Source organism: Haliotis rubra, unplaced genomic scaffold, assembly GCF_003918875.1.
Source record: "Haliotis rubra isolate DU_JTF1 unplaced genomic scaffold, ASM391887v1 Scf1333, whole genome shotgun sequence".
Taxonomy (NCBI): Eukaryota; Metazoa; Mollusca; class Gastropoda; order Lepetellida; family Haliotidae; genus Haliotis; species Haliotis rubra.
In genome coordinates, this window is record NW_025765263.1 from 10,978 (window position 1) to 83,066 (window position 72,089).

The following is a 72,089-nucleotide window of genomic DNA, read 5'->3' on the forward strand; positions in this document are numbered from 1 at the left end:
TTTTGAAAGGAAGTGTGTGTGTGTGTGTGTGTGTGTGTGTGTGTGTGTGTGTGTGTGTGCGTGCGCGCGCGTGTGTGCGTGTGCGTGTTCGATCCCCTGAATCCCCCTCTGGATCCGCCAATGTACTGAAATCAATATTAAGCTAAAACATACGTGGGGCGATCATTTAGAGTCTCAAAGGAATCGATACAAATGCATTTATTATTATGTTTTATTTTTCTACATATTATATCTTCTTTTTTAATCGAAGAGTTACAGACAAGGTTTAATTCACATAAAATTAAACGTGCGGGCGAAAGGAGTTTGAAAAGAGAAAGATAGCGGTATTGACACAGGGTGCAGAAGGGTTTTACTCATAGGCCACAGACAGAATTCCATTTCATACGAAATTTTTCATCATTTTCACCGAAAATATGTTTTTCTAGCTTGAAATGGTATTTTATGAAATATATAAGCTGGTTGATATTTAATTTCGTAAAGTCATATCTTGTTTTGTTAATATATTTCTTGATAATGATTAAAAGATGGTTAATCATGACAGGTTCCGTCTCCCAGCAGGAAATGTTCAATATCTATACTTAGATTACAGCTGGTTTTGTATCGATACCACTCAACAAATGTAGAGAGAAGGTGTTTTTGTTTTCACAGAAATAGAATAAATGTTCTAAAGTTTCTGTTTCTTTGTTGCAGAGATTACAGACATTATTATCAGGGGTACCTATCTTAAACAGACAGTATTACCACTGATACCTATCTTAAACAGACTTTATTACCACTGATACCTATCTTAAACAGACATTATTATCAGGGGTACAGTTTGGTTTCCCATTTCAGCTGAAGATTATAGAGAGAGCTTCCTTGACTTTCACATAGCTGAGTTTATATGAATTTCCAGTCAGCTGAGTTGAGTATTTGTGTGAGAGTATTACATTGAGTGTTTACTGAGTCTATCTCTTGATTTGTGTCTTTGATGGCTTTGATCCAATGTTTGGGTATATATTTCAAACATTTGAAATAAAGAGATATGTTTCGTTAAGATTAAATTTTTCTTTAAGCGTATCAAAGGACTTGAATTTACCGTTGTTCGAGACAATGTCTTTCATATATTTTCATGCCGTTTTTATCCATGAGACAAACAACCCAATATCGGTAACAGGTACCAAATTAAGAAGTGGCAAGCACATAAAATCTTCAACACTTTCACTAATTTCAGAATGGATACATGCATAGCATGAAACAGCATCTTTCAAAAAAATGTTTTCAATATTTTTGGAGTAGGATTGTATTTTTTCCACTCGAAAGCTGAATAGGTTAATGTCACCAAAAGGTGATAATGTCTAGAATGCTAGGTGCTGCCACAACCCTTTTGATGTCAGTAATCTCCTTATCCATTTGATTGTCATGTACTTACAGAATGATACAACATCGATCATTTTTAAGCACCCTTACAGTAGTCGTTTATCAACATTTTCCTTTGGATTTTATCGCGCTTCGCACCCAAAATAAACGTAAAAGGTATAGTATTCAAACGTTTGAGAAAGAGTTTAGATGGATTAGGGAGGGCGATATACAAGAGTGTAAAAAGGGGGGATAATTTGAGTTTTAATTATCGTTATTCTACCTATCAAAGTTAATGATCTATTTGACCACGAGAATAATATTTTTCTAATTTTTTAAAACTGCAGTTCGAAATTTAATGTAATCATTTCTTCTAAATTGGTTGAAAAAAATATTCCCAGGATATTAAATGGTTTTTGGGACCAGCGAAGAGGTATATGTGGACAAAGTTGTTCATTTGTGTCTCGTTTGGACCCTATCCAGACAGCTATAGTTTTATCACAGTTTAGATTTAGACCAGAGACTATTGCAAATGTTTTAATAATATGAATTAGCTGTGACAGTCCTCGTTCAGATCCATCTGAAGTGAAATTCATATCGCCTGCGTTTTGGAAGATGAGATTTTCCATATCTTTTATAGTAATACCATTGATATTCTTATTAGATTTGATTGCAATAGCCAATAATTCGACACATGTAACAAAACGATATGGCGCTACTGGGTTTCCTTGACGACATCCACGTCCTAAGGAAAAGAAGTTTGACAACAAACCCGATAAAATTGAAGCACTAGAGCTATTACGCTGAAAGAGTTTAATCCAATTTAAAATAATCCAAAATTAAATACCACAAGTACCTTGTCAATAAAGTCCCATTCGACTGTATCGAACGCCTTCTTAAAATTTATTGCAACTAAAAGACCGGGTAATTTATATTCTTCACAATAATTCATTAAGTCATATAATATTCGAGTATTTTCTCATAGAAATCTATTTTTTAAGAAGCCTGTTTGAGTTTCACTTATTATCTGAGGAAGGACTTCTTTAAGTCGTGAAGCTATGGCCCCAGATGCAATTTTGTAATCTACATTTAGAAGACGTATAGGTCGCCAATTTTTTAAGCATCGCCTATCACGAGAGTCTTTAGGAAAATACGTTATGATACCTTGTCGTTGAAAGTCTGACAACATTCCAGATTCGTATGCATATGTAATGGATCGCCAGAGAAATACACCTATGTCTTTCCAGAAACATTTATAAAACTCTGCTGTGAAACCATCCGATCCAGGACTCTTTCGATTCTTCATATTATTTAAGGCTCGTGTACATTCGTCTAGCGTAAGTGTATTTTCACAAAATTCGATTTATCCTTTGATAATTTCTGGTCAATATTATTCGTAAATACATCTAGGTAATCTTGCAATCTTTTGCGTGTTTACTTGTATATAAATTGCGATACTATTCTTCCTTTTCCGTCAGAATTTCATTTTTTGTTATTATTTAATTCATGTTCTTATTGATATAGTTTCTCTTTTCTAAATTCATAAAATATTCAGTAAAATATTCATTTCTCCCTCTTCATACCATTTGGCCTTGCTCTAAATATAAATATGATTCCTTTTACCTTTGCTGTCGTAATAGTTTTGAGTATTTCTTTTTAAACGCATTTTTTTATAATCATCACTACTTAATGTTTGAGATCTAGCCTCCATTTCATAGAGTTCACGTTCCAGCGTCTTTTCTTCTTTTTCGGTTTTTATTTTCCAGTTTAATTGAATATTCAATTGTCTTAGTTCTAATCTTCATTGTTAATATTTCGAAAAATACTTGATCATTTACTGATAATTTAATAGTTTCTAAATTGTCGCTGTTCCGGTGATACAATATTCGGCCACTGTATCCCGTGTGTTACATAATCATTGTCACACAATAAAGATGAGTTGAACGTCCAGTAACCCGGTCCACGTTCTACTAGACTAAGGGCAAGTTCTAAGGAAATAATAGAATGATCTGATCTGTAACTTACATCTATAGAAGTACGTTTAACTAGGGACATAAGCTCTTTAGAGACGAGGAAATAATCGTGCCTACTTTGTTTTACTCCATACCTTTGACGCCATGTGTACTGCTGTTTGTCAGGATTGAAAATCCTCCACGGGTCAACTAAGCCTAGTTTTCTTTTCATGTCGATAATTTTCATATATGCTTCAGGATTATTTCTATGTTTTAAATTATAAGTGTCCAAATTATAATCCTGAACTACATTCCAGTCACCGCCCCAAATAATCGCTCCAGGTAATTGTTCTAATTCATTGGCAAGGTCTTGAAAGAATTCAGGATTATCCTTATTTGGTCCATAGATATTTGTAATTGAGAACCGAATACTTTCTATCGTCATATCCGACTTGATAAAACGTCCATTTTCATCCAAAATTATTCTGTGCACTTCATATTCAAAGTTATTTTTAATCAGTATTAATGTCCCTGCACTGTTACTGGTTCCATGTGAGAAATAACATATGTAGCCCCATTCAGCTGCCCATGTCTGTCCATTTTCTAAAGTACTATGGGATTCTTGAATAAACAATATAGATGATTTCCTCTTCCTTACGAAATTGAAAATATCTCTACCTTTTATGCTGACCGACTGGAGGCCCCTGGCATTCATAGATAAAATACACAAATTATTCATGTCTTAATTTGAATGAGTGAGAAGAACTGATTGGGTGCCAGAGAGAGAGAGAGAGAGAGAGTGAGAGGAGAGGAGCTGATAGTAGGCAGAGAGGGAGTAAAAATAACATGAGAATGATTGGTAATCCCTTTGACATTTGCCCAATTAACACAATGTGTAACTTATTATGAAGTACCTTCATGTTAGTGATCAAATAAAGTCACAAATAACACAAGTGAAAGGTGTCTAACTCAGTCTTAGTCGTTGAAGTCTGTAGAGTCTTTCACCAGTTACTGATTCTCGTCCACAGGGAGGAATGAGTATCATAGAACACATTATCATAGAACACATTTGGCTATATGCCGCCTAATAATAAGCTGTCTCTTCCTACACTGTCCATGTGGGGAAGTTTAGGTATCTAATGTAAACAAAGATTCCCTAGAACTAAAAAACAAAAGGGAGTTTAGTTCAGGATATAATCGACAACAAAAGTGAAAAGATCCGTTAAATACGACCTCGCGCACAAAGTTCGGGGGGCGCTTTTAACCGTTACGTTATCCTTACGTAACACCGGTATTTTGTCCACTGTGTTACATGTAACACCGGTATATTGTCCACTGTGTTACACGTAACACCGGTATATTGTCCACTGTGTTACACGTAACACCGGTATATTGTCCACTGTGTTACACGTAACACCGGTATATTGTCCACTGTGTTACACGTAACACCGGTATATTGTCCACTGTGTTACACGTAACACCGGTATATTGTCCACTGTGTTACACGTAACACCGGTATATTGTCCACAGTGTTACACGAAACACCGGTATATTGTCCACTGTGTTACACGTAACACCGGTATATTGTCCACAGTGTTACACGAAACACCGGTATATTGTCCACAGTGTTACACGAAACACCGGTATATTGTCCACTGTGTTACACGTAACACCGGTATATTGTCCACAGTGTTACACGAAACACCGGTATATTGTCCACAGTGTTACACGAAACACCGGTATATTGTCCACAGTGTTACACGTAACACCGGTATATTGTCCACTGTGTTACGTAACACCGGTATATTGTCCACAGTGTTACACGAAACACCGGTATATTGTCCACAGTGTTACACGTAACACCGGTATATTGTCCACTGTGTTACACGTAACACCGGTATATTGTCCACAGTGTTACACGAAACACCGGTATATTGTCCACTGTGTTACACGTAACACCGGTATATTGTCCACTGTGTTACACGTAACACCGGTATATTGTCCACTGTGTTACACGTAACACCGGTATATTGTCCACTGTGTTACACGAATCAATCAGTCAATCACTGAAGGTTTATAACCTTATCAATGTCATCGTAGGGGTTAAACTGGGACCGTTTGCCCGTCGTGGTTGTGGTTGCGTAAACTCGCCCGTTGAAATACCAGGCACTTTCAATCCCAGCGTGACTCTTGAGTCTGTTTATGAGGACAACGTTAGTTTTAGTAACATCATCGGCTATCTTCGACTCCGACTTCTCCCGAATCTGTTTCCTCAAACGAAGAACTTGAGATTTTGCCCCTGAAGATGTGAATTTGATTAACACCGGTTTTGTAATTGACTTGTTGGCATGGTCAATTCTATGAATTAGCCAATATGTCATCCTGGTTTACATCAAAGTTTGATTTACTTGTCATCAATTCCGTGAATTTGTTTCTAACATCTTCACTTTCAGATTCGGGTAAATTGAACACTTTGATATTGATTCTTTCTGGAGAATTTCTCGTTTTGATTACTCTGTCTGAAAGCTTCGTTTGCACGAGAAGCTACTTCAGCAAATTTCGATTCCATTTCATCCATTTGCGCTTGTTTTTTTTCTAAGACTTTTCGGAGCTTTTCGTTTTCGTTCTTTCACCTCTGACCCGTCAGGTGTGATTTACACGTGGTTAAAGTTTTCTTTTCAAAAACACAGTTTTTGACCCAAAAAATTCACACAAGCTAACATCAATAGTGCCAGTAGCTTATGCACTTACTTCTCAGTCCATTTGGGTCTTAGGAAGGGCGCTCCAAATAATAACTTTGGGCTGTGAGAGCAACGATTACACGCGTCTGCACATAGCCAGCCAAGGGAGACCAAGTCCTCTTTACTTAGTTCCATGTTGGTAAGAGTAGGTGAGACCACAGACAAATGTATATCTTAAAAGCAACCCCGAAGCCGAAAAAAAGAAAGTGCAATGTGGCACCAGCGCTGTGGTAATGTTTGTGACTAAGTATATGTTTGACTATTGCAGCGTCAAACGCACGAGGATAAGAGTAGAGTTATACAGGAGGAACCAACAGCTGACAAGGAAATGAATGGCAGCAAAGCCGTCGTGATATCATACAATGTGAAGCAGCCGGTTCATCAGAGAACGGTGTCACAACCACATTTATACATAACATAACATGAATGAGAGATGAAAACCAACTAACCTCAGTTTGCAGTAATATTGACGACAACATTTATAAGTAAGACAATACTGAATTCACCCGTTATACCCTGGAGGGGCATCGGTATGTGCAATGTGTCGTGAGTGCAGGGAGATGGCAAGGTATTGAGTCAGTCAGAGTTTTGGGTATGACTAAAGCATAATGCTTAAGTTTCATGTGTAGACAACTTAGTGATTTAGCAAAGGTTTGAATTCGATTAAAGCCTCATAAAACACAAAGCACACAAGTTCCACACAGCACACCACTCACACACATCACAACGAAATACGTTAAATGATTGTTCGAGTTGATTTATTGCCTGGCGCTCGCATTAAACCGATATTAGTTCGGGCCAGTACAAGCAGCTACATCCGCTCTCATTGTCCATTAAACCGATATTAGTTCGGGCCAGTACAAGCAGCTACATCTACTCTCATTGTCCATTAAACCGATATTAGTTCGGGCCAGTACAAGCAGCTACATCTACTCTCATTGTCCATTAAACCGATATTAGTTCGGGCCAGTACAAGCAGCTACATCCACTCTCATTGTCCATTAAACCGATATTAGTTCGGGCCAGTACAAGCAGCTACATCCACTCTCATTGTCCATTAAACCGATATTAGTTCGGGCCAGTACAAACAGGTACATCCACTCTCATTGTCCATTAAACCATATATTGTTCGGGCCAGTACAAACAGCTACATCCACTCTCATTGTCCATTAAACCGATATTAGTTCGGGCCAGTACAAGCAGCTACATCCACACTCATTGTCCATTAAACCATATATTGTTCGGGCCAGTACAAGCAGCTACATCCACACTCATTGTCCATTAAACCATATATTGTTCGGGCCAGTACAAACAGGTACATCCACTCTCATTGTCCATTAAACCGATATTAGTTCGGGCCAGTACAAGCAGCTACATCTACTCTCATTGTCCATTAAACAGATATTAGTTCGGGCCAGTACAAGCAGGTACATCCACTCTCATTGTCCATTAAACAGATATTAGTTCGGGCCAGTACAAGCAGGTACATCCACTCTCATTGTCCATTAAACCGATATTAGTTCGGGCCAGTACAAGCAGCTACATCCACTCTCATTGTCCATTAAACCATATATTGTTCGGGACAGTACAAACAGCTACATCCACTCTCATTGTCCATTAAACCGATATTAGTTCGGGCCAGTACAAGCAGCTACATCCACACTCATTGTCCATTAAACCGATATTAGTTCGGGCCAGTACAAGCAGCTACATCCATTAGTTCGGGCCAGTACAAACAGCTACATCCACTCTCATTGTCCATTAAACCGATATTAGTTCGGGCCAGTACAAGCAGCTACATCCACACTCATTGTCCATTAAACCATATATTGTTCGGGCCAGTACAAACAGCTACATCCACTCTCATTGTCCATTAAACCGATATTAGTTCGGGCCAGTACAAGCAGCTACATCCACACTCATTGTCCATTAAACCATATATTGTTCGGGCCAGTACAAACAGGTACATCCACTCTCATTGTCCATTAAACCGATATTAGTTCGGGCCAGTACAAGCATTGTCCATTAAACCGATATTAGTTCGGGCCAGTACAAACAGCTACATCTACTCTCATTGTCCATTAAACCGATATTAGTTCGGGCCAGTACAAGCAGCTACATCCACTCTCATTGTCCATTAAACCATATATTGTTAGTACAAGCAGGTACATCCACTTCATTGGGCCAGTACAAGCAGCTACATCTACTCTCATTGTCCATTAAACCGATATTAGTTCGGGCCAGTACAAGCAGCTACATCCACACTCATTGTCCATTAAACCATATATTGTTCGGGCCAGTACAAACAGGTACATCCACTCTCATTGTCCATTAAACCGATATTAGTTCGGGCCAGTACAAGCAGCTACATCCACTCTCATTGTCCATTAAACCGATATTAGTTCGGGCCAGTACAAGCAGCTACATCCACTCTCATTGTCCATTAAACCGATATTAGTTCGGGCCAGTACAAGCAGCTACATCCACTCTCATTGTCCATTAAACCGATATTAGTTCGGGCCAGTACAAGCAGCTACATCTACTCTCATTGTCCATTAAACCGATATTAGTTCGGGCCAGTACAAGCAGCTACATCCACTCTCATTGTCCATTAAACCAATATTAGTTCGGGCCAGTACAAACAGCTACATCTACTCTCATTGTCCATTAAACAGATATTAGTTCGGGCCAATACAAGCAGCTACATCCACTCTCATTGTCCATTAAACAGATATTAGTTCGGGCCAGTACAAGCAGCTACATCCACTCTCAAATAATATATCAGTATAGTTTGGACTTCTGCTTCAGTTTTCAGTCAGAACACAACATCAAAATGGCAGTCAACATCCCTGGGCTCATCTCCGTCATCGTCTTCTACATCCTCATCCTCATTGTCGGCGTTGTGGCTGGGAGAAAGAAAAGATCCAAGACAGTAGTTGGCATCATATTGGCTGACAGAAACATGAGTCTTGTCGTATCCTTGTTCACTATAACAGGTAGTAACCATTATCAACATCGTTACACTGAACATGTGATGTGTACTCTTTGGAAATATGTGGGTGTTAGTATCAAAGAAAACAGCATTACCGGTTTCACTTGTCTCTCAGCAGATTGTGGCCATGAACTCACTTGAAGCTGGTCCTATACTGAAGTTAAGTCTTTCTATCTGTGTTGTCTAACAGTTATAATGGCATGTGTACTAACGGTTATAATAGCATGTGCTTTTGTTTCAATCAGGAAAATCCAGATTAAAACCCTCTTGCCAAGCGCCAAGTTGCATAAAAAGACAAGGGCGAGCAACTGACCACGACCTAAGATCACTGAAGGCGTGTGTGAGCCCGCAAGTGTGACAGCCGCAAGGAAAACTAAAGATTATTAAATTCAGCCTTTGAATCTTAAAGATTGATCTCAGTCTAACGCTCCGTGGTTTATTTATCTTTATTACCTGGTTGGCTACTGTCTGGTACCGGATGCTCCCACAAAACAGGGCCATGAGAATATATATCCAACAGAAAGTATATACATGTAACATATAAATGTGATCAGTGTGTGGATCCCTAAATCTAGTGTGTTTACAGTGTGAAACATTCGTCAAACGTCCAGTACTGACACATAGTGCTAGCAAGTTATATCCTTCAAACACAGATTTCCAAGTTATTGTTTACAACAGCATAGAAGATGCATGTCCAATTTACGTTCCGACTACGGTAAAAGTGTGCTGCAGAGTACTATCATACCTGTTAAAATCCCTTTCTAATGTAAAATGTCATTCTAGCTGGGTGGTCTGTGATCAGGTGGGAGACACAGACCAATGTGTGTCAGGCCACCATCTAGCTGGGTGGTCTGTGATCATGTTGGAGACAGAGACCAATGTGAGTCAGGCCAGGCATCTAGCCGGGTGGTCTGTGATCAGGTGGGAGACACAGACCAATGTGTGTCAGGCCAGGTATATAGCTGGGTGGTCTGTGATCAGGTGGGAGACACAGACCAATATGTGTCAGGCCAGGTATATAGCTGGGTGGTCTGTGATCAGGTGCGAGACACAGACCAATGTGTCTCAGGCCAGGCATCCAACTGCCTGGTCTGTGATCAGGTGGGAGACACAGACCAATGTGTGTCAGGCCAACCATCTAGCTGCCTGGTCTGTGATCAGGTGGGAGACACAGACCAATGTGTGTCAGGCCAACCATCTAGCTGCCTGGTCTGTGATCAGGTGGGAGACACAGACCAATGTGTGTCAGGCCAACTGTCTAGCTTGGTGGTCTGTGATCAGGTGGGAGACAGAGACCAATATGTGTCAGGCCAACCATCTAGCTGCCTGGTCTGTGATCAGGTGGGAGACACAGACCAATGTGTGTCAGGCCAACCATCTAGCTGCCTGGTCTGTGATCAGGTGGGAGACACAGACCAATGTGTGTCAGGCCAACCATCTAGCTGGGTGGTCTGTGATCAGGTGTGAGACACAGACCAATGTGTGTCAGGCCAACTGTCTAGCTTGGTGGTCTGTGATCAGGTGGGAGACACAGACCAATATGTGTCAGGCCACCATCTAGCTAGGTGGTCTGTGATTCAGGTGGGAGACACAGACCAATATGTGTCAGGCCAACCATCTAGCTGCCTGGTCTGTGATCAGGTGGGAGACACAGACCAATGTGTGTCAGGCCAACCATCTAGCTGCCTGGTCTGTGATCAGGTGGGAGACACAGACCAATGTGTGTCAGGCCAACCATCTAGCTGGGTGGTCTGTGATCAGGTGGGAGACACAGACCAATGTGTGTCAGGCCAACCATCTAGCTTGGTGGTCTGTGATCAGGTGGGAGACAGAGACCAATATGTGTCAGGCCAACCATCTAGCTGCCTGGTCTGTGATCAGGTGGGAGACACAGACCAATGTGTGTCAGGCCAACCATCTAGCTGCCTGGTCTGTGATCAGGTGGGAGACACAGACCAATGTGTGTCAGGCCAACCATCTAGCTGCCTGGTCTGTGATCAGGTGGGAGACACAGACCAATGTGTGTCAGGCCAACTGTCTAGCTTGGTGGTCTGTGATCAGGTGGGAGACACAGACCAATATGTGTCAGGCCACCATCTAGCTAGGTGGTCTGTGATCAGGTGGGAGACACAGACCAATATGTGTCAGGCCAGGTATATAGCTGGGTGGTCTGTGATCAGGTGGGAGACACAGACCAATGTGTGTCAGGCCAACCATCTAGCTGCCTGGTCTGTGATCAGGTGGGAGACACAGACCAATGTGTGTCAGGCCAACCATCTAGCTGGGTGGTCTGTGATCAGGTGGGAGACACAGACCAATGTGTGTCAGGCCAACTGTCTAGCTTGGTGGTCTGTGATCAGGTGGGAGACACAGACCAATATGTGTCAGGCCACCATCTAGCTAGGTGGTCTGTGATCAGGTGGGAGACACAGACCAATATGTGACAGGCCAGGTATATAGCTGGGTGGTCTGTGATCAGGTGGGAGACACAGACCAATGTGTGTCAGGCCAACCATCTAGCTGCCTGGTCTGTGATCAGGTGGGAGACACAGACCAATGTGTGTCAGGCCAACTGTCTAGCTTGGTGGTCTGTGATCAGGTGGGAGACACAGACCAATATGTGTCAGGCCACCATCTAGCTAGGTGGTCTGTGATTAGGTGGGAGACACAGACCAATATGTGTCAGGCCAACCATCTAGCTGCCTGGTCTGTGATCAGGTGGGAGACACAGACCAATGTGTGTCAGGCCAACCATCTAGCTGCCTGGTCTGTGATCAGGTGGGAGACACAGACCAATGTGTGTCAGGCCAACCATCTAGCTGCCTGGTCTGTGATCAGGTGGGAGACACAGACCAATGTGTGTCACCAGCCAACCGTCTAGCTTGGTGGTCTGTGATCAGGTGGGAGAGACAGACCAAATGTGTGTCAGGCCAACCATCTAGTTGCCTGGTCTGTGATCAGGTGGGAGACACAGACCAATGTGTGTCAGGGCCATCTAGCTGCCTAGTCTGATCAGGTGGGAGACACAGACCAATGTGTGTCAGGCCAACCATCTAGCTGGGTGGTCTGTGATCAGGTGGGAGACACAGACCAATGTGTGTCAGGCCAACCATATAGCTGGGTGGTCTGTGATCAGGTGGGAGACACAGACCAATATGTGTCAGGCCAGGTATATAGCTGGGTGGTCTGTGATCAGGTGCGAGACACAGACCAATGTGTGTCAGGCCAGGCATCTAGCTGGGTGGTATGTGATCAGGTGTGAGACACAGACCAATGTCTGTCAGGCCAGGTATATAGCTGGGTGGTCTGTGATCAGGTGTGAGACACAGACCAATGTGTGTCAGGCCACACCTCTAGCTGGGTGGTCTGTGATCAGGTGTGAGACACAGACCAATGTGTGTCAGGCCAACCATCTAGCTGGGTGGTCTGTGATCAGGTGGGAGACACAGACCAATGTGTGTCAGGCCAACCATCTAGCTGGGTGGTCTGTGATCAGGTGGGAGACACAGACCAATGTGTGTCAGGCCAACCATCTAGCTGGGTGGTCTGTGATCAGGTGGGAGACACAGACCAATGTGTGTCAGGCCAACCATCTAGCTGCCTGGTCTGTGATCAGGTGGGAGACACAGACCAATGTGTGTCAGGCCAACTGTCTAGCTTGGTGGTCTGTGATCAGGTGGGAGACACAGACCAATATGTGTCAGGCCAACCATCTAGCTGCCTGGTCTGTGATCAGGTGGGAGACACAGACCAATGTGTGTCAGGCCAACCATCTAGCTGGGTGGTCTGTGATCAGGTGGGAGACACAGACCAATGTGTGTCAGGCCAACTGTCTAGCTTGGTGGTCTGTGATCAGGTGGGAGACACAGACCAATATGTGTCAGGCCACACCTCTAGCTGGGTGGTATGTGATCAGGTGGGACACAGACCAATGTGAGTCAGGTCAACCATCTAGCTGGGTGGTCTGTGATCAGGTGGGAGACACAGACCAATGTGTGACCAGCCAACCGTCTAGCTTGGTGGTCTGTAGTCAGGTGGGAGACACAGACCAATATGTGTTAGGTCAACCATCTAGCTGCCTGGTCTGTGATCAGGTGGGAGACACAGACCAATGTGTGTCAGGCCAACCATCTAGCTGCCTGGTCTGTGATCAGGTGGGAGACAGACCAATGTGTGTCAGGCCAACTGTCTAGCTTGGTGGTCTGTGATCAGGTGGGAGACACAGACCAATATGTGTCAGGCCACCCTCTAGCTAGGTGGTCTGTGATTAGGTGGGACACAGACACAGACCAATGGTCTGTGATCAGGGCCAACCATCTAGCTGCCTGGTCTGTGATCAGGTGGGAGACCATGTGTGTCAGGCCAACCAATGGTCTGTGTCAGGCCAACTGTCTAGCTAGGTGGTCTGTGATCAGGTGGGAGACACAGACCAATATGTGTCAGGCCAACCATCTAGCTGCCTGGTCTGTGATCAGGTGGGAGACACGGACCAATATGTGTCAGGCCAACCATCTAGCTCCCTGGTCTGTGATCAGGTGGGAGACACTGACCAATATGTGTTAGGCCAACTGTCTAGCTTGGTGGTCTGTGATCAGGTGGGAGACACGGAGCAATGTGTGTCAGGCCAACCATCTAGCTGGGTGGTATGTGGTCAGGTGGGAGACACTGACCAATATGTGTCAGGCCAACCATGTAGCTGCCTGGTCTGTGATCAGGTGGGAGACACAGACCAATGTGTGTCAGGCCAACTGTCTAGCTTGGTGGTCTGTGATCAGGTGGGAGACACAGACCAATATGTGTCAGGCTAACCGTCTAGCTTGGTGGTCTGTGATCAGGTGGGAGACACAGATCAATATGTGTCAAGCCAACCATCTAGCTGGGTGGAACACTGCAACCAGCTACAAGTAGCTTACATATTACAAAAATCCATATACATGTACCTTATTGATGTGTGATCAGTGGATTGGATATATGTATACAAGTGAATATTAACATGTTCAAGTTAATAATAACCAAGTACATTCCTGGGTATTGGACAACTCTGTACTCCCAACAGGAAACTACACTGTGAAGTACATTGTTTGATTCTTGTTTTAGCAACATGGACTGGCGGAGGCTGGGGTTAGGGTTAGGATACTACACTGTGAAGTACATTGTTTGGTTCTTGTTTCAGTAACATGTTCGCGGAGGTTTGGGTTAGGGTTAGGATACTACACTGTGAAGTACATTGTTTGATCCTTGTTTCAGCAACATGTTGGCGGAGGTTTGGGTTAGGGTTAGGATACTACACTGTGAAGTACATTGTTTGATCCATGTTTCAGCAACATGTTGGCGGAGGTTTGGGTTAGGGTTAGGGTTAGGATACTACACTGTGAAGTACATTGTTTGATCCTTGTTTCAGCAACATGTTGGCGGAGGTTTGGGTTAGGGTTAGGATACTACACTGTGAAGTACATTGTTTGATCTTTGTTTCAGTAACATGGACTGGCGGAGGTGTGGGTTAGGATTAGGGTACTACACTGTGAAGTACATTGTTTGATCCTTGTTTCAGCAACATGGACTGGCGGAGGTTTGGATACTACACTGTGAAGTACATTGTTTGATCCTTGTTTCAGCAACACTGATTGGCGGAGGTGTGGGTTAGGGTTAGGATACTACACTGTGAAGTACATTGTTTGATCCTTGTTTCAGCAACATGGATTGGCGGAGGTTTGGGTTAGGGTTAGGATACTACACTGTGAAGTACATTGTTTGATACATGTTTCAGCAACATATTGGCGGAGGTTTGGGTTAGGATACTACACTGTGAAGTACATTGTTTGATCCTTGTTTCAGCAACATGGACTGGCGGAGGTTTGGATACTACACTGTGAAGTACATTGTTTGATCCTTGTTTCAGCAACACTGATTGGCGGAGGTGTGGGTTAGGGTCAGGATACTACACTGTAAAGTACAATGTTTGATCCATGTTTCAGCAACATGGATTGGCGGAGGTTTGGGTTAGGATTAGGGTACTACAATGTGAAGTACATTGTTTGATCCTTGTTTTAGCAACATGGACTGGCGGAGGTTTGGGTTAGGGTTAGGATACTACACTGTGAAGTACATTGTTTGATCCATGTTTCAGCAACATGGATTGGCGGAGGTTTGGGTTAGGATTAGGATACTACACTGTGAAGTACAATGTTTGATCCATGTTTCAGCAACATGGATTGGCGGGGGTTTGGGTTAGGGTTAGGATACTACACTGTGAAGTACATTGTTTGATCCTTGTTTCAGCAACATGGATAGGCGGAGGTGTGGGTTAGGGTTAGGATACTACACTGTGAAGTACATTGTTTGATCCATGTTTCAGCAACATGGATTGGCGGAGGTTTGGGTTAGGGTTAGGATACTACACTGTGAAGTACATTGCTTGATCCTTGTTTCAGCAACATGGATTGGCGGAGGTTTGGGTTAGGGTTAGGATACTACACTGTGAAGTACATTGTTTGATCTTTGTTTCAGCAACATGGATTGGCGGAGGTTTGGGTTAGGGTTAGGATACTACACTGTGAAGTACATTGTTTGATCCTTGTTTCAGCAACATGGACTGGCGGAGGTTTGGAAACTACACTGTGAAGTACATTGTTTGATCCTTGTTTCTGCAACACTGATTGGCGGAGGTGTGGGTTAGGGTTAGGATACTACACTGTGAAGTACATTGTTTGATCCTTGTTACAGCAACATGGATTGGCGGAGGTTTGGGTTAGGGTTAGGATACTACACTGTGAAGTACATTGTTTGATACATGTTTCAGCAACATATTGGCGGAGGTTTGGGTTAGGATACTACACTGTGAAGTACATTGTTTGATCCTTGTTTCAGCAACATGGACTGGCGGAGGTTTGGATACTACACTGTGAAGTACATTGTTTGATCCTTGTTTCAGCAACATGGATTGGCGGAGGGTGGGTTAGGGTTCAGGATACTACACTGTGAAGTACATTGTTTGATCCTTGTTTCAGCAACATGGATTGGCGGAGGTTTGGGTTAGGGTTAGGATACTACACTGTGAAGTACATTGTTTGATCCTTGTTTCAGCAACATGGATTGGCGGAGGTTTGGGTTAGGGTTAGGATACTACACTGTGAAGTACATTGTTTGATCCATGTTTCAGCAACATGGACTGGCGGAGGTTTGGGTTAGGGTTAGGATACTACACTGTGAAGTACATTGTTTGATCCATGTTTCAGCAACATGGATTGGCGGAGGTTTGGGTTAGGGTTAGGATACTACACTGTGAAGTACATTGTTTGATCCTTGTTTCAGCAACATGGATAGGCGGAGGTGTGGGTTAGGGTTAGGATACTACACTGTGAAGTACAATGTTTGATCCATGTTTCAGCAACATGGATTGGCGGAGGTTTGGGTTAGGGTTAGGATACTACACTGTGAAGTACATTGCTTGATCCTTGTTTCAGCAACATGGATTGGCGGGGGTTAGGGTTAGGGTTAGGATACTACACTGTGAAGTACATTGTTTGATCTTTGTTTCAGCAACATGGATTGGCGGAGGTTTGGGTTAGGGTTAGGATACTACACTGTGAAGTACATTGTTTGATCCATGTTTCAGCAACATGGATTGGCGGAGGTTTGGGTTAGGGTTAGGATACTACACTGTGAAGTACATTGTTTGATCTTTGTTTCAGCAACATGGACTGGCGGAGGTTTGGATACTACACTGTGAAGTACATTGTTTGATCCATGTTTCAGCAACATGGATTGGCGGAGGTGTGGGTTAGGGTTAGGGTACTACAATGTGAAGTACATTGTTTGATCTTTGTTTCAGCAACATGGATTGGCGGAGGTTTGGGTTAGGGTTAGGATACTACACTGTGAAGTACATTGCTTGATCCTTGTTTCAGCAACATGGATTGGCGGGGGTTTGGGTTAGGGTTAGGATACTACACTGTGAAGTACATTGTTTGATCTTTGTTTCAGCAACATGGATTGGCGGAGGTTTGGGTTAGGGTTAGGATACTACACTGTGAAGTACATTGCTTGATCCTTGTTTCAGCAACATGGACTGGCGGAGGTTTGGGTTAGGGTTAGGATACTACACTGTGAAGTACATTGTTTGATCCTTGTTTCAGCAACATGGACTGGCGGAGGTTTGGGTTAGGGTAAGGATACTACACTGTGAAGTACATTGTTTGATCCTTGTTTTAGCAACATGGATTGGCGGAGGTTTCATCAACGGGACTGCAGAAATCGTTGCCAAGAAGGGATTTGCCTGGATGCAAGCGCCAATTGGCTACTCCCTCTCCCTCATCATTGGTAAGCTTCGGTCACTTATCGGATCATCAATCTGTTCACAAAACTTGCCTGTTTCATTTCAAATACCGACAACACAAAACTTTTTATTTTATTTTATTTTTTTATTGTGATAGCAAGTGATACAATATTCATACAGTTGGATAATACACACAACACATATATTCAAGCTGCGGGATAAGTGAGAGACAGCATGATTTATTGGTGTATGAATAGAGTACAAAGAAAGAGGTACAGGGATGTAGCAAAGTAAGAAAATAGAGGAGAGAAATGCTGGTATTATCAAGCATTAGTTTGCGTCCATCTATATTAGTATAGGGGCCCATTTTTCTGCAAATTTGGTCTTGTCTCCAGAAATGAATTTCTATGTTGTGATTATATTTTATTAGCGGTAATAATTGGGTAAATATGGGAATAGTCTTATTGTAATGGCAATTTTGAATGTAACACATGGTTATTATAAAAAGGTGCAGTGGTTTTCAAAGATACTCAACTTTGAATCTCCAAGAAGGAAATTATTCATATTTAAGTCTAATTTTAAATTGGTTCTACTTTCATACCAAAATCTCAACTCATTTATCATAGTTTGAACTTTTGGACAGGAAAAAAATAAATGTTCTAGTGTTTCACTTTCTGATTGGCAAAATGTACAAAGGTTATCCTCTATCGGTCCTATTTTGTAAAGAAATGATTTTGATGGTATGATACGATGGATGAGTTTATATTGGAAGTTACGTGTCTTGCTGTCCTCAACACAATTTTGTATTGTATTAAAACATTGGGACAGGTAAGTTTCTGATATATGTGCATCCAACTTTAAGTTCCATTCAGAAGTAAGATCTTGAAGAGAACAAATACCATCATCATTACGAATCAGTTTATAGATAAATTTACAATCTAGTGATGAGATAATGTCCCTGAGAATCTTACATTTACATTGTTCTATTAACCGGGTTATCTTGTGATAATTTAATCCAAGTGTTGGGTATGAAACTTATCAGTCTGAAATAAGAACTGAAATTATCATTTAGTCTGAAGTCGTGTTTCAAAACATTGAATTCTTTTAAGTGTCCTGAATCACTCATTAGGCCCCGAATATATCTAATTCCACACTGATACCATTTGATGTATAGTTTATAATCTTTATAAGGAACAAAACTCATGAAGGGAAGATTTCTGAATTCGTCAATATTCCTCTGAAGTTTGCAACTTGTTATAAATAGTTAAAATATCTTTCCAAAAATCGTTCTTAATGTCTTTAATTAGCTTTTTTATTGATGCTTTGGGAAAGTTCACCATCGAACATCGTGCCAAGTGTTGCCATAAGCGATCGTTTTGTGTCAGGCGTTTCATCCACTTCAATTTCAAGTATTTACAAAAAGCTTCAACATCAACCATGCAAAGACCTTCTGAATGATCATTCATCAACATTCTCCTTTAAATTTATCTCGTTTTCCGTTCCAAATAAACTTAAACAAGATTGAATTTAGCGATTTAAAGAAGGTTTAATCCGGCAAAAGAAGGGCTGAAAATAAATTGTAAATAAAGGGATAAATTTGTGATTTAATAATCGCTATTTTGCCATTTAATGTTAGTAATCATTTTGACCAGGAAAAGCAGATCTGTCTTGCTTTATTTATGTTAATCAAAATTCAAGGAAACCATTTGTTTCAAGTCTGTCGAATTTATCCCTAAAATTTTAAAAGGTTCTTTTGACCATTGCAAAGGCAAATGGGGGCAAAGCTTTTCATTTGAATTATTTTTTGAACCAATCCAAATAGCCTTGGTTTTGTCACAATTAATCTTTCAACCGGACGCGTTAGCAAAATCTTGTAATGTTCCAATAAGTTCCGAGAGTCCCTCCTGTGATCCTTCTAAGGTGAAATTTGCATCATCAGCATATTGGAAGGTTAGAAATTCAACACCATTAACATCTATACCTGTTATCCAAGTATTATGCTTAATAGATATAGATAATAACTCTGCACAAATGATGAATAGATAGGGGGAGATAGGATCGCCTTGTCTACAGCCTCTTTCAAGATTAAAATAATTTGAAATGTGCCGTGCTTATTATTGCACTGTTACTATTAGATTGAAACAATTTAATCCACTTTCTGAGAGGAGGTCCAAAACTGAATGCTTCCAGTGCTTTATCTATAAATTGCCACTCTACAGTGTCAAAGGCTTTTTCAAAATCTACTGTTATAAGAAGCCCTGGCTTTTTGTGTATTTCACAGTAATTCATGATATCATATAATATTCCAGTATTTTCGCCCAATGAATCGGTCCTTAAGAAAGCCCGTTTGCGTTTCGCTAATGATATTTGGTAGAACATTCTTGATTCTATTTGCTATTACTCCAGAAGCTATTTTATAGTCTACATTTAATAAAGTTACTGGGCGCCAGTTTTTTTAGGTAACGCCCGTCTGTTTTCTTTAGGAATGCAGGTTATTATAACCTGGTTTTGAAAATTGACAAAGTTCCAATATAGAAAGCAGGTGTTGTAGATCTAAGGAGAATAATTCCGATATCTTTCCAGAAAACTTGTAGAATTCTGCTGGAAAACCGTCTGATCCTGAACTCTTTCGATTTTTCATAAATTTTAAAACAGAGGCACATTCATTTAGTGTAATAGGACCCTCACAGCTGTTTCTCTCATTCTGATTTAATTTGACATCAATATTGGTAAACTGGCGTGCATGGTATTCCCAGTTTGTATCATGCTGGCTACTATTTAAGATTTTGTAATATTTTGAAGTTTCAACAACTACTAGTATATCACCAATGCTAGTTACACACTTGTCCTAGTATCAATTATTTCTTTCATATGCTTATTGATATAATTTCTTTTCTCAAGATTCGGGCAACATTCTGTGTTCTTTTCACCATCTTTATACGTTGTTGCCTTACTTCTAAATATAATTCCTTTTATTTTTTCTGTTCCAATGGTTTCCATTTTTTTAATCTAATTCATTTAAGGTATCATTTGAGAGGATGTCATAATTTGATTCATTTAAGGTATCATTTGAGAGGATGTCATAATTTGATTCATTTAAGGTATCATTTGAGAGGATGTCATAATTTGATTCATTTAAGGTATCATTTGAAAGGATGTCATAATTTGATTCATTTAAGGTATCATTTGAGAGGATGTCATAATTTGATTCATTTAAGGTATCATTTGAGAGGATGTCATATCATTTGAAAGGATGTCATAATTTGATTCATTTAAGGTATCATTTGAGAGGATGTCATAATTTGATTCATTTAAGGTATCATTTGAGAGGATGTCATAATTTGATTCATTTAAGGTATCATTTGAGAGGATGTCATAATTTGATTCATTTAAGGTATCATTTGAGAGGATGTCATAATTTGATTCATTTAAGGTATCATTTGAAAGGATGTCATAATTTGATTCATTTAAGGTATCATTTGAGAGGATGTCATAATTTGATTCATTTAAGGTATCATTTGAGAGGATGTCATATCATTTGAAAGGATGTCATAATTTGATTCATTTAAGGTATCATTTGAGAGGATGTCATAATTTGATTCATTTAAGGTATCATTTGAGAGGATGTCATAATTTGATTCATTTAAGGTATCATTTGAGAGGATGTCATAATTTGATTCATTTAAGGTATCATTTGAAAGGATGTCATAATTTGATTCATTTAAGGTATCATTTGAAAGGATGTCATAATTTGATTCATTTAAGGTATCATTTGAGAGGATGTCATATCATTTGAAAGGATGTCATAATTTGATTCATTTAAGGTATCATTTGAGAGGATGTCATAATTTGATTCATTTAAGGTATCATTTGAGAGGATGTCATAATTTGATTCATTTAAGGTATCATTTGAGAGGATGTCATAATTTGATTCATTTAAGGTATCATTTGAGAGGATGTCATAATTTGATTCATTTAAGGTATCATTTGAAAGGATGCCATAATTTGATTCTAACTTATTAATCTCATTGTCAAGTGTTTTTTCTTCTTTGTCAATGGACTTTTTTTGTTTTATTGTATATGCTATTGTTTCACTTCTCATTCTCATTTTTAACATTTCAAATACAAACTGGTCATTCATTTTGAAAGTCATATGGCAATATCATCAGTAGTTCCCAATGCTTTGAATTCATTCAAAATATTTTGTATAGTTTCCTTTACCAGTTTTACGTAATCTTTATCATGCAGTAAGTTAGAATTGAATCTCCAATATCCACGAGCGTAATATATGAGTGATCAGATTTATAACTTATACAGAAACAGTTTTTACTAGAGAGAGAATAGCCTCAGAAATTAAGAAGTAGTCAAGTCTACTCTGCTTTAAAGGAAAGAGTTGACGCGATGTGTATTGCCTTGTGTCAGGATTAAAAATTCTCCAAGGATCGACCAGCTCTAATTGCTCTTTGATATCAAGTATTTTGTCATGTGCCTTTGGCTTATTTTTGTTTTTATAATTATACGTATCACTGTAATAATCTTGCACCACGTTCCAGTCTTGACCCCAAACTATTGATCCTGAAAGTTTACTCAAATCATTAGCAAGATCTTCGAAAACTTCTGGGGAATCGATATTTGGTCAATAAATATCTATAAGAGAAAAACGAATGTCTTTTATAGTAATGTCAAGAATTATGAAACGGCCATTATCATCTACAATTATTTCACTCGAAGTTAGTATTTTTTAGAACCATAACTCCTGAGCCTTTACTTGTACCGTGTGAATAATGACATCTATAACCCAGTCTGCCGCCCACATTAGTTCATCATCTACGGTGCTATGAGTTTCTTGAAGGAATATAATTGACGCTTTTTTACTACGGACAAAGTTGAATATATCTCTGCCAACACAAAACTTGCCTGTTTATTTCAAATACCAATAACACAAAACTTGCCTGTTTTATTTCAAATACCAATATGTCAGAGCAATGTTTCTATATCTGTTTTATACAGGTGGTATTTTGTTTTGTCCCCGTTTACGTCGTGACAACTGCATCACAATGTTGGACCCTTTCCAAGACCGCTACGGCGGAGTGATGGGCGCCCTCATGTGTATACCACAGTTCCTGGGAGATCTCTTCTGGACAGCCGCCATTCTGTCGGCCCTGGGTAAGTGCTAAGTCACAACATTCACAACATTTGATTACATTGTTGGCAGATATTGGTGTTAGGTGTCAGGGTGTTGTGGATAATGGTGGTGGGTGTCAGGGTATTCTACATAACGGTGGTGGATATAAGGGTGTAAGGGTGTTCTATAATGGTGGTGGGTGTAAGGGTGTTATATAATGGTAGTGGTTGTAAGGGAGTTGTATATAATGGTAGTGGATGTAAGGGTGTTGTATATAATGGTGGTGGGTGTCAGGGTGTTGTATATAATGGTGGTGGGTGTCAGGGTGTTGTATATAATGGTGGTGGGTGTAAGGGTGTTTATATAATGGTGGTGGATGTAAGGGTGTTCTATATAATGGTGGTGGATGTAAGGGTGTTATTTCATGGTGGTGGGTGTAAGGGTGTTATATAATGGTGGTGGGTGTCAGGGTGTTGTATATAATGGTGGTGGGTGTCAGGGTGTTGTACATAATGGTGGTGGGTGTAAGGGTGTGTAAGGAGTGTATATAATGGTGGTGGGTGTAAGGGTGTTTATATAATGGTGGTGGGTGTAAGGAGTTGTATATAATGGCTGTGGGTGTAAGGGTGTTTATATAATGGTGGTGGGTGTCAGGGTGTTGTATATAATGGTTGTGGGTGTCAGGGTATTGTACATAATCGTGGTGGGTGTAAGGGTGTTCTATATAATGGTGGTGGGTGTAAGGGTGTTGTATATAATGGTGGTGGGTGTCAGGGTGTTGTATACAATGGTGTGGGTGTGGGTGTCAGGGTGTTGTATATAATGGTGGTGGGTGTGGGTGTAAGGGTGTTTATATAATGGTGGTGTGTATAATGGTGGGTGTGTAGGGTGTGTATATATAATGGTGGTGGGTGTAAGGGTGTTTTATATAATCGTGGTGGGTGTCAGGGCATTGTAGGGTGTTTATATAATGGTGGTGGGTGTCAGGGTATTGTATAATGGTGGTGGGTGTAAGGGTGTTGTATATAATGGTGGTGGGTGTAAGGGTGTTGATATAATGGCGGTGGGTGTAAGGGTGTTGATATAATGGCGGTGGGTGTCAGGGTATTGTACATAATGGTGGTGGGTGTCAGGGTATTGTACATAATGGTGGTGGGTGTCAGGGTGTTCTATATAATGGTGGTGGATGTAAGGGTGTTATTTAATGGTGGTGGGTGTAAGGGTGTTATATAATGGTGGTGGGTGTCAGGGTGTTGTATATAATGGTGGTGGGTGTCAGGGTATTGTACATAATGGTGGTGGGTGTCAGGGTGTTCTATATAATGGGGGTGGGTGTAAGGGTGTTGTATATAATGGCGGTGGGTGTAAGGATGTATATATAATGGTGGTGGGTGTCAGGGTGTTCTATATAATGGTGGTGGGTGTCAGGGTATTGTACATAATGGTGGTGGGTGTAAGGGTGTTTATATAATGGTGGTGGGTGTAAGGGTGTTTATACAATGGCGGTGGGTGTTATTTAGTGGTGGTGGGTGTCAGGGTGTTGTATATAATGGTGGTGGGTGTCAGGGTATTGTACATAATGGTGGTGGATGTAAGGGTGTTATATAATGGTGGTGGGTGTAAGGGTGTTTATATAATGGTGGTGGGTGTAAGGGTGTTTATATAATGGTGGTGTGTGTAAGGGTGTTTATATAATGGTGGTGTGTGTAAGGGTGTTATATAATGGTAGTGGTTGTAAGGGTGTTATATAATGGTGGTGGTTGTAAGAGTCTTTATATAATGGTGGAGTTTGTAAGGGTGTTCTAAAGATGGTAGTGGGTGTAAGGGTGTCATATAATGGAAGTGGTTGTAAGGCTGTTGTATATAATGGTAGTGGGTGTCAGGGTGTTGTACATAATGGTGGTGGGTGTAAGGGTGTTATATAATGGTAGTGGTTGTAAGGGTGTTGTATAATGGTGGTTGGTGTAAGGGTGTTATATAATGGTAGTGGTTGTAAGGGTGTTATATAATGGTGGTGGGTGTAAGGGTGTTGTATACAATGGTGTTGAATGTAGTGTAGGGTGTTGTATATAATGTTGGTTGGTGTAAGAGTGTTGATTATAATGGTGGTGGGTGTAAGGGTGTTATATAATAGTGGTGGGTGTCAGGTTGTATATAATGGTGGTGGGTGTAAGGGTGTTGTATATAATGGTAGTGGGTGTCAGGGTGTTTATATAATGGTGGTCGGTGTAAGGGTGTTATATAATGGTGGTGGGTGTAAGGGTGTTGTATATAATGGTAGTGGGTGTCAGGGTGTTTATATAATGGTGGTGGGTGTCAGGGTGCAATATAATGGTGGTGGGTGTCAGGGTGTTATATAATGGTGGAGTTTGTAAGGGTGTTGTATATAATGGTGGTGGGTGTAAGGGTGTTCTATATAATGGTAGTGGGTGTCAGGGTTTGTGTGGCATCAGGTTTTACGCCGCTTTTAGCAATATTCCAGCAATATCACGGCGGGAGGATGCCATATATTGGCTACACACATGGTGCTCATATGGGGAATCGAACCCAGGTCTTCATTGTGACAAGCGGACGCTTTAAAAACTAGGCTACCCAACAGCCCTGACTCATTTCAAATGTTCTCATTTCAGGTTCTACTATGGCTATCATCCTTGACCTTGACGAAACCCTGTCTGTTATCATTTCCGCCATCATCAGTGTCTCTTACACCCTAGTTGGCGGCCTCTGGTCTGTTGCCTACACAGACATTGTGCAGCTCATATGCTTAAGTGTTGGCTTGGTAAGACAACAAGACCATTGAGGTACACATAAATACGTTATGAAGCATAAATCTGTGTTCCTTTCCGTAACTCCGCAATGATGCTGGACGAAGCCTTCATGTGTTTCCAGATAATGTCTTCACTCCATCCATCACATCATAGATACAAACGTTAAATGAGAGAAGTGTAAAACCAATGCAAGTCTGTATTTTCAAAATGAATAATGTCAGTGTTAAAATGGCTGATGTCTTTCTAGGTTGTGGCAGCCCCGTTCATCATGACCAACCAAGCTGTGGACTTACAAAGGATCCAGGAAACATGGCTAGGGGAAGTAACTCTGCAACAGACAGGGTACTTTCTGGACCGTTATGGCCTTCTAATCCTCGGGGGCACAACATGGCAGGTAGGACTTGTTCAGTCTGGGGCATCAAGCTCACACACTTCATATTACATGCCAACAAAACAAACCAACATTGGCTCACAAAATATTTTGCAGTTAAGATAATGCTTCTACGATACAGTCGCATAAATGTCTTAACTACTGTCAGAAATGCTCTTCCAGATCATTTGATAAACCAGTCGGTATGAAAATAGAATATGTCAAAATAACAAAGATCTACCTTATCATAACTGACAATGTGACAATCCTGAAAAGGCACTTGTACAAGTCAAATGGTGATATACTGAGTTAAAATAAACACTTCACAATTCATATTTGTAAATATAAATAAGAATTGTTATAGAGGACAGTATGGGGGTGTAATAATATTAATCCCCCCAGGATTGACTCAAGGAAAAACTCACCACAGCACATTTAAGTCAATCCAAACAATAGTGCTAAAACGTGTAGTTCACATGCCACTGGTCATTTGATCTTATCATTGCACGTATATTCGATCGCATACTTCCCATCAACTGTACAAAGTGAAAAAACACTTAAAAGCACTGTTCAGAAAAGCCAATTCTTATGCCGCACTCTTAAATGTGCAGCGTGAACGCATGCTGGAAGCGGGAACGTCAGTAAGTGACACTGCAAGGACAATGGGGTGCACCCGTCGGACTGTTTATGATTTACAGACTCAACTGCAACAAACTGGCACCACTGCATTTCGCCACTGGCTAGGTTGACCACAAGTGATGACCTTATACCTGTCCTGAGGTGATGACCTCGCACCTGTCCTGAGATGACTACTTCACCCCTGTCCAGAAGTGATGACCTCACAACTGTCCTGAGATGAATGCCTCGCACCTGTCCTGAGATGATTACTTCACACCAGTCGTGAGGTTATGACCCCACACCTGTCCTGAGGTGAATGCCTCGCACCTGTCTTGAGGTCACTGCCTCACACCTCTCCTGAGGTCACTGCCTCTCACCTCTCCTGAGGTCACTGCCTCACACCTCTCCTGAGGTCACTGCCTCTCACCTGTCCTGAGGTCACTGCCTCACACCTGTCCTGAGTTCACTGCCTCACACCTCTCCTGAGGTCACTGCCTCTCACCTCTCCTGAGGTCACTGCCTCACACCTCTCCTGAGTTCACTGCCTCACACCTGTCCTGACGCAACAACCTCACACCTGTCCAGAAGTGACTGCCTCACACCTATCCTGAGGCAACAACCTCACACCTGTCCAGAAGTGACTACCTCACACCTGTCCTGAGGCAACAACCTCACACCTGCCCAGCAGTGACTACCTCACACCTGTCCTGAGGGAACAACCTCACATCTGCCCAGAGGCAACTGCCTCACACCTGTCTTGAGACAACTGCAACTACTTCACACCTGTCCTAAAGTCACAACCTCACACCTGTCCTGAGGTGACTACCTCGCACCTATCCTGAGGTAATGACTTCATACCTGTCTGAGTCAACCACCATACACCTGTCCTGAGGTGACAACCCGGCGTGTGAAGACAATGTTCCATCCTGATGCCCTCAACAGCAAACTGAACCTTCTGAAGGACACCTTCATCTCACTCAGTGGTTACCCTGTCCATCTCATCTAAAGTAAACCATCAACAAGACCCTCAACACTTCCAAGCCTAAATCCAAAGCTGCCCCATCGTCCATCAGAATCACCATCCCCTACCTAGACCCTGCCAGCCAAATATCCCGTCCAGTGAAGAACAAAGCAAGCACCTTCTCCTGTAGTAGGACTATCAAAACCCCCCTGCACGCCTATGGCAGAGGCACAGCAGTATATACCAGATCCCTGTGGCGATACCTACATCGGTGAAACCCTCAGACCCCTCAACACTAGACTCAAAGAACACCAAACATCCCATCAAAAAAGTCAACCTCAAATCCACTTTTTTCGAACACATCAACAAGAACAAGAACCACAGCATCATGTCTGAAGCCACCAAAGTCCTATCTATCAACAACAACTGGCATCAAAGAAGACCACAAGAGCCAATAGACATCAGGAGGTCCCAACCAGCAATCAACCATGACCATGGAACATATCTACCTAGTGATTGGGACTTAATTTAATCATCACTGCTGGCTTCATTGTCATTGTACTTATCACTAATTAGGTCTGAATTAAATCCTGGCTTCCATTGTTTATTTCTTTGCCCTTCTTAAATGCCACAATTGTTATCTCATCATCTCACTTATCACTAATTAGGTCTGGATTAAATCCTGGCTTCCATTGTTTATTTCTTTGCCCTTCTTAAATGCCACAATTGTTATCTCATCATCCATGCTTGGATAAATCTTCCCTGGCTTCCACTTGTCCATCCACTTTACCAATGTAGTGCTAGCTACTGGCTTCACTTCTTTTCTTATCACATTTGTTGTTTCACGAGTACATATATAACTACAGTACAACCAGAAATTATTGAGTATTTAAAGATCGTAACTTTTTTAATTTTTTCACTCCTTACTCATGTATTAAATGTGAATATTAGCAGAACATAACTCCAGATTCAAAGACAGGTGAACAGTTAGTATTTTGTCAAGTCACCATGGGGAGCAATGCAGGCTTCAATACGGCGGGGCATACTACTGATCAAAGAAGTTGGAAAGTCGTGGTCCATGCTGTCCCAATATCGGACCACCTCTTCTTTCATTTCAGCAATATTTGTCAGATTTTTCTTATTGACACTTTCCTTCATAAGTCCCCAAACTTTCTCTATTGGATTTAGGTCAGGGCTATAGCTTGGCAAATCTAATAATGTCATATTTTGGGTCGAAACCAGGCCTGTGAATGCTTTGAACGATGTTTTGGGTCGTTGTCCTGCTGGAAAATCAAAAAATTTCCATAGAACACCCCTCAAGAATATCTGTGTACCGCTCACAGTTCAGATTCCCTTCAAATACACAGAGGGGCGTTGCCCCTAACACAGATATGCCCCCCCCACATGTTAAATTTCGGACTGTACTTTGGGCGCTGATACAAAGGTTTTTTTAGTTTGTTTGGTCCAGAAATTCAGTGTATTAGGAAACAGCCACACAGAACTTTCATTTGAGAAAATCACATTGTCCCAGTTAACATTTCCATGCTGTAAGCACCAGTTCAACCTTCGCTCCTTTGGTTCAGGTTTCATGATCGGTGATGGAATTTCTCGACTTTTCTGCAAACCCATTGCATGCAGCTCAGTTCTAATTGTCTCCTTACAGACAGCCACAGTTCCTCTATCAATCATATCAAGCCTTAAGTTTTCTAAACTACTTCGTTTGTTTTTAGAAACAAGGATACCAAGCCGCCTCCTGTCACCGACAGTCAATTTCTGGGCCTACCTGCGCCTACCTGGTGCTCAATGCCATATCCATTTGCAATATTTTTCAAAAAACACGATAAACAGTGGACAAATGGATGCCTGTTCTATTTGAAATCACTTTAGCTGATCTGATGTCCTTGTTATAATACTCTAAAATCAACTTCCCCTTCTCTAAATCATCCATACTGAGGATCACTGAAAATGTCGTCTGCTAGCAAGTGAACAAAGGGGGATAACTCTTCACAAACTAATGAAAAAGGATTAACGGAGTTGTCTCTCTTGAATGAAACCAAGCACTTGATAGCTGGTCAAGGTTGTTTATACTAGAAATCCAATTAAACATATTCCTAAACTTCTCAATAATTTCTGGTCAAACTATATGTTCCCTAGTCTTTCATTCACCAGAGGAAGGAGTAAGGATTACACTCAGAAGCATTGTGTCCCTCAAAATAAAGAAGTTGACATCCATAAATTCTTGCCTTTCTGTGTATCACTTCTAAATGCTGTTCAAAGACTCTTCCTCAGTATTGGAGGTTTTAAATCAACAAGTGTTTGTTGTTTTACAGGTGCTTCTTCTGGCCAGGATTTCTGTGTTGTGCTAGTAGGATTACTGTGTTGTCCTAGTAGGATTACTGTGTTGTGCCAGTAGGATTACTGTGTTGTGCTGGTAGGATTACTGTGTTGTGCTGGTAGGATTACTGTGTTGTGCCAGTAGGATTACTGTGTTGTGTTGGTAGGATTACTGTGTTGTGTTGGTAGGATTACTGTGTTGTGTTGGTAGGATTACTGTGTTGTGCTGGTAGGATTACTGTGTTGTGTTGTAGGATTACTGTGTTGTGCTGGTAGGATTACTGTGTTGTGCTGGTAGGATTACTGTGTTGTGTTGGTAGGATTACTGTGTTGTGCTGGTAGGATTACTGTGTTGTGTTGGTAGGATTACTGTGTTGTGCTGGTAGGATTACTGTGTTGTGCTGGTAGGATTACTGTGTTGTGCTAGTAGGATTACTGTGTTGTCCTAGTAGGATTACTGTGTTGTGCCAGTAGGATTACTGTGTTGTGCTGGTAGGATTACTGTGTTGTGCTGGTAGGATTACTGTGTTGTGCTGGTAAGATTACTGTGTTGTGCTGGTAGGATTACTGTGTTGTGCTAGTAGGATTACTGTGTTGTATTGGTAGGATTACTGTGTTGTGTTGGTAGGATTACTGTGTTGTGCTGGTAGGATTACTGTGTTGTGCTGGTAGGATTACTGTGTTGTGTTGGTAGGATTACTGGTAGGATTACTGTGTTGTGTTGGTAGGATTACTGTGTTGTGTTGGTAGGATTACTGTGTTGTGTTGGTAGGATTACTGTGTTGTGCTGGTAGGATTACTGTGTTGTGCTGGTAGGATTACTGTGTTGTGCTGGTAGGATTACTGTGTTGTGCTGGTAGGATTACTGTGTGCTGTGTTGGTAGGATTACTGTGGTAGGATTACTGTGTTGTGCTGGTAGGATTACTGTGTTGTGTTGGTAGGATTACTGTGTTGTGCTGGTAGGATTACTGTGTAGGTTACTGTGCTGGTGGTAGGATTTACTGTGTTGTGCTGGTAGGATTACTGTGTTGTGCTGGTAGGATTACTGTGTTGTGCTGAGTAGGATTACTGTGTTGTGCTGGTAGGATTACTGTGTTGTGCTGGTAGGATTACTGTGTTGTGCTGGTAGGATTACTGTGTTGTGCTGGTAGGATTACTGTGTTGTGCTGGTAGGATTACTGTGTTGTGCTGGTAGGATTACTGTGTTGTGCTGGTAGGATTACTGTGTTGTGCTGGTAGGATTACTGTGTTTGCTGGTAGGATTACTGGTAGGATTACTTGTGCTGTTACTGTGTTGTGCTGGTAGGATTACTGTGTTGTGCTAGTAGGATTACTGTGTTGTGCCAGTAGGATTACGTGCTGTGTGTGTGATTACTGTGCCAGCCAGTAGGATTACTGTGTTGTGCTGGTAGGATTACTGTGTTGTGCTGGTAGGATTACTGTGTTGTGCTGGTAGGATTACTGTGTTGTGCTGGTAGGATTACTGTGTTGTGCTGGTAGGATTACTGTGTTGTGCTGGTAGGATTACTGTGTTGCTGGTAGGATTACTGTGTTGTGCTGGTAGGATTACTGTGTTGTGCTAGTAGGATTACTGTGTTGTGCTGGTAGGATTACGTGTTGTGTGTTGTGCTGGTAGGATTACTGTGTTGTGCTGGTAGGATTACCGTGTTGTGCTGGTAGGATTACTGTGTTGTGCTGGTAGGATTACCGTGTTGTGCTGGTAGGATTACTGTGTTGTGCTGGTAGGATTACTGTGTTGTGCTGGTAGGATTACTGTGTTGTGCTGGTAGGATTACTGTGTTGTTGTGTTGGTAGGATTACTGTGTTGTGCTGGTAGGATTACTGTGTTGTGTTGTAGGATTACTGTGTTGTGCTGGTAGGATTACTGTGTTGTGCTGGTAGGATTACTGTGTGCTGGTAGGATTGTGCTGGTAGGATTACCGTGTTGTGCTGGTAGGATTACCGTGTTGTGCTGGTAGGATTACTGTGTTGTGGTAGGATTGCTGGTAGGATTACTGTGTTGTGCTGGTAGGATTACTGTGTTGTGCTGGTAGGATTACTGTGTTGTGCTGGTAGGATTACTGTGTTGATTACTGTGTTGTGTGTTGTGCTGGTAGGATTACTGTGTTGTGCTGGTAGGATTACTGTGTTGTGCTGGTAGGATTACTGTGTTGTGCTGGTAGGATTACCGTGTGCTGGTAGGATTACTGTGTTGTGCTGGTAGGATTACTGTGTGTAGGATTACTGTGTGTGCTGGTAGGATTACTGTGTTGTGCTGGTAGGATTACTGTGTTGTGCTGGTAGGATTACTGTGTTGTGCTGGTAGGATTACTGTGTTGTGCTGGTAGGATTACTGTGTTGTGCTGGTAGGATTACTGTGTTGTGTTGGTAGGATTACTGTGTTGTGCTGGTAGGATTACTGTGTTGTGCTGGTAGGATTACTGTGTTGTGTTGGTAGGATTACTGTGTTGTGCTGGTAGGATTACTGTGTTGTGCTGGTAGGATACCTGTGTTGTGCTGGTAGGATTACTGTGTTGTGCTGGTAGGATTACTGTGTTGTGCTGGTAGGATTACTGTGTTGTGCTGGTAGGATTACTGTGTTGTGTTGGTAGGATTACTGTGTTGTGCTGGTAGGATTACTGTGTTGTGCTGGTAGGATTACTGTGTGTTGTGCTGGTAGGATTACTGTGTTGTGCTGGTAGGATTACTGTGTTGTGCTGGTAGGATGTGTTGTGTGATTGTGCTGGTAGGATTACTGTGTTGTGCTGGTAGGATTACTGTGTTGTGCTGGTAGGATTACTGTGTTGTGCTGGTAGGATTACTGTGTGTGTTGGTGTGTGTGGTAGGATTACTGTGTTGTGCTGGTAGGATTACTGTGTTGTGCTGGTAGGATTACTGTGATTGTGCTGGTAGGATTACTGTGTTGTGCTGGTAGGATTACTGTGTTGTGCTGGTAGGATTACTGTGTTGTGCTGGTAGGATTACTGTGTTGTGCCAGTAGGATTACTGTGTTGTGTGTGGTAGGATTACTGTGTTGTGCCAGTAGGATTACTGTGTTGTGCTGGTAGGATTACTGTGTTGTGCTGGTAGGATTACTGTGTTGTTGTAGGATGGTAGGATTACTGTGTTGTGCTGGTAGGATTACTGTGTTGTGCTGGTAGGATTACTGTGTTGTGCTGGTAGGATTACTGTGTTGTGCTGGTAGGATTACTGTGTGTTGTGCTGGTAGGATTACTGTGTTGTGCTGGTAGGATTACTGTGTTGTGCTGGTAGGATTACTGTGTTGTGTTGTGTTAGTAGGATTACTTGTGTTGTGCTGGTAGGATTACTGTGTTGTGCTGGTAGGATTACTGTGTTGTGTTGTGATTACTGTGTTGTGTAGGATTACTGTGTTGTGCTGGTAGGATTACTGTGTTGTTACTAGTGTTGTGCTGGTAGGATTACTGTGTTGTGCTGGTAGGATTACTGTGTTGTGCTGGTAGGATTACTGTGTTGTGCTGGTAGGATTACTGTGTTGTGCTGGTAGGATTACTGTGTTGTGCTGGTAGGATTACTGTGTTGTGCTGGTAGGATTACTGTGTTGTGCTAGTAGGATTACTGTGTGTTGTGTTAGTAGGATTACTGTGTTGTGCTGGTAGGATTACTGTGTTGTGCTGGTAGGATTACTGTGTGTGTTGTGCTGGTAGGATTACTGTGTTGTGCTGGTAGGATTACTGTGTTGTGCTGGTAGGATTACTGTGTTGTGCTGGTAGGATTACTGTGTTGTGCTAGTAGGATTACTGTTGTGCTGGTAGGATTACTGTGTTGTGCTGGTAGGATTACTGTGTTGTGCTGGTAGGATTACTGTGTTGTGCTGGTGTGTTGTGTTGGTAGGATTACTGTGTTGTGTTGGTAGGATTACTGTGTTGTGCTGGTAGGATTACTGTGTTGTGCTGGTAGGATTACTGTGTTGTGCTGGTAGGATTACTGTGTTGTGCTGGTAGGATTACTGTGTTGTGCTGGTAGGATTACTGTGTTGTGCTGGTAGGATTACTGTGTTGTGCTGGTAGGATTACTGTGTTGTGCTGGTAGGATTACTGTGTGCTGGTAGGATTACTGTGTTGTGTTGTGCTGGTAGGATTACTGTGATTACTGTGTTGTGCTGGTAGGATTACTGTGTTGTGCTGGTAGGATTACTGTGTTGTGTTGGTAGGATTACTGTGTTGTGTTGGTAGGATTACTGTGTTGTTCTGGTAGGATTACTGTGTTGTGTTGGTAGGATTACTGTGTTGTGGTGTTGGTAGGATTACTGTGTTGTGTTGGTAGGATTTCTGTGTTTTGTTGGTAGGATTACTGTGTTGTGCTGGTAGGATTACTGTGTTGTTCTGGTAGGATTACCGTGTTGTGTTGGTTGGATTACTGCGTTGTCTTGGTATGATTACTGTGTTGTGTGCAAAATAATATATCCATCATCCCCGTCATTCTTCCATGGGTCAAGTGCCTTCCCCTTGGTGGAACACAGGGTCAGTGACTCAGGACCAGTTATCCTCCATGTCACCAGCTGGTCCAATGAACATTGTCTCCTCTCCACAATGCACATGATGATCAGGCCTTCGATCCAGTTGCCCCATACAAGAAATGACATTTACAATTTCCTCTACATGGATTTCACTGATGTCTTTCCGCCAACACTTCCAACCCCAGTGCTGGACACTTAAACTCAGTCGCATGGACGCTGATCTCAACCACTCTCTTTACCTCTTGATGTGAAAGCTTTAGTTAGGCTCTGCTATATTCAATAAAACAAATTACAAAATTTGTCAAGTGTGCTAAGACTTGGGAGACCAATCAACAGCAATTTCGTGTCATCAACAAAATAGGGAAGGACTAAGTTTACTAGATACGTAGCCTTGAGAGGAAAGACGTTTCACTTCGACCGTGGCACCAACATCCAACAAAGGGAAACGGCAAGACTCCCTGCCAAGAAGTCTTCGCAAGCGGAAGTGACTTCCCATGGGTCCCTTCACCAGCTGTCCCTGTTCAGTCATCTCTGGTAGAAGGAGACGGGAGATTTCATACTTATTGGAGGAACTGGCACATTCAGTAGGACCCACTTGTCACCAGGATTCAGAAATATGGTTTCTGTCTACGGTGTAACACAACTCATTTGATGTCACAGCCATTTGAACATCACTATCAACCTTAAGTTATTTGGGATCAGCAGGCCAATATAAGTCTTCTTATAGCCCTGTTTGCCATGGAAGCCCCACACGCCCAAATCAGACATGGCGTTTACTCTCTCATCTTCCTGGTTTGACTGACTGACTGACTGAGTTGGGTTTTTACGCCGCTTTAAGCAATATTCCAGCAACATCACGGCGGGGGACACCAGAAATAGGCTTCACATATTGTGCCCATGTGGGGATTCGAACCCGGGTCTTCAGCGTGACGAGCCAACGCTTTAACCATTAGGCTACCCCACCGCCCCTCTTCCTGGTTTGAAAGAACCTCTCTCACCCTTGGCATTTTCAGATGCTCTCCCTCCATACTCTCTACCATCTGATCCAGCCAATAGACCATCTTATCTGCCTCGACCTACAGAATATCCACCTTCATGTACACATCCATGCAGTTCATTGTCGCTTCTCTTAGTTCATCTTTCAGTGGGAATTTTTTTTGAATTTCCATGGCCCATATGCATGTTTGTGGACTGGTGGCTCACACCATCTGATATCTTAAACTGTATGTCTAAACAAGCAGACTCCAAAACCTGTAAGTTGGACAGCCTCACCATCTTCTGGATCTCATGTCCTTTTCATTTCCTCCGACGATATCTCCTAGTGTTCACACAGAGACAATGTCAATGCCTGTTCATTCCAGTCTCAAAACCATGTCACCACAGACGCGAAACACAACACCCACTCCATTTCCTTCTTGCCTATCACTTTCCTGGTATGCTACCTCTAAATGCCCACAATCTACACAAGATCGGAACTCTGTCGTCGTGGATGGCCCATCATGCCAACATCTCTGTCCAGACCATCACGGAGAGTTGTTTCCGTACATCAATGGCTGTCTTTGCTGGATGTTATGTCCACAGCATTTCCATAGAAGACATGGGACAAATAGTTTCAGCCTGCTTATCCTGGCTTAGGAGCTGACCAAATCCGTTTTTGATGATGTAAGAGAAAAACATAATTTTTATTGTTAACATCATTGAAAGTTGTTTTTATTCCACTAACCTTGAGTGATATAGGATGACTCGTATCAGCAAAACCGTTGCCGCTCTCCACATCCGGGGATTTTGTATGGATGTTTGACGATGAGCCATACTTTTCGTTACGCCCTCCTTGGGGTGTTGTGATCACATGGCTTCCTATTCTATCGCTTGCTATTTTTTGTTATATAGGCCATTGATTTTACATCTGGAGTGGTATTAACGATCTCAGGTAAATAATATTGATGTTTGTTTGCTTTGTACATAACTTAACTTCCGGATTTTCATTGTCAATCAAACTTCTTCTGACAGCGACTGGGCATCCGCCCAGCTATGAAACTGCTTGTGCACTCCGATTGCGCACATACTCTCCCGATATAGCGCGAGCAATGCAATCGTCAAAAACACCAGATTGTTGAATGCAGCTTGTTTTGGGAAACCAGTGACCATGGCCTGACAGACGAACTGCAACATCAGGCCTCAACAGCCATTCAGGTGACCACTGGTAATTCAGGGACACACCTGGTTTTATTCCTCGATAAACATTCTGGGTGCTGGGAACTATCCTTTGAAAACTCACCAGTGTGATACATGAATCCTTCCATGTCAGTCGAATAACGCACTGTACAGCATCAGATAAGGTAAATTGAGCATTTGGGGGGTTAAACCGATGTTTGCATATTTACCTGATGCTGTACCTTGAAGGCCCATCAGGACATCTGCCTCCATTGCCTGACCCTTCTGGCACCACTGTCCACTCTGTGAAGAATACGAGGGAGCACAAGTCAAGGCACATAACTCTGGGGTACTGCTTCTGGGTTTCTATCATATACAAAAGTTACTTACATAGTCAAAACTTTTCATTATTTTGTTGATTGACAGAGCTGACTTCAACGTTATCAACCACAAAAAAGTGAAACATCAAACACACTAGGGGCTATGGTTATACCTAGTTTGTTTGAACATTTTCTAATTTCTGCTCCACATTTGTACATTAGTCAGGATTTCACATGTCATCCACATTCCTACGTCATGCATATCTACATAGAGTGTGCCAAGAACACACCTACTGATCTCCCATATAGACTGATACTGATGTTATTCCACGAACATCAAATCAACACAAAATGCCTGTTTACTTTCACCAGGTCACTGGAGTTCTTTACTGTTACTGACAAGTTACTGACCAGACAATTAGGCATTCCCTGCAACTAATGTGCATGCTCGCCAGCCATGGTTTGTTCAACCCATATCAAGTCGACACATTCTAGCAGAAACTAAAGATTGGCCAATGGTCTTATGTTATGTTTTTGGATAGATCCAGATTAACTCTCAGCTTTATGACCAGGATGTGTCTGGAGGCATCCAGTATAACCCCCAGGATGCCATATATGTCCTTCCTCTTCAACATTCACTTTGAAGTCCAATAAAATTCTAAATATATCACGCACACAAATACACTTCACAGTTTCGAATTCTGCGGGAAATTTCCTTTTTCTCGCTACCATCTACTATTACCTTAGACAAAGCTAAAGTGCTGTAAAAGACCTTTCTCAACCAACTTGGGCTGGTCCAGGGATACAGAAGATCAACTCAGTAACACGAAGAACAATTCCTACTTGCACTGTTATCACTGTTACAGGTCAGTCGCTTACTTTGACAAATCGGAAGAATCGGGGATTCAGTGGCAAGAGAGATCTGTGACCCAGTGACCTGTGGCTCATTCACGTTACTGAATGACCTGACTCAGTGGCCTGTGAATCAGTGACCTGTGACTGTGTGACCTGTGACTCAGTGACCTGTAACTTATGACTCAGTCACAAGTCATCCTAACTTGTGCTACTTACTAAATGCAAAAATCCAACTGGTTTTGTAAACATGTAAAGATAAAACATCAGTGCCAGTCTCAGCCATCCACTGAAACACAAAGCCTCCATGCAGATCTCACCCGGTTGTATATATAGATTTGGAATGTCATACTCGTGCATTTCAATCTGTGTGTTGGACGAGAATATGCCATGGTCAGAGTTCTTCGAACTCATTTCTCTCATAATGTGACACATTCGATTTCAATAGATATGGTCCAAATGTACAAGTATGGCGTTCTGTACTTATTGCATACCCTTTTCATGACACGGACAGTTTTAATGTACCTCTAAACGTCACTATTGAAGTTCCTGTGCAATACAGAATTGGCCTCTGCTCACAGTATTGCACAGCTGTACTGATGTCATAAGATGAAATGGGTATGTAATATAACAGGACACATACAATGCCTGAATACCATTGAGTGTATGACCTCTTTTGTTTTTGTTTAATACCACCCTATTCCAGCTTTATGACGGAGGCCTGTGAAGACAGGACCAGACAATCCAGTGATTGACATCACGAGCATCTATCTACATAATTGGGCATGTATGACATGTATTGAGCAAGTCTGCAAGGATTAAAGCCCCCTGATACACACCATCAAATCTGAACCCCATTAAGTATACATGAAGCTAACAACAAATATATACAATGTCAATTGGTTGTATGCAACAGTACTGATAAATCAAACCAGACAGCCTTCAGCTGCAGCCTGTCTACAGATCGGTCTCAGGGAGAGGGCCTGCAGACCAGAGCTGTGTATCGTGGCCTAAGTGGTGAGACAATATATCCTGATACCAGTTTAATTAGGCGAGATTAGCAAGGAATCTGCAAGATGATTATCATCACGATACAATGGTGGCGATACAATATGTATCCCGATACTTTACAATTTCTAAAAACAGAACAGATATCATAGATAAAATGACTGAAACTTTTGTTATTCAGTAGAACTTGTGTTACATTCACACACACTTAAAAAAGCTGTTGATCTAATAAAATTTCAGTATTTAATGCTTAAGAAAGTACAGTCAAACATAATCAGTATACCTTGATCCAATATAAATAAATTTGGAACTGAAGTTTCCCTTGTGAAGTTGTGTTTCTACACCAATGTTTTAACAAACAATTCAATGCAGTTTACTTCAGAATTCAAAATCACTGGAAAACACTAGAAAGTCCACTTTCTAAATGTTATCTTATTTCTGTTCTCTTTCTGAACACACCTAAGACATTGTTCATAATTGCTTATAAATGGTGTTATTTGTCAAATAACTAAAACATATTTCAATTATTTGAAGACAAGTATTCTACAGTTCACAGAGTTTGAAAAAACGTTCACACTCTTTCACTAAAACACCAACTCTTTTGTTCAGGTAACAAAGATAACAGACACAAAAAAAATCAATTTGAGACGCCCTTCCTTTTCCTAATGCTATACTCCTTACAACTTCAAGTAGTATTTAAGTAGTATCGGGATATATTGTCTCTTGTGACGATACATTGATGTATCATGGGCCCTCACGACATAAATATCCTGATATATTGCCTAAATGTGTTTTGTATTGATGCACTCATCTCACGTAGTGGACGATGCAAACATCGATACTATCGATGAATCGTTACACCACTAATTGTAACTAAACCTTGAAACATTTCTCCTTCCATGTTATAACATGTGTTGTTTGTGTCTCACAATAGATTTTGCCTTTGAGTGTACTTAAACATAGTCAAGAGGAGGAGGAGATGCCCAAATTTAATGCCTCAATGACAAAAGTTTTGTCAGATGCAGTTTCCCATTTTGATGTGTACCAAATATTCTCCTATTCTTCCAGTGAACAATTGACTTGCCTTTGCACGTGTTTATGCTGGTTGCCACTAGTGAGGCTGGATAGGCGCAACATTTCACAAACACTTAGTATCATCATCATTTGATGGTGATTCTAAACAAGTATAGACACTGGATCTGCTTTAACAGAAACTTCTTGTGGATTTGTAAACAGTTTTGTTCACTGTACTGCAAATAAAACTTGTCAAACACATTCTCAAATCAAACTGGCTAACCCAGGGTGTGAAACAAAACACAACATTTGCTGTTTCAACCTGATGCCAGGTTTTGGTAAGATTGGCTGGCTCAACAGGAATTGTGTTAATTTCATGTCTGTTGTATAGGAGATGTATCAGCGTACGTTGGCCTGCCGTACAACAAGACAAGCTGTGGCATCATCAGTCGTAGCTGGAGTCATGTGTCTTCTTCTCAGTATACCACCTGCTGTCATTGGGTTCGCGGGATCTGCGGCAGGTACATTGTGCTTGGTGTTATCAATGGTGTTGAGCTACATTTCACTGTACATGTATGCACGTGTACATGTACACTGACCCTTATACATGTACGTACATCAGACGAGGTAAATAATGTGTGACAGTGTTTTGACAGTGTGTACCAGTACAGCCAGGTTACATCAGACGAGGTAAATAATGTGTGACAGTGTTTTGACAGTGTGTGTGTCTGTACCAGGTTACATCAGACGAGGTAAATAATGTGTGACAGTGTTTAGACAGTGTGGGTGTCTGTACCAGGTTACATCAGACGAGATAAATAATATGTGACAGTGTTTTGACAGTTTGGGTGTCTGTACCAGTTCAGCCAGGTTACATCAGACGAGGTAAATAATGTGTGACAGTGTTTTGACAGTGTGTGTGTCTGTACCAGGTTACATCAGACGAGGTAAATAATGTGTGACAGTGTTTAGACAGTGTGGGTGTCTGTACCAGTTCAGCCAGGTTACATCAGACGAGATAAATAATATGTGACAGTGTTTTGACAGTTTGGGTGTCTGTACCAGTTCAGCCAGGTTACATCCGACGAGGTAAATAATGTGTGACAGTGTTTTGACAGTATGGGTGTCTGTACCAGGTTACATCAGATGAGGTAAATAATGTGTGACAGTGTTTTGACAGTTTGGGTGTCTGTACCAGTTCAGCCAGGTTACTTCAGACGAGGTAAAAATGTGTGACAGTGTTTTGACAGTGTGTGTGTCTGTACCAGGTTACATCAGACGAGGTAAATAATGTTTGACTGTGTTTAGACAGTGGTGGTGTCTGTACCAGTTCAGCCAGGTTACATCAGACGAGATAAATAATATGAGACAGTGTTTTGACAGTTTGCGTGTCTGTACCAGGTTACATCAGATGAGGTAAATAATGTGTGACAGTGTTTTGACAGTGTGTACCAGTACAGCCAAGTTACATCAGACGAGGTAAATAATGTGTGACAGTGTTTTGACAGTGTGTACCAGTACAGCCAAGTTACATCAGACGAGGTAAATAATGTGTGACAGTGTTTTGACAGTTTGGGTGTCTGTACCAGTTCAGCCAGGTTACTTCAGACGAGGTAAAAAATGTGTGACAGTGTTTTGACAGTGTGTGTCTGTACCAGGTTACATCAGACGAGGTAAATAATGTTTGACTGTGTTTAGACAGTGGTGGTGTCTGTACCAGTTCAGCCAGGTTACATCAGACGAGATAAATAATATGAGACAGTGTTTTGACAGTTTGCGTGTCTGTACCAGGTTACATCAGATGAGGTAAATAATGTGTGACAGTGTTTTGACAGTGTGTACCAGTACAGCCAAGTTACATCAGACGAGGTAAATAATGTGTGACAGTGTTTTGACAGTGTGTACCAGTACAGCCAAGTTACATCAGACGAGGTAAATAATGTGTGACAGTGTTTTGAAAGCGTGTACCAGTACAGCCAGGTTACATCAGACGAGGTAAATAATGTGTGACAGTGTTTTGACAGTATGTACCAGTACAGCCAGGTTACATCAGATGAGGTAAATAATGTGTGACAGTGTTTTGACAGTGTGTACCAGTACAGCCAGGTTACATCAGATGAGGTAAATAATGTGTGACAGTGTTTTGACAGTGTGTACCAGTACAGCCAGGTTACATCAGACGAGGTAAATAATGTGTGACAGTGTTTTGACAGTGTGTGTGTCTGTACCAGTATAGCCAGGTTACATCAGTATCATGTACACTTTAATTCCCAGATTGGAATCAGACTGGTTATATGGGTGAGATCCCGCTTACCGTGGAACAGATGCACTTTATCCTGCCAATGGCCTTGCAGTATCTCTGCCCCATGACTGTGTCCATCCTAGGACTGGGCGCGGTCTCAGCAGCCGTCATGTCATCCACAGACTCCAGCACGCTCTGCACGGCTTCAGTCTTCACCAAGAACATCTACAAGAGCATTATCAGAAAAAAAGTAAGCAACGCCTGCAATCGATGTAGAAGTGATGTTGTGTCAGAAACATGCATCTTGGTGTCAGACTTAAACAGATCTCACTACATTAATGTCTGTCCGAATGTATCTGTACTTTCTGCTTCACATCTGTTGCAGGCCTTGGATCGGGAGATGGTGTGGGTCATGAGAGTGGCCATCGTTGTTACGGGTGCTCTTGCTGCTGTCATCGCCATCGTTGTAAAGAGTGTATATGGACTTTTCATCCTCTGCTCTGATTTGATGTACGTCATTCTCTTCCCGCAGTTCATCTGCGTTCTCTACATCAGCAGCTGTAACGCATATGGATCGTTTGTGGGGTTTATGGTGGCGTTCATCCTGCGGGCGTGTAGTGGCGCTAAGCTCATCAACTTCCCTGCCATCATACACTACCCCCTGTACAACACAACGGATGGCCAGCTGTTTCCCTTCCGCACGCTGATTGCTGTAATTGGATTCTTCCTCATAATATCGGTGTCAGTAGGAACCAAACTATTGTTTACTAGGGGATGGATATCAAGGAAATATGACATTTTTGATTGCTTTGGACACCTTCAGTCTTCAGATACGGCTGACAAGCTTGAGGCTTCTGAAATGCTGCCTGAATCTGATGTAAAGAAGGGAAAGCTTGACACATGCTCTCGAGCTTCATCAGACAATATGTGAGATATTGTAACGCTAGTATAGATCTGCTGTCTGTCATAACCATAAAGTTATAGCCCACATATCACCATGTCTAAGGCAAATTTTACTGCCTGAAATGAGAGGCTATGTAAGCCTCCACTGCATGAACATTCTTTGTTGATGCTTTAAATATTCAGCAAAAAAAGTTTAAAGATCAGCGTCACCTCGATTACAATTGCCCTGCCAAATGACACAGTGGAAAAAACTCGCCGTCATCAGAGAGCCAGACATAGACAGGAGCAGGATAATCTCATATTTTCTAACAAAATTTGTCATCACAGTTAATTTTACATATATATTTTCTTAAATAATCACTGCATTTCCAAAAAATATGTATCGATGTACTGAAATAAACTACAGAGCAACAAAAACTGTAACCAATAATGAAATTACATTTTCCTAGCTTGAGATATCCCCGATCTGTTGTGACCTAACACGTCATATCTAACGGTCAACCTGAAATCAATTTGGTCAGTTTTTCCATATATTAGCAAGTGTTGGAAGCGCCATGTTTCAAAGACTGTTGAACAAATACTTCATTGTTACTCAAAACTAAGACAAGTAAATTGAAATTGAAGCAATCTTTTGTCTCTTCAAGGATCATTCTTTTTAACCAACAGTTAGTTCATCCTTGCAGCCCAACACCCCCTTCTCCGCCATGTAAATAACACCATCAGAGATGCTCTGTAAGAAGGTTTTAAGGATCATAAACACATGCACAGGCAGGTCAAGCGTAACCAGAAAAAAGGACCATATGATAGCAGTCACAAAGGAAACAGCAGCAGACATTATTTGTGTCATTGCTGCATCAAGTCCAGAAATGTGAACTAACTGTATACCGTCTACCTACTGAATGCCCTACTGGGGCCTTGAATGTTGTAATCAGACAATTTTTGCATGGATTATTAACAAAACAGTGTCCTGAACATAATCTGTAACAAAGTTGTAAAATTGCACAGTGTGAGAAAATTAAAACTTTTTTCTATCACACAAGTTAATGTACGCTATTAACGATAACACAATTTTCATATCGATAATCATAAAAAAATTCCTCTCAATGATACTCTCGGTTATCGATTATTTTAGCCAGCTCTAACATAAAGGGAAAGTTGTAATCCTCCCTCTTGCCAAATGAGTGAACATTTTGTTGTTGTTTCACTTTTTCTTTTAGATCAGGGTACAGCATTTCATACACGTTAACACTTGTAGTATATAGAGCAAGTCAAATTACAATCGTTATCTATGTAAATAGATTGTGGCAAGACAACCAAATTGAAACAAGAGTGTGGTATTTGCAGTGAGTATAGACATTACATTTATGTAATTGGTAATTGTAATTATCCCCCGCAATGCGTTGTATACGTTGTATATACGGTTTTGAAGCCATCTGTGCTTAGCACTATAAGATGCTCGAAATGGTATAAAATTATATGTTTTCCATAGATTAAGTGTGATATCTATGTTCAATTCGTTTTCCCATTTACTTTTATAAAGCAGTTTTTGGTTTATAACCTCCTTGTGAAGAATCCGCTTGTAAAATATGCTATATCCTTTCTTAGCTTTAAATATTGTTTCCAGATTAGGAGGAATACTATTTCTGAATATTAATTTTGAATGAACCTTGTTGTGAATATGTTTTCAATGAAGATAATAATCCTGTATATTCAAGGAAATCTGTTTGATCCCCATACAGTTATATGAATTCTTTATATGAAAGAAATGTACTGACATCTTTTAGGAAATCATTGGATTGTAGGCAGTGGTCATATACTACTGGATTTCTCCCTATTGGTATTGCCCATATGTACTGTCTGCTGAGATGGCCATATACTACTGGATTTCTCCCTATTGTTATTGCCCATATGTACTGTCTGCTGAGATGGCCATATACTACTGGATCTCTCCCTATTGTTATTGCCCATATGTACTGTCTGCTGAGATGGCCATATACTACTGGATTTCTCCCTGTTGTTATTGCCCATATGTACTGTCTGCTGAGATGGCCATATACTACTGGATCTCTCCCTATTGTTATTGCCCATATGTACTGTCTGCTGAGATGGCCATATACTACTGGATTTCTCCCTATTGTTATTGCCCATATGTACTGTCTGCTGAGATGGCCATATACTACTGGATTTCTCCCTATTGTTATTGCCCATATGTACTGTCTGCTGAGATGGCCATATACTACTGGATTTCTCCCTATTGTTATTGCCCATATGTACTGTCTGCTGAGATGGCCATATACTACTGGATTTCTCCCTATTGTTATTGCCCATATGTACTGTCTGCTGAGATGGCCATATACTAGTGGATTTCTCCCTGTTGTTATTGCCCATATGTACTGTCTGAGATGGCCATATACTACTGGGTTTCTCCCTATTGTTATTGACCATATGTACTGTCTGCTGAGATGGCCATATACTACTGGATTTCTCCCTATTGTTATTGCCCATATGTACTGTCTGCTGAGATGGCCATATACTAGTGGATTTCTCCCTGTTGTTATTGCCCATATGTACTGTCTGTCTGAGATGGCCATATACTACTGGGTTTCTCCCTATTGTTATTGACCATATGTACTGTCTGCTGAGATGGCCATATACTACTGGATTTCTCCCTATTGTTATTGCCCATATGTACTGTCTGCTGAGATGGCCATATACTAGTGGATTTCTCCCTGTTGTTATTGCCCATATGTACTGTCTGCTGAGATGGCCATATACTAGTGGATTTCTCCCTGTTGTTATTGCCCATATGTACTGTCTGCTGAGATGGCCATATACTACTGGATTTCTCCCTATTGTTATTGCCCATATGTACTGTCTGCTGAGATGGCCATATACTACTGGATCTCTCCCTATTGTTATTGCCCATATGTACTGTCTGCTGAGATGGCCATATACTACTGGATTTCTCCATATTGTTATTGCCCATATGTACTGTCTGCTGAGATGGTCATATACTACTGGATTTCTCCCTGTTGTTATTGCCCATATGTACTGTCTGCTGAGATGGCCATATACTACTGGATTTCTCCCTGTTGTTATTGCCCATATGTACTGTCTGCTGAGATGGCCATATACTACTGGATTTCTCCCTATTGTTATTGCCCATATGTACTGTCTGCTGAGATGGCCATATACTACTGGATTTCTCCCTGTTGTTATTGCCCATATGTACTGTCTGCTGAGATGGCCATATACTACTGGATTTCTCCTTATTGTTATTGCCCATATGTACTGTCTGCTGAGATGACCATTGTCATATTTATTTGTCCTTGTAATTCAGACCAGGCTTCAAATACGTCTTTCCAGAATGGGCTGATGAGTTTTGGAATATAATGTGTCTTCAGATACAATGGTCCCATTTCTATGGGGTTGTGAAGTATATAAAAGATTATTTAATTTAGAGTCATGTACAAATAATCTTCTGATCAAGGATAGGTGGTACTTTTAGACCACCTTCTTGGTATGTTTCTGTTAGCAGACATTGTTGTATTCTATTAGGTTTACCTTTCCAAATAAAGGAGAACATTGTCTTTGAAGATTCACCATCGTTTCTAATTTAGGATTTGCTAGTGAGGTGAAAAGATGATTAATGGTAAAATCAAGCTCTTTAGAATTGTTATTCTTCCTAAAGGTGTAAGGTCTCTCAGAGTCCACATTTTCATTACTTTAAGTTTATCTTTATAGTTCTTTTCCACCATTTCTGTTTTATTACATTGAAATAGAATGCCCCATAGTACAAAGGGTTTTTGAGTCCAGTCAAGGTAGTATTCTCTGCAGTATTGAAAACTTGAATAACTTTAGTTTTGTCAATATTTATTTTGAGTCCAGAGAAGGATGTGTATGTTTCAAGTACTTGAAATGTTTCTCTGAATAAGCTTTCAGACCCGTCTCAAATACTAGTTGTGTCATCGGCAAATTGAGTTAGTAGGCATTCTAAATCAATCATCATTACTCCTTTTATCTTTTTGTTTTGTCGTAACATGTGGGCCAGGATTTCTGCTACTGCGAGGAATATATACACGGCGAGAGGGGATCACCTTGCCTACAACCCTGTGTAATTTGGAAGAATAAGCCAAATTTTGATAGATGGTCCAAAATTAAAAAAGTCAAGACATTTCTCGATAAAGGACCATTCCACTTAATCGAAAGCTTTTTCAAAGTCTAAAGTATCCAAAGTTGTGGTTTCTTCACGTATTCTGTATTGTCCATAATGTGAAGAACCAGTCTTGTACATTCTCCAATATATCTGCCTTTCATAAAGCCATTTTGATCTTCCCATATTACATTGGGAAGTATGTTTTTAACACACGCTGATATCACAGCTGAAGCTAATTTATATGATATGCTTAATAGTGAAATGGGTCTGAAATCTTCAAATGTTCCTTAGATTGATCTCTTTTGGGATGTATGTCAGGAGACCTTGTGTTTGACCTATGATAGCTCACCCTTCCTATATGCTTCACTTAATGAATTGATTAGGTATTTATAGATGTCCTTCCAAACCAATTTATAGAATTCAGCTGTAAAACCAGATGGACCATTTTTTCATATTTTTCAATGCTGAAAGCACTTCATCGTATTGCCTTTCTCCTTCAAGAGAATGAGCGTCGTTGTCAGATAATCTAGGTATTTCAGTATCTTTGAATAAAGATTCTAGATCAACATCTTTGACATGTTTACTGGTATATAAAGTTTGAAAAAAGGTCTTTGCATGGTTGATAATATCCTTTGTTTCGCTTATTTGTCCACCATCAGTTTCTAACTTATTTATTGCTTTGTTTAAGTTTTTCCAGAGATAAGAAATTTGTTGTTTTTTCTCCTTTTTCAAATCATTTTGCTTTTGAATGTTATTCCTTCTGTTTTGTATTTATTTAATTCAAGTTGCTGATCTTTCATTATATCAATATCTTCTATCAATTATATTTTAGTCTGTTCACTGTCAGTACTGTCTAATTTTACTTCAAGACTTTCGAGTGTTTCATTGTATTCTTCTAGTGTTAATATTTCTTTTTCTGAGATGAATATTTTATTGTGTGGCCTCGAATATTGCACATGAGTACATCGAAAGAAAATTGTTCATTTATCTGTAGTACTTTATCTCCATCTTCGTCTCCAGTGTGATATTGATCTACAGCCTCGTTAATAATACCTTGGATTTCTTGCACATATTGGCATCATGTAACAGACTGTTGTTAAATTTCCAGAAACCCTTTCCTCTCTCGAGAGATGTAAACTCAATATGTAACGATATTACATGTCATCTAAATTTGTTGCCTGCCAAGGATTATAAAGGTTAAGTTCATCCATCACATCAAGTACAGATGTAAATAGTTGAAAATATCATTTGATTGATCTTGGACTAGATTGTAGTCACCGCATTTGATGTTTGAGTTTCTAGACATAGAATTACATTTTTAATTGATGATAAATGTAGGGCATATCTACATTTGGCCCATAAACACTTGTAATATCTCTTTCTCTGTTTTTATTTTAAGTATCAGAAAGTTGCCATTATCACAGTCTTTTATTTCTTTAAGAATTTCAAATTCAAAATTATCTCTAAATAATATAACTGCTCCCCTTGATTGGCTAGTACGAACTAAACTGGTGTACCACGTCCGACTGAACCTCTACCTCGAACAATAGGTGCAGGCACAGTGAGGTGACCCCGTGTAACAGGCCAGATTAGCCCCTGCACAAATTATACCCGGGTATAGTTTGGTCCAGGCCAGAGCATATCCCGGGGAATAAACTGTCCTAGGCCAAGCTCTATACCTGGTGTGTAAAACAGCCTAGGCTAGACTATGCCCCTCCAGGCCACGATATACCTGGTGTGTAACACAGCCTAGGCTAGACTATGCCCCTCCAGGCCACGATATACCCGGTGTGTAAAACAGCCTAGGCTAGACTATGCCCCTCCAGGCCACGATATACCCGGTGTGTAAAACAGCCTAGGCTAGACTAGGCCCCTCCAGGCCACGATATACCCGGTGTGTAAAACAGCCTAGGCTAGACTAGGCCCCTCCCAGGCCACGATATACCCGGTGTATAAAACAGCCTAGGCTAGACTAGGCCCCTCCAGGCCACGATATACCCGGTGTGTAAAACAGCCTAGGCTAGACTAGGCCCCTCCAGGCCACGATATACCCGGTGTGTAAAACAGCCTAAGACTAGCCTAGGCTAGACTATGCCCCTCCAGGCCACGATATACCTGGTTTGTAAAACAGCCTAGGCTAGACTATGCCCCTCCAGGCCACGATATACCCGGTGTGTAAAACAGCCTAGGCTAGACTAGGCCCCTCCAGGCCACGATATACCCGGTGTGTAAAACAGCCTAGGCTAGACTAGGCCCCTCCAGGCCACGATATATCCCTCTTGTGCAACGAGACTTTGACTGTATTTACACAGTATATTTACACCTTAATGTTCACAAATGGGGAAAACATTTGGTATGGCACATTAATGTGTTAATGTAACACTACAACAACCCTGTACACCTACCACATCTACTGTCCTTTGTATTACAGTCTTATACACTTACGGATCAACATATCAACAGCTAAATTCTATTGGGTAAAAGGCTAAAACAGTTATTAATCTCATGCTATTATATAAAAAAAATTCATTCAAAACATCATTGTATTTCATGAGATACCCCAAAACTCAAAAGTCGGTGACTCCATGGACTGTCTGAACTACGAGAGAATATGCACTTTATCTTGAAAACAACCTTGGTCATTTTGATGTTGCTATCAGCGTTTAACTTGGTACATTTACATAGTAGTGATGACTTAGAAGCTAAAGTTTCAGGACATCTTTGATCTTTTATTTTTACTGATTGTGGTATTCCTGGTTGAAGTAATAAAAGACTGTCTAATAAACACTTCAGATGTCATGGGTAATTCTTTTTATAATCTGTCCTGTGAGGTATGAAATGGCCTAGGCCGATTCATACCCCAGAGAATAAATTGGCCTTGGCCATAATATATCCAGGGTATATTCTAGCCTAGGCCGCTTTAACCCCATGTGTTGTTTGGTCTAGGGTATAATATATCCAGGGTATATTAAAGCCTAGGCCGCTTTAACCCCATGTGTTGTTTGGTATAGGGTATAATATATCCAGGGTATATTCAAGCCTAGGCCGCTTTAACCCCATGTATTGTTTGGTCTAGGGTATAATATATCCAGGGTATATTCAAGCCTAGGCCGCTTTAACCCCATGTGTTGTTTGGTCTAGGGTATACTATGGCCTGTACACCAGGTTTCTGAAGAGCACCATTCTAATTTGACTTTCTGTTCAATATTTTCAGTAGAGTCTGTATCCTGGATTAAATACATGTTACCAATTAGTTTTTTCATATTTTCAATCACATTGAATCTCTTTTTTTCATTGTTCAAGCCTTGGCAATTTGCAGAGAAGATGTCAAGTTTACGTGCCATTTCGAGTCATTAAAAGTCCAATGGCAAGAAACATAAATCTGATCAAAATGGGTTGGTATGCCAATAGCTGACCCAATTTTGGTGTGTCATAGAAACATCTTGTGAGAAATGAAAGTGAATATATAGGGTTTAACAACATAGATATAAAGAAATGAAAAAGGACACACCGACCTCCGTCTTTGTTCCCAGAAGAAATGGGGGACATTTACCCTCCCACAGGATCATTTAATTTTAAATGGAAAGAAAGTATAATCCTGCCATTATCGTAATATTTAAAAAAAAATAAAACAATATCTGTTGATTTAAGTTCACGTATCAAAAGTAAAACAACACATATGGATGTGTTCGTTACATTCACATTATTTCAGACATTGATGAATGCTCTACATGTTTTATCTATTCAAAAACAAATGGTAATATTACTCAACATAATAACAATTCCAAAACATACTCACTGTATAGGGTTAAAGTATTCCACGTGAAATCCTACAGCTATTATAATTTCATTATAGACCTCTGATTTTCCTCCTAAATATATCACATGTTACCGTAGATAAGCCGATCTCATAAGCTGAGGCGCTAACTTGGTATAGTATTTCCTTTTAGCTTTTAAGTTGCTGTTATCATCAATTACATGTTATACAATCTATATTTATTATATATTTTCTTCTTTCTCTTTCATTTTGAGAGATCAAAATGTGATGTTATGAATGTTTATCCTCAATAAAATTGCTTCTATACATTATTGTTGGTTTATGTTTACCGGAGCAAGCACATACTATGTAGTTCATACATTGTAATTCTGTTTCCTTGACAACACAAGTTCAGCAGCACTTACACAGTATGTTGAGTCAGCTGTAACACATGACTGGGACAAACTAACAACAGGTTAAAATCTAACACCTGACTGCCTTTTTCTAAAACTTGTGTTCATATCTCCTTCCCCACTAGGAAAGTTCCTGGTAAACTGATGTCCCCACAGGATCCGCAGTCTCACTGTCGGGAGTGTGTTGACACCCCACTTTCATTTGTTGCTAGGTGTGAAGCTTGTTGAGCCCCAGGTGCTCGAGAATCATGCCCTAATGATCAAAAACGGGCAGGAAAATAATAATAATAATTCATTTATATAGCGCCTTGTATCCATCTGACTAGTTGCTCACTGGACGCTGTAATCAGAAGCTGATTATTATTACCCTGGATAACCCAAGCTGCCTGTTAGGCACTAGAAGGTTATAGTCACATGACTGATCTCACTGGGTACCCATTTTCTGCTTGGTGAACAGAGGCAATTTTGAACAAACTCACTTGCCTATGGTGAGACCACATGTATCACGTGCTTCGTTGTGGGGCAGGACTGAAGTGCTATACACTCTTACATACATACATTCACACATACATACAAATATTTGTAAAGCGCTTTTTATCAATGTAAAAAAAGCGCTATCTGAGTCCACTTTATCCATGTGCAGAGGTGAATAGGTGCGTCTTGAGTCCACTTTAAAAATTTGACAGTTCTGTTTCGGAACGAAGGATGGATGGTAAGTTGTTCCAGAGGAAGGGTCCTGCTCTAGAGAAAGACCCGTCCCCATATGACTTAGTTCTAGTTTGTGGTATTTAAGGAGAGATTGGTCCCTTCAGCTGAGTGATCTAGTTGGGTGATATGGTGTCAGGAGATCCGAGAGGTATTTTGGAGCTAGACCGTTTAAACCCTTGAAAACAAATAGCAGGATTTTGTAGTCGATTCTGAAGCGAATTGGAAGCCAATGTAGAGTTTTGAGGGCAGGAGAGATGTGTTCAGTCCTTTTAATTTGACAGATCAATCGTGCGGCTGACTTTTGTGCCTTCTATAGCCTGTAGAGGACTTGTTTTGGCACACCAGACAGCAGAGTTACAATAGTCCTAGAGAGATGTTACAAATGTTTGAACTAGAGCTTGTGCAGATTTCACATCCAGGAATCGACAGATCATACCAATGATGCGCAGATGGAAATATGATTGGCGACAGACATGGGGTTCCATGCTGAGGGCAGAGTCAAAGATTACAACAAGATTGCGAACATGTGGGCGCATTGTTATTGCAGATTCACCGATGCAAAACTGTGGAAGCAGAAGCTCTTTCTGAAGTCGAAGAGGGTGGAACACAATGAGCTCAGTTTTATCATCATTTAATTTAAGATAGTTCGATGACATCCAACTCTTGATACAATCAACACATTCAACACATTCTTCAACTCTTGAAAAGGAGAACTTGGTTGAAGATGCGTCACATGGCTTGAAGGATAAGCAGACTTGCGTGTCATCAGCATAGAGGTGCATACTTAAGTTGTAGGAACTTACAATATCACCGAGGGGAGATGTGTAGCATGTGAAAAGTAGGGGGCCTAGGACAGAGCCCTGAAGCACTCCAAACTTCAAGTACGTTGCCTCTGACCTTTCACCCTGAATGACAACTGCCTGCTTCCGGTCTGTTAAGTAGGAGGCAAACCACCTTAACGCAAGATGTTTGACATTGAACCTGTTTTCAAGGGTAGAGAGTAGCACAGAATGGTAGACAGTGTCAAAAGCAGCTGAGAGATCCAGCAATACAAGAATGACCGCTCCATCGGTGTCTGCCTCTTAGGATGTCGTTCTGAACCTTCAGCAACGCAGTTTCCGTGCTGTGGAAGAATCGGTAGGCAGATTGAAAGTGTGGGCGTCTCGGGGTATAAAAGTTTATTAAATACAAAAGTTCATAGTGGGTGGGGAAGGTTAGGTAGTTGGGTGGGCGGCTGACGTAGTACCTACCTTTGTAGTCAAATATGTAGAAGCCTAGGCCCATGCGGACCTCGTGGCCGGGGAGACAGGACGATGTCACGCTTCTTGCATGCTCCGCCATCTTGAGGGGCAGAGATGCAAGGAGCGTGCGCATTGGCCGAGATCTGGATTTCCCCAGTCACGTGGTCCGATGTCGACTATATAGGCCTACCCTAGGTAGGGAATCGTCAGTCGTCCGATACCCGCATCGGGTAAGTTTCTAGCGACTCCGAGTCTTGGCTCAAGACCAAGTTTAAAGTTTCCACGTATTGTTTGTTGTTTTGGGGATGTCGTGTTGATTTAGTGTTAGCTTGGGAAGGGGGAGAAATAGTATAGGAATGAGTAGGTTTTGTTTTGTTGTTTTCGGGAGTAGGTATTAGGGGGTGGACATAAACCAAAGTTAAACTGTATTTATGTAGGATTTAGGTAGGTAGATATATGTAGGCTTGTTTAGATTAATACGTTTTTTTTCACAATAAACAAGAATGGAAACCTAAATATTTGTTTGTTCTGACTTTAATTGAGTTGAATTGGGAGAACCCGCCAGGAACCATTCCCACAGAACTTGCAGACAAGATGTACTGACCACGTAAAGAGACCAATTAACAAACACAACGCAAAGCATTTTACTTCAGTAACCAACCGACACTTGTCATACATATACAACGTTCTGCTGTCACTGGGCGTCTGTTTTACAACACTCACGCGCTAGGCGCCTATTACAGATTTGGTGCCGAGACCAGGATAAGGGTTTTTTTTCCAATTTTTCTCAGTGTAGTCTACCAAAAACATGTCTGAAGATTTAGGTCTAAATTGTTCTTTGTTGTCCGAGACTGATGGTCAGTTTCGTGGTAGTGCCAGTGGTAATTTGGAGGAACCACTTATCGATTTGACAAGTGAGTTGCCCCCATTTCGGCAAAATATGTATCCCACTTCTACGCCGTATTCACCTCTTTCTCAAATAGGAAATGGTGTCGGTTTAAGACAGATGGGCAGGGATACACAGTTACCATCAGCTTATGGTGCACTTCAGAATGCAGATCATCGGTTGTTTGGTCATATATCAGATGGAATCATGAGTGGTAGTCGTTCTGTGCATTTCAGTACACCAGAAATACAGGACGGGTTGCATACTGATTTTTCGGATTCTAGAGGTTGGAATTGTTTAAGACAACCAAATCCAGTCGGAACTGTTTTGACGGGGTTTGAAAAGTCTAGGTTATCTCATCGTGAAGTTGTGCCTGAAAGATTTGATGGAATATCATGTGATTGGCAGGATTTTATTGTTCATTTTGAACAAGTAGCTTCATGGAATGGGTGGTCAGAATATGAAAAGGCTCAACAACTTAGTATGTGTTTGAGAGGTGCAGCACAAAAACTTTTGAGTAGTCTTACGTTAGGGCAACTCAGCAGTTATCAGGCAGTGAAAAATGCTTTGAGTCAACGTTTTAATCCGGTTGAGCGGAATGTAGCCTACAGAAGTGAATTTCGAAATCGTCGTCAAGGTCGTGACGAGGCCGTACTGGATTATGGGTTTGAACTCCGTAGACTAGCAAATTTAGCTTACCCTACCAGCACCCCTTCATCACTTGAGGTACATTTGATTGATCAGTTTTTAACTGGCCTGCATAGCTTTGACATGAGAAAACATGTTACATTTGCACATCCACAAACGCTTGAAAACGCCATTTCATATGCCATGGAGTTCGAAGCCGTTGATGGTAGCAGGAAAAAGAAACCTGAAAGTTTAGACAGGGTGGCAGGAGTGAACCAAATTAGGCAACCACTTGATAGTGGTGGGTTGACACTGGAGGCAGTCACAAAGTTAATAGATGATCGCTTGGAAAAGTTTAAACGTAGCTTCAGAAGTGCCAGGCCTAATACCTGCTATGTCTGCAATCAATCAGGTCACTTTCGCGATAGATGTCCATACTTATCAAAACTGGGTTTGCTTGATCGATCAGATATCAAGGAAACAGATATGGGAAACTAGTAAAGGCTGGGGTCGAGGCCGAGGTCTCAGCCGATGTTGGGAAAATTTGTAGGCCAGATGAAGATGTAGCTTGGGTGGAAAAAACTGTTTTTACTGTTGATATAGGAGTGCAGGTAGATTTACCTTCGTGGAAGGGGAATAGTGTTGATCCCTTGGTGAAGCAATCTGTACTCAATGGTGATGGGTTAGAGGAAAAATTCTTTTTATCTGGTAAAGGGAAACCGATGAAGTCATCTTCGTCAACTTGCTCCAGTGAATCAGTTTCACGGGAACAAATTGTTTTACATTCTTTGAAACCTCAGAAATGTTTGTATACAGATGTTTTGGTGAACGGGCTTACCTCTAGAATGTTGTTGGATACAGGGTCTCCTGTCTCAATTATGTCACAAGATGATGTTCTTAAACTGGGTTTTCAGAGCATTAGTTTGAAGAAAGTTCACAAGGATTTCTTTACGGCCAATGGTATGCCTATGGTTGTCCATGGTTCTGCTTGTTTTGAGTTTTGTGTTGGAAGTGTGACGTTTCAACAAGAGTTTGTCGTTGCAGACTTGGGTACCATGGGTAGTATTCTTGGCATGGATTTCCTAGAGGATTATGATGGTGAGGTACATGTGAGACGACAGACACTGTCTACATCTAGAGGGAAACTCAAGTTGTACAAACTGAACACAGGTAGTTGTTCGCGGGTTAGAATTGTTGACAAGGTTGTTGTTCCCCAGAATTCTGAGAAATTAATCAAATGCACAGTTGAGGGTTCATTTGGTACTGAATTGGGGTTGGTTGAGCCAAATAAATATTGGCGAAGCAAAGGAATATTTGTGGCTAGAAGTCTTGTCCAGCCTGATAAGGATGTTGTAGTAATTTCAGTGCTGAACCTGAATAGCAAGAAAGTGTCCATAAACAGTTCATCCGTACTAGCTACAGTTAGCAGAGTAGATCAGGTTGTAGCTTGTGATGATGTTGCCACAGATGCACAAAGTTTGGACTTACCGAGTCACTTGCAGTCACTAGTTGATAGATGTTCCTCTGGTCTTTCGGATAGTCAAAAGCAGTCCGTTTCTGATTTGGTTCGAGAATTTCAGGATGTGTTTGTGGGTGAAGATGGTTCGTTAGGACAGACAGATGAGACTACTCACATTATCAATACTGGTGATGCAACTCCTATCAAACTACCGGCCAGAAGGATCCCTTTGGCTAAGAAACAGTTAGTGGAAAATGAAATTGACAAGATGTTACAACAAAATATTATTGAACCTAGTAGTAGCCCTTGGTCTGCTCCTGTTTGCTTAGTAACTAAGCGTGACGGATCCTGCAGATTTTGCATTGATTTTAGAAAATTGAATGAGGTGACCTTGAAGGACGCCTATCCTTTGCCGAGGATAGAGGAAACTCTGGAAACATTGGGTGGTTGTCAATGGTTTAGTACCCTGGATTTAGCCAGCGGGTATTGGCAAGTAAAAATGGATCCAAGAGACAAACACAAAACTGCTTTTGTTACTCATGTAGGACTCCATCAGTTCAATGTCATGCCGTTTGGTCTTACTAATGCCCCAGCTACTTTTGGAAAGATTGATGGACAGGGTATTGGGAAAGTTGAAGTGGAAGAAGTGTCTGTGTTACCTGGACGATGTTATTGTTTTTTGGGTCAGATTTTCATTCTGCATTAAACAATCTTAGGTTGGTTTTCATTCAGTTGCGTCAGGCTAATTTGAAACTTAAACCAAAGAAATGTACACTTTTCCAGTCTGAAGTTGCTTATCTAGGGCATATGGTTTCAGCAAGTGGTCTTAGGTGTAGTCCAGATAAAGTAGAGGCTGTCGAAAGCTGGCCTAAACCGGAAACTCGTTCAGACACTCGCAGTTTTCTCGGTCTTGTGGGATATTACCGGCAGTTTATTCCAAATTTTTCAGAGGTTGCTTCACCTATGGTGCGACTTACTCGGAAGGGTATTCCATTTGAATGGACAAAGGATTGTCAGAGGTCATTTGATCGGTTGAAACAATGTCTAATAACTGCTCCAGTACTTGCTTTTCCTCAGGAAAAGGGACTTTATGTGCTCGATACTGATGCTAGTGGTTTTGGTATAGGTGCAGTGCTATCTCAGGTGCAAGAAGGAGATGAAAAGGTTGTTTCATATGCAAGTCGTACGCTTGGACAGTCGCAACGCTACTATTGCACTACCAAACGTGAACTTCTGGCAGTGGTTACATTCCTTAAGCACTTTAGACACTTTCTTTATGGCCAAAAGTTTATTTTGCGCACAGATCATGCTTCTTTGATATGGCTGAAAAATTTCAAAGATCCAGAAGGAATCTTAGCAAGGTGGCTCAGCATTGTTGAAACTTATGATTTCGAGATCCAGTATAGACCTGGTAGGAAGCATCAAAATGCTGATGCTCTGTCCCGTAGATCTCAGCGGAAATGTACTTTTGAGAAGTGTACTGATTGTCATTCTCCTGATTTCTCGTGTATTCAACAGGATACTCCAGTTGTTACTTTGGAGCACAATGCTGTTGAACAGCAAGTGGTAGAGGGTCGTGTTCAGTCACCTGAACCTATCAGTTTAGTAGAAGCTGAAGATAGGAATGTTGAAATACATACAGATTCAGGGGAAGATGCGAATTCTGCTGATGATTCAGGAGTAGGTCGTAGACTGTTCAGTGACTCCACAGCTCCTAGTGGTGTGGCTAACTGGTTACCTGTGTGGACTAGGGATGAGTTGCTTGACTGGCAAACAGCTGATGGAGGTATTGGTCCGGTATTAAACTGGATGTCAAAAGACTGTGAACAACCTGAGAAATCAGAAATCATAGACTGGAGTTCAGATGCAAAAATGCTTTGGGGACAATGGCAAAATCTTAGGCTTGAGAATGGATTATTGTATCGTAAGGTAGAATCTGAAGTTTTGGGTTCCCGTTTGCAGTTGGTAGCACCAACAGCTGTACGCACGTCTATCTTTGATCATTTGCATACATCCCGTACAGCTGGGCATTTTGGTCGGGATAAAACAATCACATCTATCAAAGCCAGATTCTATTGGCCAGGAATGTCGGATGACATTAAACAGTGGATAAAATCTTGTGACTGGTGTGCTCGCTGTAAACCAGGTCCAGGTCGAGGCAGGTCTCCTTTGCAACAATTTTCCATACGGGCACCCTGGAATGTATCGCCATAGACATAGTTGGTCCTTTGCCTATAAGCAGAAATGGTAATGAGTATATTATGGTAGTTGGTGATTACTATACCAAGTGGAAAGAGGCATTTGCATTGAGGAATCACACAGCGTCAACTGTTGCTGACAAATTGGTGTCGGAGGTAATTTGTAGGTTAGGTTGTCCCCAACAGATTCACACTGATCAGGGAAGAGAGTTCGAATCCCATTTATTCACAGAAGTGTGCCGTTTACTTGGGATAAGTAAAACCAGAACAACCCCTTACAGACCTCAATCAGACGGTTTAGTGGAGCGCTTCAACCGTACCCTAAAGCAGATGCTCAGTATTTACACTCATCAGGAACCTTTGGATTGGGATGACCATCTCCCATACTTGCTCATGGCATATAGGGCCTCTGAACGTAAGAGTACACACTGTTCACCTAACTTAATGATGTTGGGGCGGGAAGTGAATCTTCCTATAGATCTAATGATAGGTACCCCACCTGCAACTGAAGGTGAGCTTTGTCCCGTAGAGTACGTGAAATGGCTGAAAGAAACCATGCAGGGCACTTTTCAGTTTGCCAATAAACAGTTAGGTAGAGCGGCCAAATTCCAAAAGAAAAACTATGACTCTCTATTGAAGCCAAGGACATTCGAAGAGGGCTCTTTTGTCTGGAGGTGGTATCCGCCAACCAGAAATTGGGATTAGGTTGGGATGGTCCCTACTTAATAGTGGAGCAACTATCCCTTACTACTTACAGGATACAAAGGGCACAGGATAAACCTATTGTAAGTGTACATGTGGATCATTTAAAACCATATGAGGGGACTCCAAGTCCAAGCAGCTGGTTGAATCAACCACAGCATGACTCCGCTGCAGCGGATATACAGACCGGGATGGATACCTTCCAATTGGAGGAAGAATTTAGAACGCCTGAAGCTATACTGACTCGGGCAGGACGGACTGTTAAACCATTAAAAAGGTTCAGTCCAAGTTAGGAGAAGATAAGGGTGACTTTCTTTATATTTTATTGGGTTTTGCCAGTTATTTTAAATAGGTTAACTTGCATGATGTTTATATAGCTTGTTTTTGTTGTTGTTGTTTTTCTCTGCATGATTTCGTTTGCTCTGGGAAGAATCTTCCCTCTTTCTGCTTGATACTTCTGCTTGCAGAAAATGGAGTTTGAGATTAAAGTAAACGAGGAGGAATTGGCAGAGTTTGAGGAGGGGGAGAGACCGATCTGGCCAGAGGATGGACAACCTTGTCAAGTCCAAGGATGTGCCAGCGGACAAATCAGGACCTATAGAAATATGGTGAACCATTGGGTCCAATACCACAGGCCAAAACATAACCTAAGACAGTGTTCCACATGCTGCAAGGTTTTTCAGAGGAGGAGGGGTGCGGAGGAACATGTGATAACCCATAATCCCCATGGCAGAGTAACGGTAGTGCAGAGAAGAAACAGACAGTACCGTGACCCTGGTGCCTGTCTCCTCCCTCGGAGGGACCCTCTCCCGGCGTTCCGCCGGTTAGCCAGAGAGCAGGCGGCGCAGCAGAGAACGGCCATGCCCCGGAGGCGCCTGAGCCGTGAGGCCCAAGAAGAGGAGGAACGCCTGGCGTTGCTTGAGTTTCCGAGCGACTAGTCGCATTCTTTCACATTCTGTACTGTTACTGTTAATTTTATTTTATTGTTAATTCTTACTTGCTTGTTTTATTTTGTTTTTTTTGTTTTTTTGGGTGTGTAAACTGTTATATATTTATTCTTTTTTTTTGTTTTCATATTTTGGGGGATTTTTAGGAGAGGGGCAAAAGGGTTACTTTTGACTTTAAGGGGGGGGGAATGTGGGCGTCTCGGGGTATAAAAGTTTATTAAATACAAAAGTTCATAGTGGGTGGGATAGGTTAGGTAGTTGGGTGGGCGGCTGACGTAGTACCTACCTTTGTAGTCAAATATGTAGAAGCCTAGGCCCATGCGGACCTCGTGGCCGGGGAGACAGGACGATGTCACGCTTCTTGCATGCTCCGCCATCTTGAGGGGCAGAGATGCAAGGAGCGTCGCGATTGGGTCGAAATCTGGATTTCCCCAGTCACGCGTGGTCCGATGTCGACTATATAGGCCTACCCTAGGTAGGGAATCGTCAGTCGTCCGATACCCGCATCGGGTAAGTTTCTAGCGACTCCGAGTCTTGCATCAAGACCAGTTTAAAGTTTCCACGTATTGTTTGTTGTTTTGGGGATGTCGTGTTGATTTAGTGTTAGCTTGGGAAGGGGGAGAAATAGTATAGGAATGAGTAGGTTTTGTTTTGTTGTTTTCGGGGAGTAGGTATTAGGGGGTGGACATAAACCAAAGTTAAACTGTATTTATGTAGGATTTAGGTAGGTAGATATATGTAGGCTTGTTTAGATTAATACGTTTTTTTTCACAATAAACAAGAATGGAAACCTAAATATTTGTTTGTTCTGACTTTAATTGAGTTGAATTGGGAGAACCCGCCAGGAACCATTCCCACAGAACTTGCAGACAAGATGTACTGACCACGTAAAGAGACCAATTAACAAACACAACGCAAAGCATTTTACTTCAGTAACCAACCGACACTTGTCATACATATACAACGTTCTGCTGTCACTGGGCGTCTGTTTTGTAATAGGCCCCTAGCGCGTGAGTGTTGTAAAAGACAGGCACCAGGGTCACGGTACTGTCTGTTTCTTCTCTGCACTACTGTTCAAAACCTACTCATTCCTATACTATTTCTCCCCCTTCCCAAGCTAACACTAAATCAACACGACATCCCTAAAACAACAAACAATACGTGGAAACTTAAACTTGGTCTTGATTCAAGACTCGGAGTCGCTAGAAACTTACCCGATGCGGGTATCGGACGACTGACGATTCCCTACCTAGGGTAGGCCTATAAAGTCGACATCGGGCCACGTGACTGGGGAAATCCAGATTTCGGCCAATGCGCACGCTCCTTGCATCTCTGCCCCTCAAGATGGCAGAGCATGCAAGAAGCGTGACATCGTCCTGTCTCCCCGGCCACGAGGTCCGCATGGGCCTAGGCTTCTACATATTTGACTACAAAGGTAGGTACTACGTCAGCCGCCCACCCAACTACCTAACCTATCCCACCCACTATGAACTTTTGTATTTAATAAACTTTTATACCCCGAGACGCCCACAAAGCTGTTTCTGCTCATATGGTCTCTGAATTGAGAAGCAACAATGTGCTCAATCAGCTTAGAAATGAATGTCAAATTGGATATTGGTGTGTAGTTTTTTAACAGTTCATGATCGAGATTCTTCTTCTTTATGAGGGGAGTGATAATTGCTGTCTTCAGTTGATCAGGCATTACACCTTGGCTTAGCAAACTGTTGGTGATATATGTCCAGATAGGAAGAAGAGATTGAATGGTTTCTTTCAAGGGCCACGTTGGTAATGGGTCAAGCAAACATGATTTCGCTGGACATTTGGAGACAAGTTTGGACATTTCATCTTCCGTCACAGATCTAAACGAGGACAAAGGGAGTTGTTCGTGATTACTGGAACTTTCGCGGCATCATGGTGATATTTGAAGGATTGGCGTATGATGTTGATCTTGTCAGTGAAGAAGCCCGAACACCGATTAGCCAGTTCATCAATAGATGTGTGAGATGGGAGAACAAGAGAGTTCCGTTTAAACAACAACCTTCCTATCCTCTTAGGAGTCAAGCTGCCAAACATGGTCACCCATCCAAGGACTCTCCCCGCTCAACAGTGCTTAACTTCAACTGATTTGTGACCTGAGCTCTATGCACAGGAGCACACACCACCATGGACCACGAAGACCTAGAGGTTCCATCAAGCAGCTCCTAACGCATGGATAGCGGGACTAGAGCAGAGGACATGGATCAGCCTAGAAAGTTTTGCAAGGATTGCACAGACATTATTCACAGTAAGTTTTACTTTGCACTAACATCATCTCTAACCTTCCTATCCTTATCAACTAGGTCCCCCACAAGGACCAGTGTAGGGTGGCTTGTCATATGACATGCAGCCTCCTTCAAGTGTAAGTGTAGGGTAACCTTGGCTAAATAACTCTAGATAACTCCCATCTCTACAAGGAGGGCATCAGTAAGTTATTGTGACCAAGTTTTTGGCAATTGTTAGTACAGTTCGATGTGTCTAAGGTGTGTTTCGTGTTTTTTCACAGTAATGGTGAGGAATTCTGTTGGTGTTTATATCTAAAAATAACACTAACACGTTTGTGTTGACCTGCCCAGCAGGGACTTTCAGATGTTCCCTGTGAACTCCCTCTCCCCTCTCACATCCACAGTGGTTCAGACACAAAACTCAGATGTACCCTCTCATCTCCCTCTGCCCTCTCACATCCACAGTGGTTCAGACCCAAAACTCAGATGTACCCTCTCATCTCCCTCTCACATACAAAGTGGTTCAGACCCAAAACTCAGATGTACCCTGTGATCTCCCTCTGCCCTCTTACATCAACAGTGGTTCAGACCCAAAACTCAGATGTACCCTCTCATCTCCCTCTCCCCTCTCACATACAAAGTGGTTCAGACCCAAAACTCAGATTACCCTGTGATCTCCCTCTCCCCTCTCACATCCACAGTGGTTCAGACACAAAACTCAGATGTACCCTCTCATCTCCCTCTGCCCTCTCACATCCACAGTGGTTCAGACCCAAAACTCAGATGTACCCTCTCATCTCCCTCTCACATCCACAGTGGTTCAGACACAAAACTCAGATGTACTCAGTGATCTCTTTTCTCCCTCTCACATCCACAGTGGTTCAGACCCAAAACTCAGATGTACCCTCTCATCTCCCTCTCCCCTCTCACATACAAAGTGGTTCAGACCCAAAACTCAGATATACCCTGTGATCTCCCTCTCCCCTCTCACATACAAAGTGGTTCAGACACAAAACTCAGATGTACCCTCTCATCTCCCTCTCCCCTCTCACATCCACAGTGGTTCAGACCCAAAACTCAGATTACCCTGTGATCTCCCTCTCCCTCATCACATCCACAGTGGTTCTCACATCCACAGACACAAAACTCAGATTACCCTGTGATCTCCCTCTGCCCTCTTACACCCCTGTGATCCCCTCTCTGCCCTCTTACATCCACAGATGTACCCTGTGATCTCTCTCTCCCTCTCACATCCACAGTGGTTCAGACACAAAACTCAGATGTACCCTGTGATCTCTCTCTCCCTCTCACATACAAAGTGGTTCAGACACAAAACTCAGATGTACCCTGTGATCTCTCTCTCCCTCTCACATACAAAGTGGTTCAGACACAAAACTCAGATGTACCCTGTGATCTCTCTCTCCCTCTCACATCCACAGTGGTTCAGACACAAAACTCAAGGAGAAATTCCTGGTAATTGAGATAAACATTCTATATTGTGTTATTCACATCAATATGTTTATTCCATCTATATTCCATCCAAACATTCATATGCCTTAAGCCAAACGTGTATAGCTTGAGCCAGACATCCATAGGCCTTGAGGCAAGTACACAAATGTTTTCAGCCACACGTCCACATTCCTTGGCCATACATGCATTGAGCTGAACAGTCATATCCCTTGAAACAAATGATCTTAATCCAACATGCTTTTGCCTTGAGCTGAACATCCATGTCTTCAGTGAAATAAGCTTTTGTATTCACAGGGATGAGAATGAAGTTTAGATAAAAACTCTGAAAACTAGCCGAAGCTCCTGATATTTAGGCATTTAAGACCTTTAAAACTGGCTCAGAAATAACAATATCATGAACACAGCAAACCATCAACAAACTTTTAATCTGCTGAAGCACATTCATACAATTGTCAACAGATTTAGACGATTCACAAAAATGATTCTTGGCCTTATGAAATTCCTGGAATTCATAGGATCCACGGAAAATTCTTACCCTGTATTCAGTGAAACATCCATGTGCCTTAAGCTAAACATTGATATGCCTTGAGCTAAACATCCACATGTATATTTAATCAAACATTGATATGCCTTGAGCTAAACATCCAAATAACGGCCAAGTGTCTTCACTATTGTGAAGAAAATCAGGTGCACTGAACCATGAACTGCTCCCAGTCAGGTGTGCTATAGTCATTCCTCTTGTGCAATAATCCGCAGGATTTTGTGAACTTGCAATATGACGCCATTGTGTAGGCTGGCTTGATTCCAGAATTTCAGCAATCTGATTGGCTACAAATGGTTTGAATTGCTTCATTTTGTTGTTCAGATACTGCAGCACTGTCATAAAATCTGTCTATAATATTAGTTCAGGTAATCCTGTCATAGAATCTGTCTATAATATGAGTTCAGGTAATCCTAACACCTTCTGCAGAGAATTTCCAAGTCTGAGTGCTAGTACTGAACCTTGGAGTTCAAGTCGAGGGATCGATAACACCAGCTTTATGGGAGCGACACGCGTCTTCGAGGATAGGAATGAACAATTGATGCTAGTCGAACCTGTCTCATACCTCAAGTATGCTAGTGCACCGAAGGACTTCTCCGAGGCATCAGCGAAGACATGCAGTTGAAGGTTGTCAGCTTAAATGATGTGAAGTTGTCAAGCTCGTCTAACCATTCTTCCCACTTTCTCTGTATCATTGTTGGTAATTCGTCATCCCAGTCGACTTTCTGTCTCCACAGCTCTTGAATGATGACTATAGCTCGCACGGTAAATGGTGATAGGTAGCCGCATGGATCAAAGATGGAAGACACTGTACTCACGATACTTCGCTTGGTGGTCGGCATCGATCCTGAAATGGAGTTATAAACAAAACAGTCTTGATTTACGTCCCACCTGAGACCGAGTGTTTGTTGTACAGGAAATTCATCCAAATCAAGATCCAAGTTTGAATAGCCCTCTCTGTCTCTGGAATGGAACATTAAACTTCAGATGAATTGCTTATCCATTTATGGAGATGGAAGCCTCCTTTCTCCATTAATGTTGTCATATCCCTTGAAAGTTCAGTAGCCGGAGATGGCAGTTTGACAGATTTCAATAACTCATTGACGTAAAAATGATGAAGCACTGTGTGAATTACTACAGGTGAGAATTGGTCAGCATTATCAAGTGCAGTTCGCTTAACAGCATAGTTGGCGCAAGCGGTGGAATCTGTTGCTCCAAATATGTGAACACCCATTTTGTAGATATCTGGGGGGCCTGGTTCACATCTGTTAACTTTCCACAAGAACTGCAGACTGTGAGAGTCATGTTCGGGCACTTGGTGATACATCGCTTCCATGTCGGCAGCAATCACAATACCATACAGGCGAAATCTCTGTAATATGCCGAAGAGACTGTTGACTAGATCGGGTCCACACATCAAGTTGTCGTTCAATGAGGTCCCTTTGTAGGAATCAGCAGCATCGAAGACAACATGTACTTTACCAGGCTTGTTCGGGTTTTGTACACCATGGTGTGGAATGTACCATGTGCGCGGATTGTTCTCATAATCAGAGGACACACTGTCAGTCACTTTGGTTACATAACCCTTGTCAATGTACTGGTTCAGGGTCTTGCTGTACATTTCTTCAAACTGGTTACTACGGTCAAGCTTTTTCATGAGCAGGTTATTTCTCTTGCGTGTGTAAGGATAGTTGTTTGGTAGCTGAGTGTTATTGCTCTTCCAAAGCATGTCGATTTGGTAGTGACCGTCAACTAATGTTGTCGTTTCATCCAATATAGTCTTTGCTTTTCTGTCTACAACCGAGATGGCTTCCTTCAAGTTGTGTTTCGTCCCAAATGATTCTGTTTTCCAGAAGTGTTCTATTTGATCCTGCAAACTCTGATCTTGTGATATGATGAAGTTAACATGTGCTTGTGTTGTGTGTGATCTGTCGTCATGCGTTGACGTACCAATCAGCGACCAACCAAATGGCGTCATCACTGCATAAGGTTGTCTGCTGTCGCCCGAGATAGCATCTTCTTGTAGGTGTGCTTGAGGAGTATCCAGGCCAATGAGAAGTTGAATCTGCGATGAACCAACATCAGGCAAGTTGAGATGAGCAAGGTGTTTCCACTTAGGATCAACATGTTGTGATTTACATTTAAATGCTCCATTGTAAGTCCAAGAGCCCTTGACTTGAACTGTCTTGAATTCCGGTGCAACACCTTTGATCTGTAGATGAACCTTCTGAGAGCTGTGCTTGGAGTTTCCACTGAGTGTAGTCATGTCTAGAGTTTGTTTCTTCCCTTTCAAACAGAGTTCATCTGCCAATGAGCTCTGGATGAGAGTTACATCGCTGCCAGAATCCAATAACGCGAATGTCTCTTTAATTCTTCCAGTCTGTCCCATAACATAGACCGGCACTATCTGAAATAGGACTGAAAAGTCATTATGAGAAATTGCTTTTCTATTTGTCACATGGTCCGTCGTTTTTCTGTACTCCTTGATGCAGCATTGTGTCGTGGCGTCTTTGGCCCCCGGATTCCTGACAGCTGATGGCAGAAAAACCCTTCTCGACACCATGATTTGGCTTGAGACAATTATAGCACAACTTATTTGTTCTGACAATGTCTTTTCTCTCCTTAACTGTCTTGTTAGCAAATAAGGGACACCTATAGAGATAGTGACCTTCAGAGCACATGTGACATGGCACCTTACTGTTGTCTGGATATGAAGGAGACTTGACATTGGTGTTCTGTTGAACTTGACTTGCTGCTGATTTTGTGATGTGTGGCATTCCATAGTTTGGAGTTTTCTCGCTGTGAGTATTTTCATTCATGTTATAAACTGTGCCCAGTTTATCTTCATGCCTCGACTGCTGTGGTCTGCTTTGCTTTCTTTGAGAAATGGCGAATGGATTAGTCTCAGCTTCAACTCTGTCTCGCATCCAGTCAAGCAAGTCAATCAAAGTAGGATCATTGGTTGCCGCAAGTACTCTGACATGTTCATTCCATCTGCCCACCTTGTCCGCAGGTAAACGTCTGGCTACTTTAAGAACAATCTCGCAACTCAACAAGTTGGATTCATAGTTCAACAACTGTAATGTAATTATGCAGTCCCTCAGTGAAATGTAGAGTTTTCTCCTTGCTTGGGTATCATTAGAGTTGAGAACTGGGCCATTGGTTATCTTCTCGATAAAAGCTCTTGCGACTTTCATCCTGTGACCAAACGAGCGTTTAAGTTCCTTCATAGCAAGTGCATAATGTCTACCACTGAACCCAAGACCTTCGACAAGCTGTTTCGCTTCACCTTCTAGGAGAGATTGTAAAATGTCCATTCGTCGTGCGTCATTGATTACTGGTCTTGAATGGATTTGATAATGGAATTGCTCAATGAGGTGAGGTGAAATTGGGTTTAACGTCGTGCTTGAGAATATTTCGGTCATATGACCACATGCATGCGTGTGTATGTGTATGTGCGGCTGCTTGTACTAGCCCAGACTTAAGCTGGTTCTATAGTGCTAGCCCACTGAGATACCATGCCGCAGTGAAGCATGAATACCCCACTCAGACACATTATACTGACTCCGAGCCGACCAGTCCTTGTTGTACCCATTAATGCCGAGCGCCAGACAGGGACCAACAAGTACCATATTTAACGTCTTTTGGTATGACGCGGTCAGGGATCGAACCCGCAACCTTCCGCTCTCCGGGCGGACGCTCTAACCACTACACCACGGAGGCGGTCGAATTGCTCAATGAACTTGGGCCATTGTAAAGCACTTCCGTTAAACCTAGGAATGTCAACTCTTGGTAGGTCTCTGTCGCTTTCAACCTTTATCAGTGCATGAGCAATCTGTTCTGTGACTGGCGTATTTTCCCACTGAAGCTGTGTTTCTTCGCCTATGACCAGTTCATCTATCCAGGAGTCTATGTAGCCATGGCGTACCCTTGTTTGTTGTGCTTGTTTTTTGTGGTCTGTCTCTTGCTTGCGCTTGTGGTCAAACATCAGGTACCAGCATTCACTAACTTGATAAAAGACGTTCACATCTCGGTGCTGGATAACTTGTATTGATTGTGACATGGTGAGGTTACATTCGTGGTTGTGTTACTATAAACAGAGTCCACCAATATGCGGCAAGTTTCCGTGCTCAAACTACCTTTAATAAAATTTTTGTTCGTCAGCTTCTCGCTCCAGTTCATAATCACATGCTCAAGGGGAAGGGAGATAACTCTGTTTATAGTACTTTATGTTAGAAACAAAAGAAAAAAAAAAGGGGGTAGCGTTATTCGAACAAAGAATAGAATTTCATACAACTCTCATAACAATATTTAGTCAAACATGAGCCAAACATTCACATGTATATTAAGTCAAACATTAATATGCCTTGAGCCACACATCCACATGTATATTTAGTCAAACATTTATATGCCTTGAGCTAAACATCCACATGTATATTTACCTGAACAAAGACATTCCTTCCCAAACACAGAAAGGAACCCAGGAAATGGTCTCAAAAATGCAACCTGATCTCGGAGATGGTATGGTGTTCTCCATGTTTTTCATGCAACTCATGCTGCACGTGCTGTTCACAAGGACTAGCCCTATAATATGCACCCCCAAACCTGGTTGAAACATTCACATTACAACATCAACAGGATGCCGCAACTCACGACAGCTCAGAGGAACCAGGCGCTAGGAAGACTTGAAGCTGGCCACACAAGCCGTTGCCAATCACTTCCAGGTCAGCGTTCGGACCATCTACAGGCTGCAGCAACATTTCCCGGCCACCAACACCACAAATGATCGCCCCCATACTGGCAGACCAAGGGTGACCACAAGACAACAAGACCGCCATGTTGTGCGACAGCATGTACAGAATCACTTCATGCAGGCATCCGAAACAGCATGCCAGACAGTGGGAACACACGGAAGACCAATCAGTACTGATACAGTACGCCGACATCTTAACAGCAGGAACCTCTATTGCCATGGACCTTACCGTGGACCTATCCTCACGCCTTGTCATCGGCGTGAACGTCTACAATTTGCCCTACAACACCAAAACTAGTGATACAGGCAATGGAGAACTGTTCTGTTCACAGATGAGAGTCAGTACTGCGTATCAACTGCAGATGGCAGAACAAGTATATGGCGACTACGTGGCCAGCATTACTCAGACCAATGTGTTATGGAAAGAGACTCATGGGGAGGTGCAAGCATCATGGTATTGGGTGGAATAGGCCTGAACCAGACAGTGGGTCCTGTGGTGTTCCAGAATCTTGCAAATTGGTCCAGGTAGAGGAGGCGGCATCACAGCGGTGCGCTACATCGACCAAGCTCTCAGACCCCACGTCATACCACATTTCGCACGTCACCGGAAAAACATTTAATATCATGGTAACATCCGGTCCCATACTGCCAGAGCTACGCGGTGTCAACATTATGCAGTGGCCAGCCCTTAGTCATGATTTAAACGTCTTTGGGATGAAATTCAGAGGAAACTGAATAATGCCATACCAAGGCCGAACACAGCCGATTTATTGCACCAGGCCTTTCCCAGAGTGTGGTTCAAGGTGCCAATGGCTTTCATCAATGGATTGGTGCAGTCCATGCATAGACGCTGTGCTGCAGTTATTGCCGCTCGTGGTGGTCACACTAGATACTAAATTCAAGAGTCTGAATGGACTGCAAACGTTCACATAATGTCTTGGAATTGTGTCTTATTCATTGATGTGTCAGGATATTGTTCACAAAAAATGTTTTTGATCCGCTTATTATGTCCATTTCTGTAATGATTTGATTACAGTGCCTATCTAACTTTGAATTCGTACTGACGGTTCTTTTGCTGCTGAGCATATATTTAGTCAAACATTAATATGCCTTGAGCCACACATCCACATGTATATTTAGTCAAACATTCATATGCCTTGAGCCACACTTTCACATGTATATTTAGTCAAACATGCCTTGCAACACACACCTATATCCCTCGAGCAAAACATATCTTGGCTAGAGACAAATACCCCGTCTACATCCACAAGCAACTGGAGAAAGTCACTGCCATTGTTTCAAGGTATCCATGTGTTACTACTATGTACAAGTTCAATCCACCTACATTTGAGCCAAATATCAATGTCACTTGAACCAAACATGAGCCAAATATCCATATACTTTGACCAAACATCCATATGGACAATGTCCCACGGTAGGACGGTGGGTCGCAGATGACCCTGTCTTGGACAGTGCAAACAACAAAAAGAGGAGCTGTGGACTGATGACAACCGTAGATAGCGATTCACAAGGGAGGCCCGTTACAACCGCACGCAACTCCTATGCTTGTGATGGGTTCTCCGGAACCCCTTGGCTTACTAAGCAAAACGACTTCCAAGGAGATGGGTACTCCCGAGCGATGTGGTTTTTGGCCGCAAGTCAAGACAAAGGGACGCAACCCGGCATGTAGGCCTCACCTCGCCATGATTTAAAAGGTACCCCATAATTAAAGTCTTTCGACTAATAATCAGGCAAGCCCTTGCTTCGAAGCAGTCCCCACAGACACCATCACTTACAGGGTGAAAGGAAACCGAAAAGGAAAGCTCACACGTTTTAACATTCAGTTCCCAGACAACATCAAATTGACTCTCACTCCTTCACCTAAGGTAAGTCAAAGGCTGTGCCCGGCAACTTAGGAGCCAGAACGCAACAAAATCCACTGGAATTCAGGAGTGACACAATTCACTGATGTAATTGCTCTGTGGAGTACAGGTCAGTAAGCGTGAATGTCGAACACCTCTACATCGAAATACAAGACTGTGCCTCTAAGTCTATCAAGCCACAACATGGTTACAGTATCCCAATGCCTTAGTAAAAATAACGGAGACCTAGAAAAACTTTGCCATGTTTCTTTCACTCGAACTTCATGCTGTTGACATCAAGTGCATCAATACGAGCAGCAGTAGCTAAAGCTACCAGGAAGAAAGTCTTGAAGATAACTTGCTCACAATCCTCAGAGTCTCCGGAGACCGGATGATGGAATGGTCCACGGAAAGGTTCCAGGCCCGGAGGTTTATGAGTTGTTTATGAGTCTGCAAGAGCGCAACAGGTACTGGAGCTCGGGAACAGTGGAGATCTTCGTAACCGTAGTAGTAGCCAGCACTGAAGTGATATGCGCCAAATAGGTGGCTAAAGTAGTGGCTAAAGTAGTACCTTTGAGTTTCTTGGTAGCACGGAGATGGTGAAGGAAGTCAGCGACGACCTGAGCAGAAGGGGAAGTGAGGGGATGGAATACCCCTAACCTTACAATAATCTTCAAACTTCTTCCACTTGTCATCATACAGGGAATGAGTCAACGTACGGTGAGCTCTGGATATGCAAACAAAGCACACTAAACGTGCAGACGAAGGGTCTGAAGGATCTGATGGGACCCGTGACGCAGGTCTGAGTTTGGATGAAGAAGCAAGTCATCCTGGTCGGGGAAGTGGTACTGGGTTTGGCTCTGCAAGGCTTCTTAGCTTGACAAACCAACTCACTGGCCAAAATCTTGTTGGCCGCCATCAGCTTCTGAAGTACTCTGGGTAGCAGAGCTGGAGTGGGGAATGCGTACGCGTTTAGGTCTTCCGAGGATATTGCTAGAGCGTCGATATCCCGCCAGAGGGTCTGGAATGGGAGAGACGAACTTCGGAAGTTGGTGGTTGAACCTTGTGGCGAACAGGTCTATTTGGGGCCATGATAATGGGTAGATCATTGACTGGAAAATCTGGGGATATAACTTCCATTCCCTCGGCCAGGGACGGTGGGAACGGGACATGGTGTTGGCGATCACATTCTTCACGCCGGGGTGGATTAGCGCCTTGGGGTTGTTGGCCTGAAGTTGACCTCTGTAAGTGAAGGCTTGAGCTGAGGTGAGGAGGCCTAGCAAGACTTTCCACTGAGATAGGAACTGTTCTGTTTCATGTGCGAAACAGCTCTTTATTTCTTACCCATCTATAGACTAAACCTAGTCTGGTGGTTTATTTTCTTGCGTAATCTATATAAATGACCAGTCTAAAAACTATTATCCGGTTTGGACCAGTTTGCAGGTTTCAGGCGGCATGGCCGAATATTCAGGAATCCTCATCATTTTGAGTTATATAGGAGTAACACAGCAACGAGCGAGAATGTATTAAGTCTTTTATTTGGTATTTCATGTAAATCTAGATGCATAAGTATCAGTTGAGGCATGTTAAGCGATTATAAGTTTGTTATTGTAATCTAAGAAGTAGCGCTGTTCAGCTTTCA

General features: G+C 41.9%; 2 protein-coding genes and 2 long non-coding RNA genes across 4 annotated transcripts in view; 2 read left to right on the forward strand and 2 right to left on the reverse strand.

Moving 5' to 3' along the window:
- The first annotated feature begins 8,808 nt into the window (after positions 1 to 8,808).
- LOC124267734 (high-affinity choline transporter 1-like) lies at positions 8,809 to 42,494 on the forward strand. The gene is made up of 8 exons (XM_046702722.1): positions 8,809 to 9,027; positions 17,235 to 17,342; positions 22,309 to 22,464; positions 25,054 to 25,202; positions 25,439 to 25,585; positions 39,713 to 39,842; positions 41,596 to 41,813; positions 41,949 to 42,494. The coding sequence occupies exons 1-8, from the start codon at positions 8,865 to 8,867 to the stop codon at positions 42,492 to 42,494; spliced, it is 1,617 nt and encodes a 538-aa protein (XP_046558678.1). The 5' UTR covers positions 8,809 to 8,864.
- Positions 42,495 to 49,494: 7,000 nt separating this feature from the next.
- Positions 49,495 to 50,705, reverse strand: LOC124267730. The gene is made up of 2 exons (XR_006896107.1): positions 49,785 to 50,705; positions 49,495 to 49,597 (listed from the first exon to the last, which is right to left on the reverse strand). It is a non-coding gene; the product is annotated as an uncharacterized LOC124267730 (long non-coding RNA).
- Positions 50,706 to 64,808: 14,103 nt separating this feature from the next.
- LOC124267735 lies at positions 64,809 to 66,221 on the reverse strand. The gene has a single exon (XM_046702723.1). It carries the CDS (start codon positions 66,219 to 66,221, stop codon positions 64,809 to 64,811), a length of 1,413 nt encoding a protein of 470 aa, XP_046558679.1.
- A 1,681-nt stretch (positions 66,222 to 67,902) lies between these two features.
- The window catches only part of LOC124267731, a 20,719-nt gene continuing 16,532 nt past the window's right edge, over positions 67,903 to 72,089 (forward strand). The window contains exons 1-2 of the long non-coding RNA XR_006896108.1: positions 67,903 to 67,913; positions 68,317 to 68,322. This is a non-coding gene — a long non-coding RNA (uncharacterized LOC124267731). The remainder of the gene's footprint in view (positions 67,914 to 68,316; positions 68,323 to 72,089) is intronic.

What these genes read in the sequence shown, in the direction of transcription:
- LOC124267734 (XM_046702722.1), top strand. Translation starts at nt 8,865, where the DNA reads ATGGCAGTCAACATCCCTGGGCTCATCTCCGTCATCGTCTTCTACATC. An exon ending in CGCCATTCTGTCGGCCCTGG is followed by an intron (nt 22,465 to 25,053) that starts GTAAGTGCTAAG and finishes TTCTCATTTCAG; the next exon opens with GTTCTACTATGGCTATCATC. An exon ending in AGAGCATTATCAGAAAAAAA is followed by an intron (nt 41,814 to 41,948) that starts GTAAGCAACGCC and finishes CATCTGTTGCAG; the next exon opens with GCCTTGGATCGGGAGATGGT.
- LOC124267735 (XM_046702723.1), bottom strand. Translation starts at nt 66,221, where the DNA reads ATGGGACAGACTGGAAGAATTAAAGAGACATTCGCGTTATTGGATTCT.